The following is a 70,713-nucleotide window of genomic DNA, read 5'->3' as shown; positions in this document are numbered from 1 at the left end:
GCATTTTAACAGTTATCAAATCCATTAAGTCATAATTTGATGTGTTTTTAACACTTTTTAACATTTCCTGTAAAAAAATTCCACAAAAAGCTTCCAATTATAGAGGAATTTCTTCAGTGATTTTTCTCTCGCAAGAGCTATTAATTTTAGCCATCATTGCCAGTCCTGACTTTAGCTAACCATTCTCTTGATGTGTGTATCTCAAGGTCCATAACAAAAGTTGTGCCACTGTTATCACACATACTGTAAAACTAAAGCACTGTGTGACTTTTTTCCCAGCACTTTATCCACGAATCCTAAAATAAAACTGTATATTAATTTTTAAATTTTATTGAATTAAATTTAAATTTCAGTCCAATATTGCTCGGCTTTTTGGCAACTATCTACCAAGGGTACTAAAATGTTCCTACTTGAGTTTTATTAAGTTTCGCTTAAAGCAGGATGAAATCAGAAACCTGGAAGGAAAGCAGCATGAGTTGATTATTGGGGAAGTCATTTTGAGGGATCGTTAAAGCAAAATGTTGCATGCAGGACATAAGGACAGGCCATCACAATAAGCAAAAACCTACAATTGCTCAAAACAGAGGGGAATTATTACTTTGTGATGAACCAATACAAATGGGTTCCTCTCTTCCAGTATACCCATATATTCACACAAGAAAAAAAGATGTCAGTGACATCTTCTAGCCCATGTCTCTATCCTTGAAGTAGAATCTAACTCACATTAAACAAGCAGTCATCAAATATGACACTTTCTACTCACCTATTTCTACTCTGCTATTCTCCAACATCCGGTCAGAGCTGAAGAAGCTTCTTGAATGAGAAGTGAAATGTCTTCAAAGAAGAACAAAACAAAACAAGAAAATCCAGTTGCCTCGTGAAAAAGCATCTTTGGGAGGAAAAACTAAATATTTTTCCCTACAGCACTCATTTTTAAAATGTAGATTGAATAGAAAGCTATAGAAAGTTTTAGGAAACATTTAGATTGCAGGGATAGCTGGACAAGGGATTCTGAAACTTGGGAAAAGTTTGATTCTGTTCAGAAATTCTTTTTTTCTTTTCAGACATGGAGAATTGTGACAGTTGTCCAGAGCATCAATTTCCAAACCAAGCTCACAACGATTGCGTTCCAAAGACACTGAATTTCCTCTCCTTTGAAGAACCACTGGGCATTATTCTAGTTTCTCTGGCTCTTCTCTTTTCCCTTGTTACAACTTTGGTGTTTATAATCTTCATCAAGCAACGGGATACACCCATTGTCAAAGCCAACAATCGCAACCTCACCTATATTCTACTTATCTCCCTCTTTCTCTGTTTCCTCTGTTCACTTCTGTTCATTGGACTGCCCAATAAGGCAACCTGCCTTCTCCAACAAACAACATTCGGCATCATCTTCTCTATTGCAATCTCTTCTATATTGGCCAAAACCATCACTGTCATTGTAGCATTCCTAGCATCAAAGCCAGGAAGCCTATTCCACAAATGGGTGGGGCAAAAATTGGCCTATTCTATTGTCTGGTTCTGCTCCTTCATTCAAGTAGCTATTTGTATTGTTTGGCTGGGAACCTCTCCCCCATTTCCAGATTTGGACATGGAGACACTCTATGGAGAAATCATAGTCAAATGTCATGAAGGCTCCATCACCATGTTTTACTGTGTCTTGGGCTATATGGGCCTCTTGGCTATTCTCAGCTTCACTGTGGCCTTCCTAGCTAGGAAGTTACCAGACAGTTTCAATGAAGCCAAGTTCATAACTTTCAGCATGTTGGTTTTCTGCAGTGTTTGGCTGACCTTTGTCCCCACCTACCTGAGCACCAAAGGGAAGTACATGGTGGCTGTGGAGATCTTCTCTATCCTGTCTTCTAGTGCTGGGTTACTGGGATGCATCTTCACCCCCAAAATCTATATAATTATACTGAGGCCTTCACTCAACACTAGAGAGCTTTTAATACAAAAGAAATAAAAAAGAACAAGATTGTATTTTGAACAAGAGAATACTAATTGGATGTATATGTGCAGCCATTTTCATATACAAGAATGAATGAGTAATGAATGAAGCTGTACAAACATTTCAAATATTCATGGAATATTTGTGTACAAGTTTGATTAGTACACCCAAAAGTAATTTATTAAGAAATAAAATATCTATATAGGTAATGAAGTAAAAACAAACTCAACTGAATTTGTCTTTCACCTTTGAGTTTGATGATTTTTTGGGTGGGAGGGGTTACATAAATTTTTTATCAAGGAATTTTCCATATGATTTAAAGAAATTGTTCTGTTTGGGTTTTCAATAGTAATAAGAAAAGTCCTGGCCACTACCAAGATAAACATTACAAAGAATAGTGTGATTCTTTGTAGATTATTGAGTGTTTTTCCTAACCCTTAAAAACCATTTACTAATCGAATTTTGCCATCAAAGCTGATAATACAGTTAATTACCAAAGTCTTTACAACACTTCCAACTTAATTAGAAGATGTGTACCAGTTCAGCAATTATTTTAATGGACAATTCCTAATGGCATGAAGGTTTAATTATACATAAGGAAATATTTCTTTCCCTGAGTGAAAATAACTATATCCTAAAGAAATCCTTGTCTTTTTGTGATTTTGTTATGTAAATTAGAAAAGTAAGAGAAAGCATGATGTTGTGGCTAAAATTGGGCTTTAAAGATACAAAATAATTTTATTTACATGTCTACAAGCAATAATACACTATATTCTGGATCCCCAGAAAAGCTTGTAATACTTTGCTAAGCCCACATAAGCAAAAGTAAACCAGGACTAATAAACATTTGCTTATTTTAAAAGACAAAGGCAGAAACAGTGGAAATTATAGGTGACATTAAAAAAATTTAGATTAACCAATGTATGTGACCATAATATTATTTATCCCTTCCTATTAGGTCAACATCCTAGCCATAACATTTTTGAGATATGGTCAGTCAAACAGATAGTCTTTGACATGTGACCACAATTAAGCCCAAAATTTCTATTGCTGAGACAATTGTTAAGTTTTGCCCCATTTTATGACCTTTCTTGGCACAGTGGATAAGTGAATCAGTACAGTTGGTAAGTTAGTAATATGGTTGTTAAGTGAATCTGGCTTCCCCATTGATTTTGCTTGTCCAAAGGTCTCAAACATTAATCACATGATCACAGGATACTGCAACCATTTTAAATAGGAGTCAGTTGTCAAGTGTCCGAATTTTGATCACCTTACCATGAGGATACTGCAATGTTTGTAAGTTTGAAAAATGTCATAAGTCACTTTTTCCAGTGCCGTTATAACTTTGAACAGTCACTAAGCATACTATTGTAAGTTGAGCCTTGGTGGAGCAGTGGGCTAATGCCTCCTTAAGTAACACCAGCTGCCTGCAATTAGTGCAGGTTCGCATCCCACCAGGCTCAAGGTTGACTCAGCCTTCCATCCTTCCCAGGTAGGTAAAATGAGGACCCAGATTGTTGGGGGCAATTAAGCTGACTTTGTAATAATGCTGCTTGTGTGTGTGTGAAAGCCCTAATAAGCAGGCATATACATAGAATGAAGGCTACTGCTAAGCTTGTAAGCCGCCCTGAGTCTTCGGAGAAGGGCGGGATATAAATGGAATTAAAATAAATAAAACTATAGAAACTATTTGGTTTTCTGAGTCACAGATTCCTGACATAGTCTTTTTCTATCATCACTCTTAGTCAGAGTTTAGATGCTCTGTTACATTTCACTTGTAACTTGTGGGTAATGTGTGTCAGTGATCTCAACATGGACTTTCAATATATACTGTATTAACATTTCAACTATGAATAGGTATATTTTTGCAGCCCAAATGCTGCAACCCTTCGGGCCACCAGCAGATGGCGGACGAACATTGATATTCCGCGGATAGTCAATGGAGGGAACGGATGTTAAATATGGGAAGGGAAGGGAAGGGAAGGGAAGGAAAGGAAAGGAAAGGAAAGGAAAGGAAAGGAAAGGAAAGGAAAGGAAAGGAAAGGAAAGGAAAGGAAAGGAAAGGAAAGGAAAGGAAAGGAAAAAGGGGAGGAGAAGAGAAGAGCAGAGGAGAAAAAAGAAAAAGAAAGGGGTGCCAATCCTATTTTTTACGTGAAGGGGAGGGGAGGGAAGAAAACCTTAACTTAGAAGGGCAAAGTATTTTGGAAACAAGAATTCAAAAAGCAGCTTTGGGGATTATGAAAATGCCGCAGGGAAAAGCAGAAAGAGAAGTAGAGAAGAGCTGGTTTGGGACAGAGAAGGAGGAAGAAGAGAGAAAAAAGAGAGGCAACAGCTGGGAACTGAAGGGCAACAGCTGGGAAAAGCAGAAAGAAGGAAGAGAAAGGATGGAGGTTTCCCAAAGAGCACAACATTGAGGAAACAGCAAGCAACAGAAGAATTCAAACTGTGCGCGTGTACGGCAGCAGACCAAAGATGTAATTCTAAATATCAACAACAATACCATCAACGGTGAATTAAAATGTTTATAAAAGAACGCCTTCTAATATGGGATGCTGTTACCAAGTTTTATTATACCCAAAGTTTTCTCATCGCCATTGAGCAAAATTGTAGCCTCTTAAAAATATATTTCTGACAATACGTCAGCTAAGCTTGTAAGCCGCCCTGAGTCTTCGGAGAAGGGCGGGATATAAATGAAATTAAAATAAAAATAAAAAATAATAAAAAGGATGTGCGTTCTTCTACAGTGGGGTTGGTTCTGTTAATGAGGAGGAGGAGGAGCAATATAATAGTGTTTTTGCAGAGTAATGAAGAGAGGCAGGCCAGATTGTAAGGCCATTACGGTATTTTTTGTCCTGCCTCCTGGAAGAGCATCAAACAATTCCATCCCATCTCCTACCTCTCCAAACTTAGCAACTGTAAGACTTATGGACTTCAACTTGCAGAATTCCATGGCCGGCTGAGGAAATTCTGGGAGTTGAAGTCCACAAGTCTTAAAGTTGGACACCCCAGTATGTCGTAAAACAGGGCAAAGCTCATTTAACAAGTGTCTCGCTTAGCAACAGAAATTTGCGGCTCAGTTGTGGCCGTCCGTCGAAGTATTACTTCTATTTATAAAAATGATAAAGGCAGGATATAAATAAATAATAACTGTTTTTTTTAAAAAAAAACAGTCATGTTGACCAAAGAAGGAGTGTAGGGCAGGGGTCAAGCTGGCGGCCCGGACGAAACAGCAGCAGCTGGGAACGGGGATGCATGCAAACGGGACCACATGCACCCTCATGGCACTAGTGCCCCCGTTTGTGCAGGCACGCAGGTGTTAGCCGCTGTTGCTAGCCCAGTGCACATGCGCAACCGGGCCGTGCAACCTGCACGGCGCTAGCGGCCCCATTTACAAATGCATGCAGGTGCTAGCCACCGCCGCCGCTAGCACTGCATGCGTGAGGAAACTAAGTGTGCAGCCCGTGCATGCTAGCGGCCCTGATTACCCATGTGTGCAGGCGCTAGCCACCACTGCTGCTAGCCCCGTGCGCATGCACAAACGGATACACAGGCTCTAGCACGAGTGGGGGTGAGTGAACGCACTGGCCAGCCTGTCCTGTGGCCCGGCGGCCATTAAGCCATGGCCCGGCGGTGGGCCGCAGACTATAGGTTGGGGACCCCTAGTGTAGGGAATCTAAAGTTTATTATTTATTTAGGATGCAAATCAAACAGCTGGACACATTCAAACTGGAGGATTAAAAAAAAACAAAAAAAACATTCACTGTGTGGACCCAAGAATACAGGTAGTCCTTGATTTACAATAGTTCCTTTAGTGACAATCCAAAGTTATACCGGCATTGAAAAAAGGGACTTACGGCCATTTTTCACAGAGACGACCTTTGCAGCATCCCCACGATCATGTGATCAAAATTCAGACACTTGGCAAACTGATTCGTATTTATGATGGTTGCAGTGTCCAGGAATCATGGGATTCCCCCTTTTGCAACCTTTCCCACAAAGTCAGTGGGCAAAGGCCAGACTCGCTTGAACAACCAGCTTACTAACTTATCAACTGTAATGACTCACTTCATAACTGTGGCAAGAATGGTGGTAAAGTGGGCAAAACTCACTTAACAGATGTCAAGCTGTTCCCTTTCAGGGATTTCAGAGATGGGAAAAGCTTTTTTTTAAAAAAAAAAGAGAGAGAGAGAGAGATCCTGGCAAATAGAAGCAGCCGCATTTGAGGCGTTTCCGTAAAAAGCAATTTCAAGCGCAGCAGAGTGGCGCAGCGGAAGCGTGCTGGGCCCATAACCCAGAGGTCGATGGATCGAAACCATCCTCTGCTAAATTTATCTTTTTCTTTTTTTTACCCCATCCGTAGATGAAGGTGTTTATTTGTTATTCATTCATTCATTCATTCTATTTATTCATTCATTCATTCATTCATTTATTTATTTATTTATTTATTTATTTATTTATTTATTTATTTATTTATTTATTTATTTCATTTTGCTTGCAACATTTTTTCCCGATGCAGTTTTAGCCCCTATATTCCGTTTTTGAACAGTCCAGCATCAATGAGATGCGTTCACCTTTTTAAAACTGCCGTAAAACATCTTTTGGGGAGTGGGGGGGGGGCAGAATAATCGCAGCAAAGGCCGTTTCTTCTGCGATCTGTCCTGGCTAAAGCGTGCATTATTTTTTTTTAAAAAAAAAAAACACATCTTAACCCTCTATGCCGGTAATGGATTGCTATTTTAAAAAGAGAGAGAGAAAGCAAATAAAAAAGCCTGCGCCCAACGTGGGGCTCGAACCCACGACCCTGAGATTAAGAGTCTCATGCTCTACCGACTGAGCTAGCCGGGCAAGTTGTGAAGGAATCCTGTTTATGTAACTTTACTTCGCAGGAGAATAGCTTTAGATTTTTCGGTGGAAGAGAAGAGAAGAACTTTATTGTCACTTTCAGTTGCAACGAGAAGCTAATGGTGGTCCAAAGGACGTGGCTGCATCTTTGTCCTAAGTGGAAGAAACCAAATACTTGCAACCAAATTGCAAAGCCTGCAAAAGATCCCACTAAACCAGGGGTAGGCAACCTCGGCTCTTTTATGACTCATGGACTTCAACGTGTCTTGTGTGTGACTCCCACCACCCTCCTCCCCGGACGCCCCCTTCAACCCAAAAGCTGCAAATCTCCTTTCAGAAGTCTCGAGGGGAAAATGCGAGCTGTGTCCTTGCAATTTCCGCCCAGCGAGATAATTTATTTCATTTTCAAATAATAAAATACTCTTTCCTTTCCCACCCACCCCCGCCCCGCCTTATTTTAAAAAAAAAACACCCTGTGCCCTCTCTGAGGCTCGAACTCAGGACCTTCAGATTATGAGACTGACGCGCTGCCTACTGCGCTAAGAAGGCACTGGTTGCACAGCTTTATGACATCTGTAACCTGCAAGATATTTTCTCTTTCTTTTCCGCTTGGTAACGAGAGATAATGTAAATTAAGTCGCTTTTAGAAGTGTATTGATTCTTCTCTCTTGGACCCTCTGCATTAATGGCTTTTGTTTTCCAGCCTTCGCACTCACAGATGACGTTTAATTTAGTTATAGCTTGAAGATTTGGAAGTTCCTGCTCTTTTTACTGTTTTGCCTGCAGCCCAGAGGAGTTGTTGTCGTTATAACGGGGTGGGGGTGGGATGTGTGCAACTATAGAAGTCTTTTTTTAAAATCAGCAAATGGGGGCAGAGAAGAATTGGAAGGGTGAAATTAAGAGTCAATGCAAGATTGTGGTGGCTGGCTCAGAAATTCTGGGAGTTGTTATTATTATTTATTATTATTATTATTATTATTATTATTATTATTATTATTATTATTATTATTATTATTATTATTATTATTATTATTATTATTATTTCTATACCACCCTTCTCCCGAAGGACTCAGGGCAGTGTACAGGGCAATTAAAATACAACATACAAAAGTTAAAAGTAAAATTAAATTAATTTAGCCCTAACAATAAATAGTTAAAATTAAACCCCAAACCCTTAGTCCAGGCCAGCCTGTTCAAACAACCAGGTTTTCAGGTCACGGCGGAAAGAGTGAAGAAGGTCGGGAGCCATCTGGAGCTCAACAGGCAATTGATTCCAGAGGGCAGGCATGCCCACAGAGAATGCTCTCCCCCTGGTTGAAGTCCATGAGTCATAAAAGAGCCGAGGTTGCCTACCCCTGCCCTATAATAATAATAAACCTTTATTGTCAAAGTACAACATGTGTACATTGAGATTAGCTGAGCCTCCCCCTGTGATCTCTCCCCCCAACACACAGTGACAACAAACCCTCCATCCCACCACACTATGTGAACCAACTACACCACACACCAGCCTCCCAAGTGACTGTCTAGTAGCCTCTTCTTAAAAACCTCCAGTGATGGAGCGCCCACGATTTCTGGAAGCAAGCTGTTCCACTGGTTAATTGTCCTCACTGTCAGGAAGTTTCTCCTTAATTCCAGGTTGCTTCTCTCTTTGATTTGTTTTCCAGCCATTGTTTCTTGTCCCGCCCTCTGATGCTTTGGTGAATAACGTGACATCCCCCCCCCCTCTTCTTTGTGGCAGCCCCTCAAATACTGGAATACTGCTATCATGTCACCCCTATTGCTTCTTTTCTTTAGACTAGCCAAACCCAAGTCCTGCAACCGTTCTTCACATGTTTTAGTCTCCAGGCCTTTGATCATTTTAGTTGCTTAGTTGCTAATGAATGCACTGTTGAGAGTGTCTATATGGAGATTCCCAATCTTATCCTTTGACTTGGGTAAGTCAAAGATGCTTTCCCAAAGGCAAACTGGGCTTCCCCCCACCCCCACCCCTTGAAAACGTTTTCCTTCTCATCCAAGAAGCTAAGCCTCAGAACTGAAGAAGTTTCTTGGATGAAAAGTCAAACGTTTTCAAGGGGGGAAAACCCAAGAAAGTCCAGTTGCCTTTTGAAAAACACCTTGTGGAGAGAATCAAAAGTACAAATTAGAGTCAGTTCATGCTGAATAAATTCTGTCTAGATGCTTTCTAAGAGTCGCAAACAATTTGGTGGCACATAATCAAGTATAACCCCTTCATGGATTACTGCCCTGTCAACAAAAGTGCGTATAGTCAAGGTTATGGTCTTCCCAGTTGCAATGTACGGCAGTGAAAGCTGGACCGTAAGAAAGGCTGAGCGCCAAAGAATTGAGGCCTTTGAACTATGGTGCTGGAGAAGACTCCTGCGAGTCCCTCGGACTGCAAGGCGATCAAACCGGTCAGTCCTAGAGGAGATCAACCCTGACTGCTCTTTAGAAGGCCAGATCCTGAAGCTAAAACTCAAATACTTTGGCCACCTAATGAGAAGGAAGGACTCACTGGAGAAGAGCCTAATGCTGGGAAAGATTGAGGGCAATAGAAGAAGGGGACGACAGAGAACGAGGTGGCTGGATGGAGTCACTGAAGCAGGAGGCGTGAGCTTAAATGGACTCCAGAAGATGGTAGAGGACAGGAAGGCCTGGAGGAACATTATCCATAGGGTCGCGATGGGTCGGACACAACTTCGCAGCTAACAACAACAACAATCAAGTATTTATTTCATTTATTCAATTAATTTGTCACCCGTATCATTTCAAAAAGACTCAGTAGATAATAACTTATCTAGTAACAAAGAAGTCAGCAATTTTTTTAAAAAAAATGTTTTAATGAAAAGAATCCAAGAAGCCCAAATGCAATCCATCCACATCCTGGAAGACTTTTGGCCTAGTCGTGTCCCAGCCTGGCCTACCTCACAGGGCTGTTGGCAGCCAAAAAATCCCTAAGACTCCCCACACACACACACACACACACACACACACACACAGAGAGAGAGAGAGAGAGAGAGAGAGAGAGAGAGAGAGAGAGACAGGCAGGAATCAGAATAGAGCTGAAAGGGACCTTGGAGATCTTCTAGTCCAGCCCCTGCTCAAGCAGAAGACCCTATACCAGGGGATCCCAACCTACTGGCCCACAGGCCGCAGGACAGGCTGGCCAATGTGCGCACTCTCACCCACTTGCACTAGAGCCCGCAGACCCATTTGTGCATGTGCGCGGGGTTAGCAGCAGCGGTGGCTAGCACCTGCCTGGATGTGCAAACGGGGCTCCTAGCGTGCAGGTTATGCAGCCTGTTTTGGCATGCGCGTAGCACTAGCAGAGGCGGCAGCTAGCACATCTACACATGCGCAAACAGGGCCGCTAGCATCCTGCAGGTGCGCACAGCCCCGCTTGCACTGGGGCCTGTTCACGAGCACGCACACACAATTCCAACCCTGAGTTACAAATATTAGAATCAGAATCAGAATGGAGCTGGAAGGGACCTTGGAGGTCTTATAGTCAAACCCCCTGCTCAAGTAGGAGATCCTGTACCATTTCAGACAAGTGACTGCCCAGTCTCTTCTTAAAAACCTCCAGTGATGAAGCACCCACAACGTCTGAAGGCAAGCTGTTCCACTGGCTAATTGTCCTCGTTGTTTAGGAAGTTTCTCTTTAATTCCAGGTTGCTTCTCTCCTTGATTAGTTTCCATCCATTCTTTCTTGTCCTGCCCTCTGGTGCTTTGGAAAATAAATTGACCCCCTCCTCTTTGTGGCAGCCCCTCAAATACTATGATGTTCCCACCCCCACCCCAATCCTCCTTTTCTCTAGACTAGCCATTCCCAAATCCTGCAACCGTTCTTCATATGTTTTAGTCTCCCGGCTTTTAATCATCTTAGTTGCTCTTCTTTGCACTTTTTCCAAAGCCTCGTCTTTTTTGTAATGTGGTGACCAAAACTCGATATACTTATATAAGACACCAGAATATAAACTGACAGCAAATAGCATTTCTTACTAGCACCGATGATGTAGAGAAGGTAACGGGAGATCTCAGGTTGCACGGACGGCGGCAGAAGCAGCCGGCTGAGTTGGTTAGCGGTTGTTTCCGAAACGTGCAAAGTGCCCTTACTTTCCTAAAGGACGCACCTGAATAAGGGCAAATCTGAAGGTGGTTCAGAAGGGTAAACATTTAGGTTTATAACTTTGCTCTACAAAGGAAAATACAAGAGCAAAGTAAAAAAAAAGTAAAAAAAAATCTTAAATCTTTATGAAATAAATATATGGCCGCTGTAGCGCCAGCCCTATGGAACCAGCTCCCCCCTGAGCTTCGGATGGCCCCAGATCTCCGGTCCTTTCACCGCGGCCTCAAAACACTCCTTTTCCACCAGGCTGACCAGGACTGACAGGGATTTTAATTATGTTTTTAATTTTTAACTTTAATTTTTAACTTATTTTAATTTTAATTCTACAGGGGCATTAATTTAATTTTTCTTTTTTACTTCTGTATTATTGTATGTTATTGTTGTTAGCCACCCTGAGCCCTTCGGGAGATAGGGCGGCATATAAATCCCAATAATAAATAATAAATAAATAAATGTTACCTAGTTAGGGTAATGAAAGGTCTGCAAGAAAAGAAGCAAGCTCAGAGAGCACGAAGGACCCCTCATTTCATCCTTGAGCTACATTCTGCTTGTTTATTTAAGAAAATTTATATCGCCGCCCATTCACTCTCAATGACTCTGGGCAGCTTTACAATAATATTTTTTTTAAAATTGCGCACCACTGTAAAATATGTACAAAATGCACTATTTGATCCATGAGAAACCAAAGAGATCTATTTCTTCCCTTCATGCATTGGAAGCAAAAACGCGTTTGTCTTTCCAGCAGGGCTTAATATATATATATATATTTTTCCCCTTTTTTTCAAAATTCCCGCGCTTGCAAACGATTGGCTCAACTTTTTTTTTTTCAAAAACTCCCGCGGCCGGCTAGATGGCAGCCAATCGCTTCCTGCTTTGAGTTGGCGCGAAGTTTAGGATTTTGAACAGGGGCGGAAAAACACGGCTCCGGGAAAGTGAAAGTCTGCCGGCGCTTTTCCCTTTTTTTTCTTTTTTCAACTAAAAAGAAAGTTTACGCTTTTTAATAAAATGTGATTTGTCGAAAAGGCGCTGGCCGGACTTCCGATTTGTTGGAAAGTTGTTAGCCCCAGGGCTTTTTAACATTGTAAAACTTTTATGGCTACTTTGAAACTTTTTCACTTGAATTACAGTATCGATCTCTCTCAGATGCTTATTAAGCGGGGCGAATTGCCCGGACAGAGCGTTTTAAACCTTGAAACTCGTTAACCTCGTTTTCATTATTAACACGGGTTGTGTTCACACATCTTTGGGAATGTCTTTTTTTTTACTTTTAATTCGTCCTCCGGATTGCGGCAGAATATGAAACCACATATTAAACAAAGGGACCATTTTTTTTTTAAAAAAAAAAGCTAAGAGCAGCTACGCTTGAAGTGGGCAAGTGTAGCAGCTAAAACTCCTGGGCGATCGAGTGTGTGAATAAAACCAAGGGGGAATGAAATGAATGGCTTTTTTAAAAAAAAACAATTTTATTACTTTAAACACAGTTGTTCCCTATGCCATCCTCCTGGTAAACTCACAAGATTCGTTTTTCTCGCCATGTACATGTAACACATCCGAATTAGACCGTTTCTCTGGGTCATACGTGTATGTGGGTAAATGCATTATTTTTCTCCCGTCTATGCAATGTATATTGGAAGCGCTTTACCCGGAGAGCTGTTTGCAACGAAATCTCATTTTAATCTATGCTGATTGGCCTACGTTTTTTTTTTAATTTTAATTCCATTTATATCCCGCCCTTCTCCGAAGACTCAGGGCGGCTTACAAACTTAGCAGTCATTTAAAGTGACAAGGACATTCTTCTAGTCGGAAAACTTTTAATAAGAGTGGCCGTAACCTTCGGGTAAGCAGCAAGTTTATTTTCTTTTGATTCTTTTATCCCATTTATATTTATAGTTGTTTCGTTCAGCACAAAAAAGAAGCAAAGCGCGATTTTTTTGCGCAGATTTCCAGCCTGACCGTTTAAATCGGGGATCTTCAAACTTGGCCCTTTTATGACTTGTGGACTTCAACTCCCAGAATACCTAGAGCCAGTGTGCCTGGCTGAGGAATTCTGGAAGTTGAAGTCCACAAGTCATAAAAGGGCCAAGTTTGAAGACCCCTGGACTTTAAATCCTTCAATTTTGCTTAGTGCCAGGGAAATCCAAAGAAGATTCCTGCTCGACTTTTCACTAGTTTCCCCATCACACACACACACACACACACACGAAAAAAAAAACCGAATTTCCGTTCTCCGCAGCTCTTTCCAGGAAAAGGTGGGTGGCTCTTAAAAGAGCCTTTGGGGTGTCGTTCCGGGCGGCCGGGCTTTTACTTCCCTTTGGCCTTGTGGCTCTCGGTCTTCTTGGGCAGCAGGACGGCCTGGATGTTGGGCAAGACGCCCCCCTGGGCGATGGTGACTTTGCCCAGCAGCTTGTTCAGCTCCTCGTCGTTGCGGATGGCCAGCTGCAAGTGGCGCGGGATGATGCGCGTCTTCTTGTTGTCCCGGGCCGCGTTGCCCGCCAGCTCCAGGATCTCAGCCGTCAGGTACTCCAGCACCGCGGCCAGGTAGACGGGCGCCCCGGCCCCGACGCGCTCCGCGTAGTTGCCCTTGCGCAGCAGCCGATGCACGCGGCCCACGGGGAACTGCAGCCCGGCGCGGGAAGAGCGAGTCTTGGCCTTAGCTCGGGCTTTGCCGCCTTGTTTGCCGCGTCCGGACATCCTGATTCAATCCGCCGAGTCTAGAAGTAAACACAGAAACGCCTAACTTTGAAATGGCCGAATGTAGGAACCCTGCCTTGCCCTGCCCTTTATATACTTTTTCGAGGTCTTGCAAATGCTGCTTTTGATTGGGCCGCTTGAGCCCGCCGCGTCCAATGACGTTGCCCTTCCCCCCTCCCACGGGACTAAACCAATAACAACAAAAAAAGACCACCCAATGGGCGAGAGAGCGCCTAGCAGTCGACCAATGAGAGCGCACCGTTGGTACAAACCAAAATTCCGAAAAGTTTTATTTTTTTTTCTTGTCCTGGGATGTTAGCCAATAAGAAGGAGAGGGTTTTAGACCTCGTTTGCATATGGCTCCTATAAATAGAAGGCTGGGGGTTGGACTCAGATTATTTCTTTGGGTTGTGCTGTAGTGTGACTAGAGTGAAGTATGCCTGAACCGGCCAAGTCTGCCCCTGTGCCCAAGAAGGGCTCCAAGAAGGCCATCACCAAGACGCAGAAGAAGGGTGACAAGAAGCGCAAGAAGAGCCGCAAGGAGAGCTACTCCATCTATGTCTACAAGGTGCTCAAACAGGTCCACCCGGACACCGGCATCTCCTCCAAGGCCATGAGCATCATGAACTCCTTCGTCAATGACATCTTCGAGCGCATCGCGGCTGAGGCTTCCCGCCTGGCCCACTACAACAAGCGCTCCACCATCACCTCCCGCGAGATCCAGACAGCTGTGCGCCTCCTCCTGCCCGGTGAGCTGGCCAAGCACGCCGTCTCTGAGGGCACCAAGGCCGTCACCAAGTACACCAGCTCCAAGTAAATGGTCTTTTCCCCTACAAAGTGCGTGGGGGTCCCGTTATGAGCATCAAAGGCTCTTTTAAGAGCCACCCACTTAGGCAAAAGAAGAGCTGCTGTTCCTTACGTTCCTCTGATTTTATTTTATTTATTTATTATTTTAATTCCATTTATATCCCGCCCTTCTCCGAAGACTCAGGGCGGCTTACAAGCTTAGCAGTAGCCACTGGCAACTCTAGGCCTCCCAAAGAATAGGCCTTGTCCTCAATCTTGAGAAGGAGGCAGGTCATCTTCATTAAAATACGCGGTGGCTCAGTGGGTTAGGACGCTGAGCTTGTCGATCAGAAGGTCAGCAGTTTGGCAGGTCGAATCCCAAGTGCTGCATAACAGTGAGCGCCTGTTACTCGTCCCAGCTTCTGCCAACCTAGCAGTTCAAAAGCACGTAAAAATGCAAGTAGAAAAATAGGGATCACTCCGGTGAGAAGGTAACAGCGTTCCGTGCGCCTTTGGCGTCTAGTCATGCCGGCCACATGGTTAATTGTCCTTGCTCTTAGGAAGATTCTCCTTCATTCCAGGTTGCTTCTCTCCTTGATTAGTTTCCATCCTCTGCTTCTTGTCCTGCCTTCAAATGCTTTGGAAAATAAGTCGACCCCCTCTTCTTTGTGGCAGCCCCTCAAATACTGGAATATTGCTATCATGTCCCCCTAATCCTTCTTTTCTCTAGACTAGCCAAACACAAATCCTGCAACCGTTCTTCATATCTTCATATCTCCAGGCCTTTAATCATCTTAGTTGCTCTTTACACTTTTTCCAAAGTCTCAACATCTTTTTCGTAAGGTGACCAAACTGGATGCAATATTCCAGGTGTGGTCTTATTATTATTCTTTATTGTGTTTTGAAGTTGACTTCAACCCAATCTGAGAACTTCCTGAGCAAGCTGAATCTATAAGCTACAGTAAGGAGATAACTTAACTCTCTAGCTGGTTTAAGGAAATATCACTATTGGATTAATTCCCTGACTCCCACCGGTCCCTTGCACTTTCTACCCCACCCCATGTTTCAATTCATACTGTTGCACTTTCATTGTTTATTTTTGTTTCACTACTTTACTATTTTTCCCAGTTTACTGTTGTAAGCCGCTTTAAATAGCCCCCACGGCAAGATGAGCAGCAAATAAATTTAACAAAAGTTATGAGAGGAGCTGTAGTTTTCACACGTGTGGATGATGCTCCGTGGAAAAATGACTTACACATAAATTGAATTAAAATAGCTTGTTTGACGCAGCCCAAAGTTCTACAGCTTCCATCAGCTGCCCCGGGGAATTCTGGGAGTTGAAGTCCACACGGCTTTAAAATGCCAAGGTTGAGAAACACTGGTTTAGATGTGGATCTCTGAAAGCAGCAACTCCTATAGAATAATATAGTAATTGTCTTCGAATAGAATAGAATAACAGAGTTGGAAGGGACCATGTAGGTTATCTAGTCCAACCCCCCACCCAAGCAGGAGACCCTACACCATTTCTGATAGATGGCAGTCCGGTCTGTTCTTGAAAGCTTCCAGTGATGAAGCTCCCACAACTTCTGAAGGCCATCTGTTCTTCTGGTTGATTGTTCTGACTGTCAGAAAATGTCTCCTTATTTCTAGGTTGAATCTCTCCTTGATCAGTTTCCATCCGTTGTGCCTTGTCTGGCCTTCGGGTGCTTTGGAAAAATAGGTTGATCCCCTCCTCTCTGTGACAGGCCCTCAAATATTGGAACACTGCTATCATATTATTAATTTATAGTGGCAGTGGGTATTATAAATTAATAAGATCGGATGGGGGGCATCAATGGGCTTGCTGGGGTGTTTCAACTGGGCATTTATAAAACCGGGGGTTGAGATTTTTTGCTTACACTGAAACACTCAGCAGCGATCAGTTTAAAAAAAAACTCTGCTTTCGGCTTCCTACATATTTACTCCTTGACCTTTAGCACAATGCACAGAAAGGCGACACATATACGTAAAGTAGTTTGGTGTTTGAATAAAGTTTTGTCAAGAAAGCGGAAAAAATTATTCTTTTTACTTTCTCTAGGAAAAGTCCTCGAACTCAAGACTTTTTGGCCCAAGAAAACCGACTCGCTGCCTGCTGCGTTAAAACACCAGCTTTAAACTTTTGGAACTTTTAGCTTAAAAAAGCCACCTTTTATAACCAATTTTCAATTGGCTTTTTCCCCTTTTTTTTTTTTTATCTACAGCATAATTTCCAACACGAGCATGGTTAAGACACTGTACCTACACGTTTGCATTTTCATTGCATTGCATCGCACTATTTATTGCATCGCGTTGCGTTACACTTTCTCTTTGCGTTGCATTGCATTGTGTTGCTTGCACTTTTTCATGACATTTATGCAATTCTTCCCATGTTAATTGAAAATCTTCGATTTCCGAAAGGTTTCCCGGGGAAAATAGTGAATCACAAGGCGTTGTTTAAAATAGGTTTTTCAGCGTCTAATAATAACAATAACAATAACAATAATAACAATAATAACAATAATAACAATAACAATAACAATAAATAAAAACACTGGTTGGCCCGTACGGGGATCGAACCCGCGACCTTGGCGTTATTAGCACCACGCTCTAACCAACTGAGCTAACCGGCCACCTATGAATGAAGCTGATTTAGGCTCTTAGTAAATCCAATCGAGTCGAATTATAATCCTAATTAAATTTCCATTCTTTTTGCGGCCGCAATTTTAAAACAGCAGCCTGCATAGGAAGCCTTTAGTATTATTTTTTTAAAAAAATAAATTCTATTCACTGTCAAATTAATGCTCTTTCGTTTATCTGAACACCAAGCGCAACGCAACTCTTTTTTTTAAATATAAAATACCAATGAAATAAGCCCAGTTGAAATTGACCCTTCAAATGAGCAAGAATTTAAAGTAGAAACTAAAAGCTTTGCCTTTTCTCTCAATACTGAAACCCAGAGACGTCTTTTATTGCTGCAAGAGAAAACCATTTTCCACATCAACCCATGGAACAGATTGCCTTCAGAAGTTATTTATTTATTTATTTTATTTTATTTTATTTTATTGGATTTATATACCGCCCTATTCCCCAAAGGACTCAGGGCGGTTTACAGGGTATTTAAAACAAGGAATACAAAAGTTAAAAACAATTTTAAAAAATTACATCAATCCCTGAAAAAAATAAAAACCCCAATTAAAATTAAAATTCTCAGCCTGGGCCAGAGAGCTCGAAGAGCCAGGTCTTCAGGTTGTGGGAGCTTCATCACTGGAAGCTTTCATGAAGAGACTGGACTGCCATTTGTCAGAAATAGTGTAGGCCAGAGTCTCCTGCTTGGGCGCGGGGTTGGACTACATCACAGGCAGGCCACCTTGGCTCTTTTATGACTCGTGGACTTCAACTCCCAGAATTCCTGAGCCACCATGGCTCAGCTTGGAAACCTCTCTCTTTCCCCTCAGCATGGCTGGCTCAGGAATTCTGGGAGTTGATGTCCACGAGTCATAAAAGAGCCAAGGTTGCCTAGCCCTGGACTAGATGACCTACAAGAGCCCTTCCAACTCTGCTATTCTATTCTATTCTATTCTAGTCTAGTCTAGTCTAGTCTAGTCTAGTCTAGTCTAGTCTAGTCTAGTCTAGTCTAGTCTAGTCTAGTCTAGTCTAGTCTAGTCTAGTCTAGTCTAAATCAGGGGTCTTCAAACTTGGCCCTTTTATGACTTGTGGACTTCAACTCCCAGAATTCCTCAGACAGCGTGCCTGGCTAAGGAATTCTGGGAGTTGAAGTCCACAAGTTATAAAAGGGCCACGTTTGAAGACCCCTGGTCTAAGTCTAAGTCTAAGTCTAGTCTAGTCTAGTTTTATTAATACTCAACAGCAGAGCTTTAGGGATGGTGGTGTCTCCCAAAGAACCTCTCTTGATGATCCAAACCATTGTTTAGATGTCTGGATAAAGATTTGGCCTGTATGTGGAGGGCTACTGGAGAAAAAAAGTTGTTTAGAGGGTTAAATCCCTCTCAGGTCTGCTGACTTATCAAAAAACTTATCTCAAGTTCTCCAATTTCATCCGCAATAAAAAACAAGGAGGACAGGACAGATTGTTCCTGTTTGTTGTACGTACCTCTCTTTTAATAGCATCCAGTTTTATTTTACGGATCAAGCTGAACCTTCTCTAAGGCTTTGAATCTCCCCACTTTTTGCTCCTTCTGGCTCATGGATGACTGCAGGCCTTTAGAGACGATCAAGTTTGGCTATTGTTGACTGCAAGTTCCTTGGGACGAAAGTCTACTATTTACGGATGGAAACTAACCAAAGAGAGGAAAAAAACCTAGAACTAAGGAGAAACTTCCTGACAGCGAGAACAATTAATCCGTGGAACAACCTGCCTCCAGAAGCTGTGGATGCTCCAACACTGGCAGTTTTTAAGAAGAGACTGGGCAGCCATTTGTCTGAAATGATATAGGGTTTCCTGCCTGAGCAGGGGGTTGGACTAGAAGACCTCCAAGGTCCCTTCCAACTCTTGTTATTCTATTCTGTTCTGTTCTGTTCTGTTCTAAACTGAAACATGCTTGGAGAGCAAACCACTACCAAAATATAAAACCCAATCTACAAGTATTTTCTATTATTTTAAACCTATTTATTCACTTCACTGTATTATTTTTTTTATACCACTCTGATCATAAGATTGCAGGAAGGGTCTAACCAAGTGAAAAGAACGACTAGGGGAGACAGGATAGCAGTGTTCCAATATTTGAGGGGGCTGCCAAAAAGAAGATGAGGGTCAACCTATTCTCCAAAGCACTGGAAGTTTTGGTCACCACTTTACAAAGAAAGATGTTGAGGCTTTGGAAAAAGTGCAAAGAAGAGTTAAGATGATCAAAGGCCTGGAGACTAAAACATATGAAGAACGGCTGCAGGACTTGGGTTTGGCTAGTCTAAAGAAAAGAAGAAATAGGGGAGACATGATATTATTTGAGGGGCTGCCACAAAGAAGAGGGGGTGAACTTATTTTCCAAAGCACCAGAAGGCAAGACAAGAAACAATGGATGGAAACTAATCAAGGAGTGCAGCAACCTGGAATTAAAGGGAAACTTCCTAAACAGCGAGGACAGTTAATCAGTGGAACAGCTTGCCTCCAGAAGTTGTGGGTACTTCATCACTGGAGGTTTTTAAGAAGAGCCTGGACAGTCACTTGTCTGAAATGGTATAGGTAGGATCTCCTGCTTGAGCAGGGGGGCTGGACTAGAAGACCTCCAAGGTCCCTGATTCATTATTCTTCCTCTGCCTGGTTGTTTTTGCAGCCTTGACTTAGGTGTTCTTTAATGTATTGCTCTTTTGCCCGTTGCACATGTTAGGAATCATTTGTATTCCCGGTCAAAATGGAAATCAGAGAATTGAAAAAATTCTATGGAATATTTCCTTCTATCCCTTTTAAAAAAACAAAGCAGGAAAAAAAATACATCGGGAGCTTGAGTTACATGACTACAGGAGTCCAGTAAGCCACTCTCGTCAAGAGCCCGGATAGCTCAGTCGGTAGAGCATCAGACTTTTAATCTGAGGGTCCAGGGTTCAAGTCCCTGTTCGGGCGGCCGAATTTTTTTTTTCCTCCCCTTCCCCATAAAATCTGGTGCCTTTTCCAGATTTTCCAGCCTCCACAAGCGAAGACTTTGAAATCCCGAACGAAGGGTGCGTTTTATTAAAAGATACCCACGTTTTTCCCCCTTTAATCATGCAGCTAAGGCTGCGCCAAGCCCCTTTCTCCATTTGCAACCCGGAAGCCTCGCACTACAGCTCCCATCCTCCTCCGCCGCCCCTAGCCCAACGACGTCCCCCTCGTCTCAGAGCCCCAAATCGCACCCACACCAAGCAAGGGGAGAGGGTGATCCTTGTGGGGTCTTTTTGTTTGTTCGTTTGTTTTTCCTTAAATAGCAATAAAGCACCTCTTTGCATCTTCCCAGGGGTCTTCAAACTTGGCCCTTTTATGACTTGTGGACTTCAACTCCCAGAATTCCTCAGCCAGCGTACCTGGCTGAGGAATTCTGGGAGTTGAAGTCCACAAGTCATAAAAGGGCCAAGTTTGAAGAACCCTGTCTAAAGCGTTCGTTTGCCTGCGTTTTCTGCAATCCAGCCAAGATTGATTGATTTCTTTTTTTTTCCCCTCCTGACCGGGCAATAGGCACGTTACAAAGTTTTGAAAAGAGTGTAATATCCCAAGGTCGCCAGCTTGTAATTCAAGGTTTCGAGAAGAGAAAGGAAAAAAAAAAGAAAAGGCGATTTTAGCAGAGGATGGTTTCGATCCATCGACCTCTGGGTTATGGGCCCAGCACGCTTCCGCTGCGCCACTCTGCTCGCTACGAAGCGGCGGCTTTTCTTATCTGCCTTAAGGTCAAGCCTGCTTGCCAATATATTTACATTCTATTGTTTGCTGCGTGAACGTGATAAGGAGGGGGGGGAAGGGGGTGTCTCCAAAGTTGACAACTTTAAGACTGGGGGGGTTTCAATTCCCAGAATTCCCCAGCCAGCAGTTTGGGAGTTTGAAGTCCACAGGTCTTCAAAATTGCCAGGCTTGGAGATAATAATAATAATAATAATAATAATAATAATAATAATAATAATAATAATAATAATAATAATAATAATAATAATAATAATAATAATAATAATAATAATAATAATAATAATAATAATAATAATAATAATAATAATTTTATTTATATACCGTCCTTCTCCCGAAGGACTCAGGGCGGTGAACAGGGCAAATGTATAAATACAAAAAATGCAAAAGTTAAAAGGAATTAAACATAATGCCCAAGGTAAAAAACAATAAATACAAATATTAAGAACAATAAAAAACCCAACCCACCCCCCATCAGGCCAAGCCGGCTTGTTCGAATAAATGCGTTTTCAGAGATCCCCGTTATAAAGATTTGGAGGAGGAAGGCCACACTTGGGAATACTGCATCCAGTTTTGGTCACTACGAGGTAAAAAACAGATGTTGAGACACTAGAACAGGGGTAGGCAACCTCGGCTCTTTATGACTCGTGGACTTCAACTCCCAGAATTCCTGAGCCAGCATGGCTCAGCTTGGAAACCTCTCCCTTTTCCCTCAGCGTGGCTGGCTCAGGAATTCTGGGAGTTGAAGTCCATGAGTCATAAAAGAGCCGAGGTTGTCTACCCCTGCACTAGAAAGAGTGCAGAGAAGAGCAGCAAAGATGATCAGGGGACTGGAGGCTAAAACATATAAGGAACGGTTGCTGGAATTGGGCATGTCTAGTTTAATGAAGAGAAGGACGAGGGGGGACATGATAGCAGCCTCCCAGTTTCTCAGGGGCTGCCCCAAAGAAGAGGGAGTCAAGCTATTCTCCAAAGCACCAGAAGGCAAGAGAAGAAACTCATCGAGGAGAGAAGCAACCTCGAACTAAGGAGAAACTTCCTGACAAATTAACCAGTGGAACAACTTGCCTCCAGAAGTTGTGAAGGCTCCAACACTGGATGTTTTTAAGAACCACTTGTCTGAAATGGTATAGGGTTTCCTGCCTGAGCAGGGGGTTGGACTAGAAGACCTCCAAGGTCCCTTCCAACTCTGTTATTCCAATCCCTGACAAAGGCCCTGATCGAAATTAAAGGCAGAGGAGATACCCACTACAGGCAGTCCTCAACGTACGACCACAATTAAGCCCAACATTTCTGTTGCTAAGTGAGACAGTTGCTAACTGAATTTTGTCCCACTTTATGACCTTTCTAGGGACGCAGTGGCTCAGTGGGTTAGGACGCTGAGCCTGTCAATCAGAAGGTCGGCAGTTTGGTAGGTCGAATCCCAAGTGCCGTGTAGCAGAGTGAGCCCGTTACTCGTCCCAGCTTCTGCCAACCTAGCAGTTCGAAAGCACGTAAAAATGCAAGTGGAAAAATAGGGACCACTCCGGTGGGAAGGTAACAGTGTTCCGTGGGCCTTTGGCGTCCAGTCATGCCGGCCACATGACCACGGAGACATCCTCGGACAAGCGCTGGCTCTTCGGCTTTGAAACGGAGATGAGCACCGGCCCCTAGAGTCGGAAACGACTAGCACGCATGTGTGGGGGAACCTTTACCTTTATGACCTTTCTTGCCACATTTAAGTGAATCTGCTGCCCCACTGACTTTGCAAAAGGGGATAATTTGACCATGGGGGGGACACTGCAACCCGTCATAAATATGAGCCTGTTGCCAAGTGTCCAGATTTTGATCACTTGACTATGGGGATGCTGTAAGGGACGTAAGTGTGAAAAATGGTCATTAATTCCTTTTTTCCAGTACCATCGTAACTTTGAACAGTCACTAAATAAATGGTTGTAAGTCAAGGACTACTCAAGGAGAGGCATATATAATTCTGATTCACAAATACCAAAACCACATTGTCTGTTGAACATACCATCTTTTAAGATACTTGGACTTCGGCTCCCACGTATTAAAATATTTTGGTTAAACATTTAAGATAAATATGAAATACTTCAGTGAAATATTTACTTAATGGTAAGAAGGTCATTCTGCCCTGGTGTCAGACAATTAGATTTATCTGTTTCCTTCCCTTTTCTTGGACTTCCTCATCATTTCATCGGCTGCCCTAATTGTTTCTTTTATTTTTTAAATAATTGGTTGCAATCTTTGCTTTTTTTGCTTTATAATTTTATTTATTTTCTTACAAAAAGGGTTCGTATATAGCCTTTTAAAATCAAGAAGCTCAGATCATTTCAGGAATACAGAAGAAATATGTGAATATGGATTCAACGCTGGTGTTCACTAATCAATCGCTTGTTGGCATTTAAAATGTCTCTCCAAATACTTTCAGAATGAATCAGTGAAAGATCACTACAGTAAAAATTAATAAAGTATCAGTGGGCACCCCAAAAAAGCAGCTAGACGACACATTTGTCCATCCTCCAACATGTAAGACTCAAGATACATTTTTTTCAGAATACAGATACTCCTTGACTTATGACTGCCAATGACAATCAAGTGACAATGCCTGATTTTACAATTTGACCACGGGGGGGGGGGGGGGAACACTGCAACCCGTCATAAATATGAGCCTGTTGCCAAGTGTCCAGATTTTGATCACATGACTATGGGGATGCTGTAACGGACGTAAGTGTGAAAAATGGTCATTAATCCCTTTTTCCAGTACTATCGTAACTTCAAACAGTCACTAAATAAACGGTTGTAAGTCAAGGACTACTCAAGGAGAGGCATATATAATTGTGATTCACAAATACCAAAACCACATTGTCTATTGAACATAGCATCTTTTAAGATAGTTGGACTTTGGCTCCCACGTATTAAAATATTTTGGTTAAACATTTAAGATAAATATGAAATACTTCAGTGAAATATTTACTTAATGGTAAGAAGGTCATTCTGCCCTGGTGTCAGACAATTAGATTTATCTGTTTCCCTCCCTTTTCTTGGACTTCCTCATCATTTCATCGGCTGCCCTAATTGTTTCTTTTTTAAATAATAATGTCAGGACCCACCCCAAACCACGTCTTAGGAAGACAAAATTCTTGGAGTCAAATCTATTCCAAAAAGAATCTTTACTATGACATGCTTGGTTGTAGGAAACGAGACAGGACTTAATATTATCCCATGAAGTTAACCCTTATAAAGACTTCCCGGTTTAACCCCCCTTAACCCCATTTGGTCAGTCCCCCATCCTTTATCTCGTATCATCCCTCTCGTGGGAAAAAGGAACTTAGGACCCTTCATGTTTATTGCTCTCTTCCGTGACACAAGCCAGATGCTAGCCCCCCCCTTTTGTTTCCCCAGTTCAAAAGGCTTCTCCTTTCCTTTGAAATGCCTAATACCGGTTCAATACACATCTATTCTCTTCTCTTCGGGAGATGGCAGAATCCATGGAATAATGTTTGAAACATTCCATCTGAATATGATATAAATAGATTCTGACAAATTGGTTGCAATCTTTGCTTTTTTTGCTTTATAATTTTATTTATTTTCTTACAAAAAGGGTTCGTATATAGCCTTTTAAAATCAAGAAGCTCAGATCATTTCAGGAATACAGAAGAAATATGTGCATATGGATTCAACGCTGGTGTTCACTAATCAGTCGCTTGTTGGCATTTAAAATGTCTCTCCAAATACTTTCAGAATGAATCAGTGAAAGATCACTACAGTAAAAATTAATAAAGTATCAGTGGGCACCCCAAAAAAGCAGCTAGACGACACATTTGCTTTCCATCCATCCTCCAACATGTAAGACTCAAGATACATTTTTTTCAGAATACAGATACTCCTTGACTTATGACTGCCAATGACAATCAAGTGACAATGCCTGATTTTACAACCTTTTCTGTGATGGTCATTAAACGAATGCAGTGGTGGTAAAGCGAATCCATTGTCTGCAACGGATGACTTTTTGCCAGAAGCAAAAAGCAGTTTCCAGCAAAACGCATTGTGCAGCACTGTCACGTGACCACAGGTCACTGCAGCCATAAAATTGGGCCAATTGCAGAGCACCAAAACTGTAATCACATGACATCAGCGGGGGTGGGGCACAACCGTCAGAACTTCAAATCTGAATTGTAAGTGTCCTTCACTTACGACCAGCAGAACCCAAAATTTTCATTGCTAATCAAGACAGTTGCTAAGTGAGGTTTGCCCCATTTTACGACCTTTCCTGCCCTAGATATTAAAGTGATTCACTGCAGTTGTTAATTCGGTAACACGGTTGGCGAAGTGAATCTGGCTTTCCCATTAACTCTGCTTGTAAGAAGGTCACCTGACCTCATGAGATTGCAGCCGTCATAACTATGAGCCAATTGCTAAGCATCCAAATTTTGATCATGTGCTGCAATGGTCATACGTGTGAAAATTGGTCATAAATCACTTTTTTTAGTGCTGTTATAGTTTCGAACAGTCACTAAATGAATGGTTGTAAGTCGAGGATTACCTATAGCCTTGGACAGATTCACTGTATCTTTGGTCGCTAACTGAACAGTCATTAAATCAAGGAATACCTATACAGCAATTTGATATATATTCAGTCAACAGCAGCTTGGCTAATATGAGTGGATAGATCCACATTTTATGAATTTTTTGAACAAGCACGATGCTGTTCAGGCACATACAGGCCGTTTCTCCCCCTTCATGACGTTATGAGGGTCATTAGGACAGATGTTAAACATTATTTTTACGTAGTGAAAGTAGAAAGCAAAATAATTAGCTCTACAACTCCTGCTATACTGCCTCATTGGGGAGATTGTCCTGGGAAAAGTGGAAAACACCAGCTCTGTTGGTTATATAATCCCAACAAAGTCATCCCAAGTCATTGTAATTGTTGAGTTAAAAGCAAGCAGACACCTGTGTACGCAGCAGCAACATACAGGGTAGGTAGGTCTTGAGTGGTGTGGTTAATGAATCTCACAAATGCTTGAATTTGTCCCATTCAAAGTGATATTTTTAGGGAAAATAGGGTAATTGGTTCCAGCTCACCAGAAATAAGGCAATGAAAAAAAAATAACGTAGTTTTTTTCACATGTGTACTAATGAAAAAGTAACAGTCAAGAATAAAAAAACTTTACTTACAATTTAAATTTAGGGTTAGCAAAGTCACAATTTGTTGTTGTTGCGCATCAAAAGCAAAAAAACAACAACAACCCAATAACAATTCTACCATACATTCAGGCCATCCCGACATCTCGTCCCATTTTAGCATTGCTATGACCATGTTTATTTATTTGCATCCCACCTTTATAATTTCTACAAATAACTCAAGCCGGCGAACAAATCCTACCTCCTCCCGCTTTCCCCAGAGCCATAAACCTATGAGGTAGGTTGGGCTGAGAGGGACTGGCTTTCACAGACAAGACGGGACTAGAACTCACAGCCTCCCAGTTTCTAACTTGGTGCCTTATCCACTATAGCTTTTCAACCTCTTCACCCATTGTACCACTTTTAGGATATGGCAATATCCGAGTACCACCAGTTGACTAGCAAGGTGTCAAAAACTTGACAAAAAAAGAGGAAAAAAGTGATGAAGTATAGGTAGTCCTCGACTTACAACAGTTCGCTTAGTGACTGTCCGAAGTTACAATGGCACTGAAAAAAGTGCCCCCCAAGCCACAGCCGAGCAAAAACCTGTCTGCCCGCCTGGCGGCACTCTTCCTCCTATCTGAGGTTTTCAATGTTGTGAGCACGTCTGTTCGGGATTGGCAGCGGGGGTGGAGTGGGGGATGTTTAGTTTTTATTCCCACCCCCTCTGCTGGGTGATTACAGGAGGTTTTGGTCACTTCACACGACCATGGGACACTGTGACCGTCATAAATAGGAATCAGTTGCCAAACATCTGAACGTAAATCACAAGACCCTGGAGATGCTGCAACATTCCAGCTGATTGGCGCTTTTTCTGGGCTCAGAAGCACCAGGATCAGCGCCGAGCTCCAGCTGGAGCCTGGCGCTGATCCTGGCGCTTCCGCTGAGCCCTGACAGCCCTGCAGCTCCAAGCCGTCTTTCGCTTAGGCTTGTGCGGTGCTGCCACTGGTTCAGCTCATTCCCCTCCCCCGCTACTTTTCTAGGATGGTCACGTACCACCTGCCAGGTGCCAATGTACCACAGGTGGTACCCGTAGCCCTGGTTGAAAAGCCCCGCACTACAACAAACTGGCTTTTGCTTATGTCCACCCTACGTTATGGTGGCCTATATTTTGCCTCTCTCACCTGCTGATCTTAAGGTCCAAAGTTTAAAGGTAGTCCTCGACTTACGATCACAATTGAGTCCAATATTTCGTTTGCTAAACTAAGTAGTTTATAAGTGAGTTTTGTCCCATTTTATGACCTTGCTTGCCCCAGTTGTTAAGTGAATCACTGCTGTTGTTAGTAACACGGTTGTTAAGCGAATCTGGCTTTCCCATTGACTTTGCTTGTCTGAAGGTCGCAAAAGGGGATCACATGACCCCAAGACACTGTAACCGTCATAAATATGAACCTCTTGGCAAGCATCCAAATTTTGATCACAGGACCATGGGGGATGCTGAAACGGTCAAACGTCACTTTTCCCAGTGCCGTTGTAACTTTGAACCATCACTAAACAAATGGTTGTAAGTCAAAGATTCCCTGTAATCGCCACAAACACAAAGCCATCCTCTCGATATCGTTTTTCAAAAACATACAATACACCAACGCCAGAAGCATCAAAAGTAAGAAGCTTGCCACTAGACAGAGCCGAAGAAGCTTCTTGGATGAGGCGAAACGTCTGCAAAGAGAAACAAGAAAAATCCAGTTGCCTTGTGAAAAAGCACCTTTGGGGAGAACCACGACCTGGATGACTGAGCATCTCCATAAACATTCCCTCTAGAAACTCTCCCTCACGCCGATTCCTGGTGATCGTAAAGCCGCGACAAGCGTTTGCACTGATCTTCCAGAATGCCTCGGAAGACTTCATAGCGGTGATTGAGGTCCTTCCGGCTGTGGATGTGGTGCGTTGTGCCTAGGGCCCCCTGAGGGGATGGCGCTCCATAGAAGACCCGCTGGATGCGGGAGTGCACCAGCGCCATGGCACACATCAGGCACGGTTCCCGAGTTAAGTATATGTCATACCCGGTGCAAATGTACGGAAGGCCATCCTCAAGAGGAGGTGGCGTTTGGGAAGTGTTGTCCGCACGAAGAAAAGTGCAAGCAGGATAATCTCTGAAGCTGTAAGCTCCCCCTCCGTGGCTGTGAGCCACCAAGTCAATACAGACCATGGCAGCATGGAGAAGTGGGTTAGAGCCCTCCCTACAGTCGTGACCAACAGCCAGAACTCGGCCAGTGGCCGGGTCCACCACGGCAGCTCCTATGGGCTCCATACCCTGCCTCGCTCCCTGTTGGGCTGCTTGGATGGCCAATTCCATGTAACTCTGCATGCGATTCCTTTCCAAGGGAGAGAAAAGACACCCCTTCAAAGCTTGGCTGATCCGCTTGTTTTCATGGAAGGAGACAGGCCAGTGCGACACAGCTTCCTCATACTGGGGACGAGTCAAAGGCGCACAGGCCGGCACATGAACCAAAAATGGTTTCCCCAAACCACAGAAGTCTACTTGGCCACTGGGAAAGAGTTCAGCGAGAGACCGCAAGCCAGCCTGCTCTCCGTTGAGGCCTGCAAGGCATAAGATCATCTCCAGCGGGTGGGAGCTGCCTGCAGAGAGACAGGCCCGGATACGTTTCAAATGAGGATAGTCACTCAACGGATAGACAGCAGAGACCTCTTTGACTAGGCGACAGGTCTCTTTCTTATCCAGGACAGGGGCGGCATAGACTGGCATGAGCCTGATGCCCTGTGATTCCTCCTCTGAAAGAACAGGCTGCACTTCCCAAGAGGAGGCACCATTGGGCTCCGCTGTCTTCCGTCGCTTGGAATTGGGCTCCATCCTTATTACATTCTCTGGGAACAAAAGAGATGATCCAAGATTAAATGCAGAATGATTGTTAAAGCATTAGTTAATATTGTTCACCTTATTTCCCATCTTTTCCTTCTTTCCCAAAATGTTAAAAGAACATTCGAAACATTATGCCAGTTAGAATTGAACCAAACTTCAGATTTGTTCCCAGGATGTGTAAAGGTAAAGGTTCCCCCGCACTTGCGTGCTAGTCGTTTCCAACTTTAGGGGCTGGTGCTCATCTCCGTTTCAAAGCCGAAGAGCCAGCGCTTGTCCGAGGACGTCTCTGTGGTCATGTGGCCGGCATGACTAGACGCAAAAAGCGCACGGAACGCTGTTACCTTCCCACCGGAGTGGTCCCTATTTTTCTACTTGCATTTTTACGTGCTTTCGAACTGCTAGGTTGGCAGAAGCTGGGACGAGTAACAGGCGCTCCCTCTGTTACGCGGCACTCGGGATTCAACCCGCCAAACTGCCGACCTTCTGATCGACAAGCTCAGCGTCCTAACCCACTGAGCCACCGCGTCCAGGATGTGTAGATAGATAAAAATGCAGCCACCATTTTAAATTTTTAAAATTATTATTTGTTAAATGTATTTGCCGTCTAGCAAATTTACATTTTGAATTTACTGAATTTACATTTTTAAATTTCAAACAACCTTGATTTACCCCGCCCCCCCAAGATCCCAGGAAAAAGATGGAGCTCTTTTGAAAAGCTGCAGGAGAGTTAGTCATGCACTGTGAACCATTTTTTCCCCACTCATTCCAAAAGGTTTCACAACTCGAAAAGCACAGAACCCTCATTCCAGTAGGGACAAAACTCTTCCAACCCTTGGCTCATTTAACTCCAAGAACAAGGTTTTTAATTTATATTGTTAAAAAAAGGGAGCAACAGGAAATGCCAACCTTAAAAGAGCTGCCCGTCTTATTATCTTTTTAAACACTGCACAAGGTTAAGAATTATCTATCTTGGCTCCTGCTGACTTTTCGATTACATGCCTGGCTTTTCAATGGAAGAGTCTTGAGGGGAGGACGGGAGAGGCGCTCTGCACAGGCTCAGGAACTACATTCTTCCATCAAGTGCTTTTCCTCGTTCCTCTGCTTCTGCTGGAAATAATCAGGCACCCTTCAAATATTATTACTGGCTGTTAATTAAAACCATGCATATGGTAATTTCCCTTCTTCCAGTTTGCAAAAAGCCCTTGCAAATATCTCCCCACCGGCCACATCCAGGAATCCCACTTTTTTTTTTTTTTGCACCACGTGACTGAAAATCTCACCCCGTTTCGAATTCTGTAAATTTTTCCCCCGCGAAGAAGCACCGTCTGCCGATTCTCCGCCGCGCCTGCTCTAGCTCTGATTGGCCAGTGAAGTTCTAGGGCTCTCCAAGAAGAGTGCGGTGATTGGCTAAGCAGGCTCCACTCTCCCCTTCCCACCCTCCCCTCTTTCCTTGGCCGGCGGTTGGTTGCGACGAGAAGAGAATGGTCATCCTAGAACGGCCATGTCTTCACACTCGAACGATAGAGAGACGAGCAGCCTGCCGGAAAGAACGGTCAGCGACCTGAAAACGGATGCGGAACTAAAAGAGGGTTCCGGAGCTGGGACATGGAGTCCGGGCAGCAGCCGGTGTGGCGCAGCCTGGGGCTGCTTGGGCGAAGCGCGGAGGGTCCTGGGCTCGGTCCGGGCAACTGTGAGAAGAGGCTGCTGTGGGCCGCTTCGTTGCTGTGCGTCTTGTTGGATCTACAGTTGCCAGGTAACCATAGCAACCGCAGCCCACCTCCATTTCCTTTTTGACCTTAGCAACCGAGCTTCCACTTTCCCCGCCCCTTGTTGTCACAGTCGTTTCCTGTCAATCTTTTTGCTCCAAATACCCCTTTATCTTGCCTGGCAAGCTCCGCCCACTCATTCCTCGAGAGGACCTCCCCCCTCTGGGCAACGTGATTGGCTGGCTCTGCCTCTTCTTTCCCCAATCTTCCTCTCATGGTTTCTTCTCTTTCAACCTTAGCATGTTCCTAGTCCTTAGTGATCTCTCTGTCCCGTGGGACTGACCTCTGAACCCATTCGCTCTATATAACGATTATCCTCAAACAGATAGTCCTTAACTTACAACAGTTGATTTAGTGACCATTCAAAGTTAACAATGGCACTAAAAAAAGTGACTTGTCACCACTTTTCATACTTATGACCATTGCAGCAGCCCCATGGTCAAGTGAGCAAAATTCAGTACGGTTGGCAAATGACTCCTGTTTATGACAGTTGTAGTGTCCTGGGGTCACGTGATCACCTTTTATAACCTTGAGAGAAGTAAAGTCACTGGGGAAGCCAGATTCACTTAAAAATCGTCTTACTAACTTAACAACTCCAGTATTCACTTAAAAACGAGGGCAAGAAAGGTCATAAAACGGGACAGAACTCACTTAACAAATGTCTAGCTTAGCAAAAGAAATATGGTCTTAAGTTGAGGACTCGTTGTTAGCTGCGAAGTCGTGTCCGACCCATCGCGACCCCATGGACAACGTTCCTCCAGGCCTTCCTGTCCTCTACCATCTTCTGGAGTCCATTTAAGCTCACGCCTCCTGCTTCAGTGACTCCATCCAGCCACCTCATCCTCTGTCGTCCCCTTCTTCTCTTGCCCACAATCTTTCCCAGCATTAGGCTCTTCTCCAGTGAGTCCTTCCTTCTCATTAGGTGGCCAAAGTATTTGAGTTTCAACTTCAGGATCTGGCCTTCTAAAGAGCAGTCAGGGTTGATCTCCTCTAGGACTGACCGGTTGGATCGCCTTGCAGTCCAAGGGACTCGCAGGAGTCTTTTCCAGCACCATAGTTCAAAGGCCTCAATTCTTTGGCGCTCAGCCTTTCTTATGGTCCAGCTTTCACTTCCATACATTGCAACTGGGAAGACCATAGCCTTGACTATACGCACTTTTGTTGGCAGGGTGATGACTCTGCTTTTTAGTATGCTGTCTAGATTTGCCGTGGCTTTCCTCCCCAGGAGCAAGCGTTGAGGACTACCTGTGGTCATATTTAAAAACCCAGCACTGGGGAGAAGTAAAGAAATGTTCACTAAACTGGGATATGCAAAGTTACAATGTAGACCCATCAAAACCTGGGCTATAAGCGGAGAATATCCTTGGTAGGGAGATACCAAGCAGGTAACCACTTTACAATAAAAAACAATGAAGATTTTATAACTATACAGCTAATTTAGTATAAAGGTAAAGGTTCCCCCGCACATGCGTGCTAGTCGTTTCCAACTCTAGGGGCCGGTGCTCATCTCCGTTTCAAAGCCGAAGAGCCAGCGCTTGTCCGAGGACGTCTCCGTGGTCATGTGGCCGGCATGACTAGACGCCAAAGGCACACGGAACGCTGTTACCTTCCCACCGTAGTGGTCCCTATTTTTCTACTTGCATTTTTTACGTGCTTTCAAACTGCTAGGTTGGCAGAAGCTGGGATGAGTAACAGGCGCTTACTCTGTTACGCGGCACTCGGGATTCGACCCGCCAAACTACCGACCTTCTGATCGACAAGCTCAGCGTCCTAACCCACTGAGCCACCGCGTCCCTACTAATTTAGTGTAGTCAAGTTAAATAGAATGGTTCAAATTAGAAATTTTAGAAACTTGATCTAAAGTTTCAGTGGACCTCTAAACAAAAAGTCTATGGCGATTCTCGGTCATCCAAATCATAGTTGGATGCTTTTTCAAGAGGCAAGTGGACTTTCTTGTTTTTCTTTGAAGATGTTTCGCTTCTCATCCAAGAAGCTTCTTCAGCTCTGACCGGATGGCGGGGAATGGAAAGAGCTGGTCATTTGCATTCTTCTTCTAAACCAGGGGTGTCAAACTCAATTTCATTGAGGGCCGCATCAGCATTGCGGTTGCCCTCAGGGGGCCAGGTGGGTGTGGCCTGGGTGGGCGTGGCCTACTGGGTGGGCGTGGCTGGAGTGCGTATGGCCTACTGGTTGGGCGTGGCCAGCTCTACATCGTTCGCATCAAGGGTGCCTATGGGGGCCTGGGCAGGAGTGGGACAGATCTGAGGGTCTCTGGCAGAAGGAGGGTCTCTGGGCCAGGGCCAAGGCAGTGGGGGCCGTTCCCTCACTGTTTCCAGGATGGCTTTGCGGGCCGTATGAAACCACTTTGCGGGCCGGATCTGGCCCCCGGGCCTTGTGTTTGACATGTCTATTCTAAACAGAAAGGCAGAAGGGGTCTAGAGCAAATGCAGGAGAACACCTACGGAACAAATAGCATGAAAAAGTGTGTTCACATTACAATAGACAGTTTTCAGGATTTGAGCACATCTGAGTATTATTTCCTAACTGCCGTCTTTCAAATCTTGCTCAGCACTGACTAGTCAAAAGAAAAGAGCGCTTGTAGTTCTCACGAAAGAGCAGCAATCTACAAACCCCCAAAGAAAGGGCTTTTTCACCCTTTTACTAGCATCCCTCCAAAATCCATATGGCCCCGACCTCACTAAGGTTACATTAAGCCAGTCTCTTGCCACAGGTTATCGAGGCAGGACAGTGTACAAACCAAATACAGTAATGCTATATATATGTTAAGCCTGTTCTTGTCCCTAATATGGCTGGTTTTATTCTTGTATTTTCATAATTAGTTTCTACTAAGGATGAGGCACCCAGAGTGACTTTCAAGAGAAAGGCATTCCTCAGAAAGGGAGGGAGGGAGGGAGGAAATTAACAAGGTGACATCTTTGGTGTTTGCAAAAGAATTTTTTGTATCACCAGCTTTCTAAGAATATATCAAGGATCTAGGTCAGTGTTTCTCAGCCATTTTAAGGTGTGTAGACTTCCCCATGAGGGACGCGGTGGCTCAGTGGGTTAGGACGCTGAGCTTGTCGATCAGAAGGTCGGCAGTTTGGCGGGTCGAATCCCGAGTGCCGCGTAGCAGAGTGAGCGCCTGTTACTCGTCCCAGCTTCTGCCAACCTAGCAGTTCGAAAGCAATTAAAAATGGAAGTAGAAAAATAGGGACCACTACGGTGGGAAGGTAACAGCGTTCCGTGCGCCTTTGGCGTCTTGTCATGCCGGCCACATGACCACGGAGACGTCCTCGGACAAGCGCTGGCTCTTTGGCTTTGAAACGGAGATGAGCACCAGCCCCTAAAGTTGCAAATGACTAGCACGCAAGTGCGGGGGAACCTTTTCCTTTTCACATCCTGGGAACAAATCTGAAGTTTGGTTCAATTCTAATGTCTGTTGTGAGCTGTGGTCACGGCTTGCCTTATTTCTTTAGAACTGGCATAATGTTTAGAATGTTCTTTTAACATTTTGGGAAAGAAGGAAAAGATGGGAAGGAAGGTGAACAATATTAACTAATGCTTTAACAATCATTCTGCATTTAATCGGCCCCTAGAGTCGGAAACAACTAGCACGCATGTGCGGGGGAACCTTTACCTTTACCTTAGACTTCCCCATATAGCAGGTGAGGCCTTCAGCTCCCAGAATTCCCCAGGCAGCATGCTGTTGGCAAAGATATGGAAGTCCAGACATCTTAAAATTGCCGTCATTGAGAAATGCTTCCTGGCTCTTGATTTCCTGAGTAACTTCCATCTCTTCCAGGTTTGCTGGCTGCCGGACAAGCCGAGATTGACAACCATCTAGAAATGGGTCGGAAGCTACTGGCTGCTGGGCAGCTGGCCGAAGCCCTCTCACACTACCATTCAGCAGTGGGTGAGTATCAGCTTCGGAATGCCAGTTTAAGACGCCAGCTGCCTATTGAAAAAGAGCAGCATTGGCTGATTCAGTTATATTAACACTTGGGCACTGTCCAATTTCTCTGGAGTAGAGGCTTTGAAAAGGAACTGACGGATCTCTTAGTAGGAGTTATTTAAAGATACAGGTATAAGCCCGGGCAGTTTGAAAAAAAAAAAGGAGAACTAGATGAACTGAACTGCAACATGTCTACCCTGTTCAGCAAAGAAGGATGATCTCTTATCGACCATTAATAACTACGAAACAGGCAGATCTGCTACCTAATAGGATCAGTGTGTTTTTACAGTGTTATAAGGTAAAGGTTCCCCCGCACATGCGTGCTAGTCATTTCCAACTCTAGGGGCCGGTGCTCATCTCCATTTCAAAGCCGAAGAGCCAGCGCTTGTCCGAAGACGTCTCCGTGGTCATGTGGCCGGCATGACTAGACGCCAAAGGTGCACGGAACGCTGTTACCTTCCCACCGTAGTGCTCCCTATTTTTCTACTTGCATTTTTACATGCTTTCGAACTGCTAGGTTGGCAGAAGCTGGGACAAGTAACAGGTGCTCCCTCTGTTACGCGGCACTCGGGATTCGACCCGCCAAACTGCCGACCTTCTGATCGACAAGCTCAGCGTCCTAACCCACTGAGCCACCGCGTCCCTTTTTACAGTGTTACAGTCAGGCTTAATAGGAAAAAAGTAAAAAGCTAAAAAAATTGGTCCTGCTGCCAGGACCTGGATCTATTTATTTATTTATTTATTTATTTAAAATTATTTTAACTTTAAGCACTTTTAAAATCTTCTGATGTAAAATATAAACTGTGGGAAAATGTTTTTTTTTTTAAAAAAAAAAAGAGGCCATGTCTCTGGCAGGAAAAAAAAACAAACCTGCATAGTGCTTCCTTCAAAGCAAATTGTTTTCCCCTTCCACAAATTTATTTTATTTTTTTATTTTAATCCCATTTATATCCCGCCCTTTTCCGAAGACTCAGGGCGGCTTACAATTTAAGCACAAACCAATGTGCTTAGTTTGATGAACTATTATTAGATAAATAGCAAGATTCCTTTCCTTCAGTAGCTGCTCTCAATCTTTTTATTCAGATGTTTAATACGGCCTTCCTTTATCACAGGGTGCAATTCCCTTCTCCACCCCCTTTCTTAAACTTCACAATAATGCAGCAGAGAAAGTCAAATAGCAACACAATGACCACAGGATTTTCTGATGAGGTTCAGTTCAAGATTGCTTGAGCCACCCCTGGCGGTTCCTGCTGCAGTAAGATGAAGCCAGTTCTGCATTGTGTCTTTGCAGTCAGGAGCACCCAGTGAGGGACTGCATTATGTGTTTCTGTACCTGGTTTTCTTTTTGTTTGTGTGTGTGTGTGTGTGTGTGTGTGTGTGTGTGTGTGTGTGGCACATCACAAATGGAGACAGAGCTACAGGTTGGTTAGTTTAGAATGCTAGTATGGTTACCTGTTAGCCTGCCTTCCTGTTAAATATACAGTGACTGCCCACCCTTAAACCTCTAAACAGAAACGATCCTTGTCTCCATTTGTTGAGAAAAGTATAGTTTTATTAGCAGTCAAGTGCCTTGTAGTCGTGCATAGCCAGAACCGAGAACCGCACAGCAAAATCCCTAAGTTCAACTTTTCCTTCCTTTAACTGCCTCCCATCGCTAACACCCGCCCCCCATGACCAATCAAGTTTCAACTAAGATGTTTTCAGAACAGTCACTTCAAGATTCGGTTGGTATGCAGCAGCTTCTCCTCCCAGCCGGGTGACTTTGAAGCAGCATCTCCTGGAGATACAGCCATTACTTTCGCTTTCCCCCAAGAATTCCCCCTCCCCAGAGTCCATGGCAGACTGTCACTGCATGGTAACAAAGCACCAGCAAGCGTGGGATAGCAGCTGACATTGACACTGTGGCTGATTTCTTTTCCTCCCCCAGAAATTGATCCGAAAAATTACCTTACCTATTACAAACGAGCCACCATTTACCTGGCGATGGGCAAGTTTAAATCAGCATTGCCGGATCTCTCAAAAGCAATTGAACTCAAGCCAGACTTCCTGGCGGTAAGTTGTTCTCACCTTCACCCTTTTTTTCCTCTTGTCCAAGCTGACATTAAGCAGCAACGGTTTCTTAAGGGAAAATGGGTTTATTCTGGTTCCAAGGTGCTGACCTGGTATTTAAAAACAAAACAAAAAAACCAGGCCGTGTTCTAATTTGGGGAAGTTAGTTGGCTGTGAAGGATCTGATCTTCTCCACTTTCACAGGCCCGGCTTCAGCGTGGCAACATCCTTCTCAAACAAGGGCACACCCAAGAAGCAAAACAAGATTTTGAAGCCGTGGTAAGGAAAATAGCTGCTTCCAGAAATGTTCATATTCCCTATGTGGCTGAATAGAGTTTAAAGATATCCAGGTTTCGTCCTTTTGACCTGTCCATCAGAGACACCATTCCTTGGTAGCAACAAATTTGGCCTCCTTGTATACAAGTAGTCCTCAACACCACTGCCTTGGTGGAGCAGTGGGCTAATGCCTCCTTAAGTAACACCAGCTACCTGCAATTAGTGCAGGTTCGCGTCCCACCAGGCTCAAGGTTGACTCAGCCTTCCATCCTTCCGAGGTAGGTAAATTGAGGACCCAGATTGCTGGGGGCAATTAAGCTGACTTTGTAATAATGCCGCGTGGGGGCGGGGGGGGGGGGCGAAAGCCCTAATAAGCAGGCATATACATAGAATGAAGGCTATTGCTAAGCACATTTGATTTGTGCTTAGATTGTAAGCCGCCCTGAGTCTTCGGAGAAGGGCGGGATATAAATGGGATTAAAATAAATAAATAAATAAAACAACAGTTCACTTAGTGACTCTTCAAAGTTACAACAGCACTGACTTACGGCCATTTTTCACCCTTATGACCATTGCAGCATCCCCAAGGCCACGTGATGAAAATACAGGTGCTGGGCAACTGACTCACATTTAATGACAGTTACAATGTCCCAGGGTCATGTGATCTCCTTTTGCGATCTTCTGACAAGCAAAGTCAATGGGGAAGCCAGGTTTCCTTAATGACTGTGTTACTCATTTAACAACTGCAGCGATTCACTTAACCAGGGTGGCAAGAAAAGTCGTAAAAATGGGGCAGAGTTCACTTAACAAATTTCTCACTTAGCAGCATAAATTTTGGGCTCGATTGAGATCGTAAGCTGAGGGGCTAGTTGTAGAGGTAGTCCTTGGACCTACGACTACAAATTGAGCTCAAAATTTCCATTGCTAAGCGAGACAGTTGTTAAGTGAGTTTTGCCCCGATCTGATGGCCTTTCTTGCTACAGTCGTGAAGTGAAACACTGCAGTTGTTGTTAGTAACATGGTTGTGAAGTGAATCTGGCTTCCCCGTTGATTTTGCTTGTCAGGAGGTCACAAAAGGGGATCACATGACCCCAAGACCCTGCAATCATCATAAATACATGCCAGCTTCCCAGCACCTGGGGATGCTGCAACTGTCATGTGAAAAAACAATTGTGTCACCTTTTTCAGTCCCATTGTAACTTCACCCAGTCACTAAGTTGTAACTCAAGAACCACCTGAATGCACTTGTCCAGGGGATGGTGCTATAGAGGTAGTCCTCCACTCACAATGATTTGTTTAGTGACAGTTCGAAGGTATAACTTAACAAACCACTGTAGGATCCTCACCGTCACTGATCAAAATCTGAACACTCGTAGTTTCTACATATGAATGTGCATATTTACGGCGTGCAGTTACAACAGTTGCAGCCTCCCAGGGTCGTGTGATCGCCATTTGCAGCCTTCCCAACTGGCTTCTGACCAAAGTCAGTAGAGAAAGCCGGATTCACTCAAGGACCACCCGACTCACTAAACAATTGCAGTGATTCATTTAACAGCCGCGACAAAAAAAAGATTGTAAAATCAGACATGTCTCGTTTAACCGCCACCTTGCATAGACAGGGAAATCCTGGTCCCAATTGTCAACATTAAGTTAAGGATTGCCTGTGTAATTAGTGTGTAACCCAGGAACCTCCAACCTTGGCAATTAGCTGGCTGAGGAATTTTGGGAGTTGAAGTCCACAGGTCTTAAAAGTTGCCAAGGTTGGAGACCTCTGGTGTAACCAATGGCTGACAGCCTGGGTTTTTGGATTAAAACCAGGGTGTTACAGAAAATATCTTATCTTATCTTATCTTATCTTATCTTATCTTATCTTATCTTATCTTATCTTATCTTATCATCTTATTTATTAAATTTATATACCGCCCTATTCCTGTAGGACTCTGGGCGGTTTACAGGGAAAATTAAAATACATAGCAAACAAAATTAAAATCAGTTAAAACTATAATTAAATCACAATCCCTGAAGTTAAACTAAAACCCAATTAAAATAAATTAAATTAAAACCCCTCAGTCTGGGCCAAACAGCTCGAAGAACCAGGTTTTCAAGTCCCAGCGAAATAGGGAAGGAGGGGTGACTTAAGAGTATCAGTCCGGTAGATCAGGGCTTTTCAACGAGTGGTACGGGTACCACCTATTGTATATTGGCACCTAGCAGGTGGTACGCGACCATCCTAGAAAAGTGGTAGCTGGGGAGGGGAATGAGCTGAACCGGTGGCAGCACCGCACAAGCCTAAGCGAGAGATGGCTGGAGCTACAGGGCTTTCAGGGCTCAGTGGATGCGCCAGGATCAGCACTTCTTCGGGATGTCGGCTCAGCAAAGTACCAGGATCAGCACCAGGCTCCAGCTGGAGCTCAGCACTGATCCTGGTGCTTCTAAGCCCGGAAGAAGCGCCGATCAGCTGGAATGTTGCAGCATCTCCAGGGTCTTGTGATTTACATTCAGATGCTTGGCAAGATTCATATTTATGACGGTCACAGTGTCCCAGGGTCATGTGAAGTGACCAAAACCTGCTGCAACCACCCAGCAGAGGTGGGCAATAAAAACCAAACATCCCCCACCCCACCCCCGCTGCCAATCCTCAACAAAAATGCTCACAACAATGAAAACCTCGGACAGGAGGAAGAGCGCCGCCGGGCGGGCAGGCAGGTGTCTTGCTCGGCTGTGGCTTGGAGGGCACTTTTTTCAGTGCCATTGTAACTTCCAACAGTCAATAAGCAAACTGTTGCAAGTCGAGGACTACCTGTACTTCATCATTTTTTCCTTTTTTTTTTTTTTTTGGTCATCAAGTTTTTGACACCTTGCTAGGCGACTGGTGGTACTCGGATGTTGCCATATCCTAAAAGTGGTACAACGGGTGAAAAAATTGAAAAGCCCTGCGGTAGATAATCGGAGTATTTCTCCAGCCACATGTGGACCGTGGGTGGGAATCTAGCCATCCCATTTGATGCGTCATACAATGATGCTGTCATTCTCCTGTTGACATCTCAAGCAAGGGTGTAGGAGGTGGTCCTGGAAGGAGGACTTTTAAATGCTTGTTCCTGTGAGATGTTCAGCACCCTGAAATCCGTACAGTGTTTTCCTGTAGCAAGAAAGCCCTGATGCTTTTTTTTAATGGAAAAATTTGCAGATTTAAGAGCTAGAGCTGAAGATTGCTTCCCCCCGCCCCCCCCAGACATTTCAGTCATTTGTTCTTTGATCCCATCCTCATTGTGCCATGATTATTGTTGTTATTTTATGAGTTTCTGTTTTATTAATCGCTTGCTACCCAAGAGTCTCTGGAGCTGGGTGGAATAGAAACATTGCTAAATAAACAAGCCCACTGTCTCTATCTGTTTGAACTGAGCATTTTTCTTTAATATATGCCACAAAGGAATGCAAGCTATGCACATCCTTTTATGTGCAGCGTGTATCACTTAACTTTTTTAAAAAAACCATTTTCATCAGCTCAAGAACAATCCGGAGGATGCAGAAGCCCAGAGCCAGTTGTCCAGGGTCATGGAGCAAGAATTTTCCATGCAAGAAGCTCAGACTGCTTTTCAGAAAAAAAACTATCTGGGAGCAGTCAGTTTTCTGGATCGAGTAATTGAGGTACCTTCTTAATTCATCTTCTCTAAGCTAACGTCGTTTGGCAGTATGTGACCCGCAGGGAAACACTGCCTGGGCCTTTCTGCTGTCCTAAAATGGTCTCCCATGTTTTACAGCTCCCTGGCACTAGAATCCAAGGATTCTGAAAAGATCAGTATGTGTAGTTTGGCTTGAGGTCAAATAGGTCCCAACTGTGTCTGTGGTATTTAGATGCTTTGAAGTCTGATCCCAGGCCTTTCAAAGCAGCAGTGTACTGTACATAGCATTTCTGGGCTCCGTGAAGAAGTCCTTAAGAAGGCTGTTAAGAGGCTAGAATGCAGTATTGCAGGCTGGTTCTGCCAACTGCCAGCAGTTTGATCTTGACCGGCTCAAGGTTGACTCAGCCTTCCATTTTTCCGAGATCAATAAAACGAGGACCCAGATTGTTGGGTGCCATATGTTGACTCTGTAAAAGCACTATGAAGCGGTATGTAAGTCTAAGTGCTATTGCTGTTGTTAAGCAGAATGTACTTCTTGATGTGTTTCTGTTCTGATACATTCAGCAGAACAGAAATGCAGACCCAATACAATTTTCATGCATGATCGCAAGGTCCTGCAGGCAATATTTAAACTTTTTTTTTCTTCAGAAACGAGGAATGTTTCCCAAGTGATGGGTTCTCCAGCGGCTTTGTTTAAGTGTGCTAACGCTAAATTGATTGGATGGTTGCAGGCTGTTGGGCGTTGGTGCTCTGCTGCAGCACCTCTGGAGAACATGTGGTTAGGAAGATTGTATAAAGTCTAGTCTAGTGAAAAGAAGGGTCTAAGGGTGGCATGATAGCAGTCTTCAAATATCTGAGGGGCTGCCCCAAAGGAGAAGGTGGGTCAGCCTATTCTCCAAAGCACCTGAAGGCAGGACAAGAAGCAACGGATGGAAACTAATCAAGGAGAGAAGCAATCTAGCGCTAAGGAGACATTTCCTGACAGTGAGAACAATTAACCAGTGGAACGGTTTTGCCTTCAGATGTTGTGGATGCTCCATCACTGGAGGCTTCTAAGAAGAGACCGGACAGCCATTTGTCTGGAATGGTATAGGGTCTGTTGCTTAAGCAGTGGGTTGGACTAGAAGACCTCCAAGGTTCTTACCGATTATTATTATTATTATTATTAATTTTATTTGTATACCGCCCTTCTCCCGAAGGACTCAGGGCGGTGAACAGGGCAATACATATTAAAAGACAAAATACAAAAATTAAAAGAGATTAAACAAAATGCCCACAATTCTTACAATAGGTTAAAACACATTAAAAGTAATGAAAACCCAACCCCATCCCATCAGGCCAGGCCAGCTTGTTCAAAGAGATACGTCTTTAGATCGCGCCGGAAGGAGCGCAGGTCGGGCGCCATTCGGAGCTCAACTGGAAGACGGTTCCATAAATCCGGCGCGCCCACAGAGAACGCCCTCCCCCTGGGGGCCACCAGTCGGCATTCTTTGACCGGTGGCACCCTGAGGAGGCCCTCTCTGTGGGAGCGTACTGGATGGAGGGAAGTTGATGCCGGCCGCAGGTGCTCCCCAAGGTATTCCAGACCCATGCCATGTAGGGCTTTGTAGGTCAATACCAGCACCTTGAACCTCACCCGGAAGACAACTGGTAGCCAATGCAGCTCACGGAGCAGAGGTGTAACATGGGAGTATCGGGAGACTCCCAACACAACTCTCGCGGCTGCATTCTGTACCGGAGATGATGATGATGATGATGAATGATACCACAATTAGACTGAGAAAAATCAAATGCCCCCTGGCTTGCTTTCAGATCTCCCCTTGGGATCCAGAACCCAAAGAGCTGCGCTCTGAGTGCTACCTCCATCTTGGGGATTACCACAAGGCCATCATGGACCTGAAGCCCACCACTAAGCTACGGAATGACAACAGGGCCGCCTTCCTTAAACTCAGCAAGCTCTACTACAACTTGGGAGAACACGAAGAGTCCTTAACGTGAGTGAGCCACGTAAATGCCATGTCGTGCATGCTTTTGGTGTACATCCCTAGCAGGTGGCAACACAGACCACTGACAACCCCAGCACCACTCTCCTAGAGACCCCCAGCGTCATCCCAAGGTTGGAATGCTGAGATTCGGGGGGGGGAGGGAATCGAGACACGCAAAAACAGTAGCAGCTTGCTTCCAATTTCCATTTTTCAAATGAGCTACAGGTCGTCCTCAACTTACGACTGCCACTGAGCCCAAAATTTCTGTTGCTAAGCAAGGCTGTTGATAAGTCAGTTTTGCCCGGTTCCACAACCTTTTTTTTTTTAGCCAGAGTTGTTAAGTGAATCATGTAGTTATTAAGCGAATCTGGCTTCCATTTGCTTGTCAGAAGGAAAGTGAGAAGTGGTGATCATGTGATCCCAGGACAATGCAACCGTCATAAATACATGCCAGTTGCCAAAGGTCCGAATTTTGATCATGTGACCATGGGATGCTGCAGTGCTCATAAGTGTGAAAAATTGTCATAAAGTCACTTTTTTCAGTGCTGTTTTAACTTCCAACAGTTACTAAATGAATAGTTGTAAGTCAAGGACTACCTGTATGTAATTGGCCACAGTCATTCCTGTGATGTCCTATGGAATGTGAATGAGAACAGCAACACAGATCTAGAAAGAGGACGAATTTAATGATCTGAGGCTAGTACAGGCAGTCCTTACATAGTGACTGTCTCGTTTAGTGACCATTCACAGTTACAATAGTGATGGGTGACAAAAAACCTTTACAGCCAATCCTTGCATTTACAACCTGTGCGGTCCATATATATATATATATAAAAAGGAAAGCTAAGCTAAGATCATAAGCACATTTGTGCTTTTAATTAGTGACCGCTTCACTTAATTATCAGGTTGCTGGTCCCAATTGTGATAGTTAAATGAAGACTATCTGTAAATGAAGTGCGGCGTGTCAGACGAACAGGAAAGATTGTGCCTAAATTTCCCATTGCTTTTAAGTCAGTGGTTCTCAAAACAATTTAATGTTAGGGCCCCTTTCCTTTTCAAAAACGGTAGAGGGCCTCAAAGAGTTTGGTTTTATGTGGCTTATATCGATTGACATTTACTGCATCGTAAAATGAAATTGGGAAATTTTAAAATATTTACTTTTGCGAAAGGCCACCCTTGAGAGCCACTGCTTTCAATCTTTGAAAACCTAAGCAAAAAAATATAGCATAAATCACAGCTGTTTGAATTTGCTCAGGATGCGATGCTGTAAACGTGGTTTGCAAGCCACACAGCATGCTGTTAGCATGTCAAGCAAGGCCAGGTCAGGAAAAACAGAGGTAGCCCAAAATCCCAGAATGCTTTTTTTGTCGATGTAGGCTAGAAAAGCAGTCTCTTAAAAGCCTATCGAGAGTTTTTCTCCGTTCCACTGTACACCAAATAAACTCAAGGTGGGGCCATTTTGAGTTTCTTCTTCTCACACGCAGACTGACTCATCTCTTCTGAAACTTCCCCTTTAATGGCAGGGTTATTTCTTCCTTGTTCTCAAGGCCAAACCTGCATTCCTTCACACATGCCAAACCCAAATTAGGGAAGTCACATGATGGCTTAGCAGAATTTGGGAGCCCAGGTCAGCGTACCATGAACAAGCTAGCTTCTTTCCCAGACGTACCTGTACTCGTCGTTTACATGTGATCCCAGGGATAAGAATAGGTGGGGTTGAGCTTATGATCCGGCAACTCAAAGTATAGAAACCAGTGGCAAATAAATAGATCTGATCTGGTATCTTTCCACAACCTTGAAATATATACAGGTCACGAGGGTGAAGGTTTCCCCTCCAAGCTTGTGGGTTGAACGTCTACGGAGATTCTCAGTCATCCAGGTCATAATTACCCAAAAGTGCTTTTTCACAAGGCAACTGGATTCTCTTGTTTGTTTGTTTTTCTTTAAAGACATTTCACTTCTCATCCAGGAAGCTTCTTCAGCTCTGACTGGATGGTAGGGAATGGAAGGATTAATATTCCTTGCAGACAGCTGGTCATTTGCATTCTTTAAGAGAGTTGTTGGGGCCACCTGGAGTCCTCAGGGCCACCTGAGTAGTGTAAAACCTGAGTAGAGCATTTTGCACTACTCAGACGACCCTGAGGACACAGATTAATCTTCAGAGGAGGCTCAATAACTCTCTAAAAGAATGCAAATGAGGACACAGATTAACCTCCAGGAGGGGGCTCAATGACTCTCTAAAACAGGGGTCTTCAAACTCGGCCCTTTTATGACTCATGGACTTCAACTCCCAGAATTCCTCAGCCAGCATGCCTGGCTGAGAAATTCTGGGAGTTGAAGTCCATGAGTCATAAAAGGGCCGAGTTTTAAGACCTCTGCTCTAAAAGATTGCAAATGATCAATCTGGTCGGGTGGAGCCTTTAAAATGGTGGTATCGTTAATAAGCTGGGTTCTCTTTTGCAGGTTACATTGTTTTTCTATGATTTCAATAATTTTGCTATTAATGTGTTTCAACGATTTTTTAATTTTGTCTCTTTGTCATGTTCTCATTGTACGCCAGATAATAATTGTGCAATTTTGGTTATTTAGGGTATTGTGTATGTCTTAACGCTTGTGAGCTGCCCAGAATCATGTACAGGGCTATAATAAATAAACAGCAATTATCTAGAATTTATCAATGGAGTAAAGTCAGATACAAAAGCAGTTTTATTAAAAAAAAACATGCATAGAAAAGAAAAGCTCATAACTAATCAAGGAGAGAATCAACCTAGAACTGAGGAGAAATTTCCTGACAGTTAGCACAGTTAACCAGTGGAACAACTGGCCTCCATAAGTCGTGAATGCTCCAACCCTGGAAGTTTTTAAGAAGAGATTGGACAACCATTTGTCTGAAATGGTATGGGGTTTGCTACCTGAGCAGGGGGTTGGACTAGAAGACCTCCAAGGTCCCTTCCAACTCTGTTATTCTGTTATGGCTTCAATTTCTTTGAACTGTCTGCTTATCTTCCTCCTCCTGGAGCTTTAATTCAGAATAGAGCTGGAGGGAACTATGGTTTGGCTGTCCAGTCTCTCCTTAAAAACCTCCAGTGATGAAGCACCCACAGCTTCTGGTGGCAAGCTGTTCTACTGGTTAAGAGCCTTGGTGGAGCAGTGGGCTAATGCCTCCTTAAGTAACACCAGCTGCCTGCAGTTAGTGCAGGTTCGAGTCCCACCAGGCTCAAGGTTGACTCAGCCTTTCACCCTTCCGAGGTAGGTAAAATGAGGACCCAGATTGTTGGGGGCAATAAGCTGACTTTGCTGCTTTGGGGGGGGGCGAAAGCCCTAATAAGCAGGCATATACATAGAATGAAGGCTATTGCTAAGCACATTGATTTGTGCTTAGATTGTAAACCGCCCTGAGTCTTCGGAGAAGGGCGGGATATAAATGGGATTTTAAAAAAAATAGTCTCACTGTTAGGAGGTTTCTCCTTTATTCCGGGTTGATTCTCTCCTAGATTTCCATTCATTGTTTCTTGTCTTGCCGTCAGGGGCTTTGGAAAATAAGTCGACCCTTTGTGGCAGCCCCTCAAATACTGGAATGCTGCTGTCGCTTCTGGGGGACATTATTCAGCTAAGAGACACCCTTAGCAAAGGGCTTCTCTCTGCCTCAGTTTCCCTGCCTGCGTGGCTTCAGTTCTCCCTCTCAAATCTTTCCCACAGCCAAGTGCGTGAGTGCTTGAAGCTGGACCAAGACGACAAGGATTGTTTTTCCCACTACAAGCAAGTGAAGAAGCTCACCAAGCAGCTGGAATCTGCCGAGGAGCACATCAAAGCTCAGAGGTGATCTTCCCATCCTGGGTTCTTTCTCTGCATGGAGGTCCGTATCTAAGCTGACTTTGGCCTTAACGTGTATTGAGATTTCAACAGCCCACACGGTGCACTCCCTAACTTCCCTTTACAACACACGGAGGTTGTACGGCACAAGAACCATGAATAAAATAACCTGGGCGTGCTGGTAAGGATATGAAGGGATCCCCTCTGATTGAAAGCCAGAAACAGGATCAAGGAATATGGAGGTCTACTTCCGATTATACTTATTTTGCGAATTCAGGTCCTTGTTTTGATGTCCCATGAGGAGCACTGATGTGAATCAAGGCTGTCATCCTTGAAGCTTAGGACTTTTGAGTTTGGTGGCTCTCAAGAATTACAGTCGTGGGATGTGTCCCAGTTCACCAGCTCAATATTTGTAACTGGAGCACCCCCAAGGACATGCTTGATCATAAAGAGCACCTTCTTAGTATACAGATAGTCCTCAACGTAATCACCAGTTGCTTAGCTTAGCAACCATTCAAAGTTACAACAGCCTTCCCCAGGGTTACCTAACGCTCCAAAATTTGAAGTTGCAACGGCTGTCCTCCCTCTGCCCTTCGCTTACATGTGATTGTATTTTGGGCACTCAGCAAATGGCTGTTTAAAGCATTCTGAGGTCACAACAACTGTTATTTACAACTTTTTTTTTTGGCCAGAAACGCATTTATTTCCGGGTTTTGGCAAAAAAACAAAACAAAAAAAAAACCCTGCCCATTGTGGACAATGGATATGCTTAATGACCCATGTGTTCACTTAACCACCCCGGTGAATCTCTTTAACCACCACTGCCAAAGGAGTAAACTGCTTAGCAACTCACACTAACTGGCAAATTGATTCCAGAATCAATTGCAATTGTAAGCTGGGGATTATCTTTAAGACAGGGGTGTCGAACTCAATTTCATTGAAGGCCGCATCAGCATTGCAGTTGCCCTCAGGAGGCCAGGTGGGTATGGCCAGGGTGGGCGTCTAGTCATGCCGGCCACATGACCACGGAGACGTCCTCGGACAAGCGCTGGCTCTTCGGCTTTGAAACGGAGATGAGCACCGGCCCCTAGAGTCGGAAACGACTAGCACGCGTGTGCGGGGGAACCTTTACCTTTACCTTTATATCAACATTCACTAGCTTCATTCTTCTTTGCTGTTCTCTAATAACAGATATGCAGACGCCATTGAGAAGTACAAAGCAGCCATGAAAACAGAACCCAATGTAGAGATCTACACCATAAAAGCAAAAGGACGGATCTGCCACTGTTTATCCAAGGTAGAAGTTGAACTTGAGGAATTCCTTCTAAATGAATCTGGAAATAATAATGAGTGGAGTGGAACGGAACGGAACAGAATAGAATAGAATAATGAATGGAATGGAATGGAATGGAATGGAATGGAATGGAATAGAATAGAATAGAATAGAATAGAATAGAATAGAATAGAATAGAATAGAATAGAATAGAATAGAATAGGAGTTGGAAGGGACCTTGGAGGTCTTGTAGTCCAACCCCTTGCTCAGGCAGGAAACCTTATACAATTTCAGACAAATGGCTGTCCAGTCTCTTCTTTAAAACTTCCAGTGTTGGAGCATTCACAACTTCTGGAGGCAGATTGTTCCACTGGTTAATTGTGCTAACTGTCAGGAAATTTCTCCTCAGTTCCAGGTTGCTTCTCTCCTTGATTAGTTTCCATCCATTGCTGCTTGTCCTGCTTTCAGGTGCTTTGGAGAATAGGTTGAGTCCCTGTCATGTCACCCCTAGTCTTTCTTTTCATTAAAGTAGACATACTCAATTCCATCAAGCGTTTGGGCCCCTGGTGATTAACCAACCTATATGGGAAGCTGCCTGATTTGGTATAATGTCTCCAGAGGCAGGAGGAAGTGCAAATGCTTTGCTTAATCTCACAAAGTTGAAATGGGGATCTGTGCTTACTTCTTGGATCTACTACCAGGACTCTTGTCTGTCTGTGGTTCTGTTGCTCCACCTATCTGAGATTTTGCTTCCTTCCTGTATAAATGGGGACGTGGTCCTTGATCTGCAGCCCTTGCCAAGCTGATCTTCTCCAGATGTTTTGTCAGTCAGAGATAATAGAAATCATAACCCAAAGCAAGTGCAAGGACGCTGAAATTGTAAAAAAAAAAAAAAGATGCATCACAAAGGTTCTCCAGATAGTTTGCCCACGAATTCTCTTGAGCCCTCCCCACCTAGCTGGAAGAAATGACACAGGATGGGTTTATTTGTCAAATCCACCTGGCCCAGTTGAAAGACATTAAAAACCTGGCTTTTTCCTTGGACAGGATAATGGGCGTCTTCATTTTTGAGGAGGATAACAATTGCAAGTCCCTGATGACTTAGCGAGTGCTTGTTTATATTCAGATAGGATTGGCCATTTTTGTTTATTTGGGGGAATTCTTTATACAGGTAGTCCTCAGTTGCTTAGTAACCGTTAGAAGTTATGCCCTACCTGAAAAGGGGGACTTAGAACCCAGATCCAAGTTCTGATGTTCATGCCTCCCCCTCCCGCGGTCGCATGACCACACTTCGGGCATTTGCAGCATCCCCCAGCGACACGTAACCACATTCTGCAGCAGTTTTGCCAAAAAAGACAGCACTTAATTTCCAGCCAAACCGCACCCACAACAAATGGGATTGCACTTACAACGACTGCTAAACGACTCAGGCTTCACGCTTATAATTGCCACGTTTGCTTACTGACCGGGTACTCGCATTTAGGACCACTCCGTTTGCTTAATGACCATCGCCAAAAAATATATAAAATGGGGGTCAGTCACACAACCAACCTGTTTTACAACCATTAGAAGTTATTACCGTAATGGGCAGACTCCATTATGGTCATAACACAAGGACTATCTCTTAAGCTGTCCAGAATCATGCTATTCCATATGGAAAGCCTTATGGATTTCTTAAAACAGTTAAGTAAATAAAATTAAACCGAGAACGTGTTGTTAAGAACCCCATTGTGAGATCACAAGCCCTGGTGGTGCAGTGGCTAGAATGCAGTACTGCAGGCTACTTCTGCTGACTGCCGGCTGCCAGCAGTTTGGCAGTTCGAGTTTCACCGGCTCAAGGTTGACTCAGCCTTCCATCCTTCCGAGGTTCGTTAAAATGAGGACCCAGATTGTTGGGGGCAACAGGCTGACTCTGCAAACCACTTAGAGAGGGCTGGAAAACACTGTGAAGCATTATATAAGTCTTTAAGTGCTATTGCTATCACGGGTTAGATTGGAGCAGATGGATCAGGACCAGGAAGGGATGTGTGAATGGGTTGGCCGACAAAAGAGCACATGGCCGTCCTCTTTTACCTCATATCGCAGAGCAAACGGGTTGCAGAAGCAATAGATCTCTGCAGCGAAGCCCATCAGCTTGATCCCAGAAATACCTTCGTCCTGTGCGACCGAGCGGAGGCCTTCATCCTGAACGAAGAATTTGAGAAAGGTCAGCATCCGAGCCGTCTCATCCGATCCATTTCTTCCTCCTCCCATCCCAGAGTTTATTTATTTATTTATTTATTTTAATCCCATTTATATCCCGCCCTTCTCCGAAGACTCAGGGCGGCTTACAATCTAAGCACAAATCAAATGTTAACCTACTTTGCTTGTTTATTTTTTTTCCCTTCTGTTCAGCCGTGTTTAATTCTCAGAAACTGCCCGGACAAGTCCCTGCCATTTTCTTGGCAAGGCTTTTCAGGAGCGATTTGCCACGGCCTCCTTCCTAGGGCTGAGATTGTATGACTCTTTCAAGGTCACCCAGCTGGCTTCGTGCCTAAGGCAAGACTGGAACTCAAAGTCTCCTGATTCTTAGCCTGTTGCCTTAACCGCTACACCAGACTGGTTCTCTGGCTTATCCATTTCTTTCGTCCCGGTCAAACCACTTTGTAATCACAAAATACAGAAGCCGGATTGTTCATTTCTAGGCCACCCAAAAATCTCATCCAGAGGCAATAAAAACATCTACCTTGAACCTGGGAGTGTTGTGTTTTTTTTAACCCAACACTTCATTATTGGCAGGGAGAAAAATGGGACCAAACACAGAGCTATTCCCTAAATGGAATCTCTTCTGTTATATTGTGTTACAATTGTGCACCTAATTCTACTTCAGAATTCTTTTTTTAATGTTATTGGGGGAGAGATATATGTCTCACCAGCCATTCCTCTAAACACACACACACACACCAGATGGATAGGTGTACACTCCTGACCTCTTCTCCTTTTCTTTCATTTTTTTTTCTCATTTGGGAAGTTAAGGGATAAAATTAGTGCTTTGAACATCAGCGGAGATTCTCAGTCATCCAGGTCATGGTTGTCCCAAAGGTAATTTTTTTTTTCCAAAAGGCAACTGGACTTTCTTGGTTTTTTACCTTTGAAAACATTTTGCTTCTCATTCAAGGAGCTTCAAAACTGTTTTCGAAATTTAAAAAAAAAGTCCTGTGGCCATTTGGGAAAAAAAGCATCTTTGGGATGGTAGGCCCTGAGCCTTGCAAGACACTTTACACCTTAAAAGTTAGTAAAATGGTTCCCATGGGATTAACACTGTCTCTAAATAGGAGTCCTGCCCCTGCTTATTTTTGGAGAATAGCTGATAACCTGCAGAGTATCTGGTACTTGCAGATGAAGTTTGCATATTTCCATTCAGCTGAATTCCATCAAAGTCTTTGACCAAAGGGTCAAAGCTTGTGGGGTGTGTGTGTGAAGCTTTTTAGTTGAAAGAATGAAAACTAGCTGCTTCTTTTTTTTTAATCTCCAGCCATTGAAGATTATCAAGAAGCGAAAGAATTTGATGCTGAAAATGAGGAAATAAAAGAGGGACTAGAGAGGGCGCAGAAACTGCTCAAACAGTCCAAGAAGAGGAACTATTACAAAATCCTTGGAATTCAGAGGTAAGCAGGTTCATCTTTGGTATCCAAGTCTTTCACAATCTGGGATTAAAACTGCCGAGAGGAATTCTCCTGTAATAGAACATTAAAACCTGTACTGTACTATAGCCATGAAGGTTGAAGTCCTGGTTTAATGATTTTGGGACGCCAGAACAGCTGCTGCACTTTTGTCACCTCAAGGCTTCTTTTTACGGGGGGGGGGGGACTATTTAGATTAACAAGGCCATCTGGCTTGAACAAACAGCATGTTCAGACAAGCCTTTTTTTAAAACCATAGCTTGTTGACTAAGCCACAACAGCCTGTTCCCACCCAAGCCATTACTGGTAGATTCAAACATAGCCCCAAAGAAGCAGACCACATAATGGCTCAAAATTGCAGAGTCCCATAAAAGTGAGAACGGGAGTAGATAATACGCCAGGGGTAGGTAACCTCGGCTCTTTTACGACCCATGGACTTCAGGAATTCTGGGAGTTGAAGTCCATGCGTCATAAAAGAGCCGAGGTTGCCTACCCCTGATATAGGCCTTTCCAAATATTCTACATGGAATGCTGTTACTTTCCCAACAAAGTGGTAATTATTTACCTACTCGCATTTGCCTGCTTTCAAACTGCTAGATGAGCAGGAGCTGGGGCGAGGATGGGCGCTCACCCCATCATGTGGCACCCGGATCTCAAACCTGGGCTGTCAACTTTTTAGCTGACAAAACTCGGCATCTTTAACCGCTGAGCCATCACACCTGCTCACCCCCCCACTGCTCAACTACAGCTCTCCAAATCCTCCATTTCTGACCCTGTTGGCTGCTAGGAATTGTAGTTCACAACGTCTGGAAGCACCATAAGTTTCCCATCCTGGACTACCTTTACGTATTTGGTGAGAAACACTGCTTGAGCTCTAAACTCATTTATGGGAGTGTCGTTAAAAATAATTTTACCTAGGTGTATGACTGTAAATCTCCAATAATTATAGCATTGTGGACATGCTGTAGATAAAAGGAGTACGTTTGGTTGCATCTCTTTTTTAAATTTATCTCCTGCAATCTGCAATTATACCTGCCTCCCTATTTCCACCGGCAGAAGGAAGACACAATGGGGCTTCTCCTGTGTATAATCCACACCATGGAGCTAATTTCTGGCCCCCAAAGAGATGTGGCTTCAGCTCTCCCTAGCCCAGGGGTAGGCAACCGCGGCTCTTTTATGACTCATGGACTTCAGCTCCCAGAATTCCTGAGTCAGCTATGCTGAGGAGAAATGGAGAAGTTTCCATGCTGAGCCATGCTGGCTCAGGAATTCTGGGAGTTGAAGTCCACGAGTCATAAAAGAGCCAAGGTTGCCTACCCCTGCCCTAGCCTAAACAGGCCTCTTTCTAATGCCCCCCCCCCCCCAGGAATGCAAACAAGCAGGAGATCATCAAAGCATACCGAAAGCTGGCTCAGCAGTGGCACCCTGACAATTTCCAGTCAGAAGACGAGAAGAAGGAAGCCGAGAAAAGATTCATTGACATTGCAGCTGCTAAAGAGGTCCTGACAGATCCAGGTAAAATGCATAGGCTTCAGAGGCCTGGTGGCCCAGGGATTAGAATGCAGTACTGCAGGCTACTTCTGCTGACTGCCAGCTGTCAGCAGTTCGAGTCTCACCAGTTCAGGGTTGACTCAGCCTTCCATCCTTCCGAGGTCGATGAAATGAGGACCCAGATTGTTGGGGGGCAGGCAGTAGGCTGACTCTGTAAACCGCTTAATAGAAGGCTACAAAGCACTGTGAAGCGGTATATAAGTCTAAGTGCTATTGCTATTATTATCATCTCCTCCTTTTCTCCGAAAGGAATGTTTGGGGGCAAAACAGTTTTCTAATCTCTTCTTAAAAACCTGAAACGACGGAGCATGATGGCATAAGAGCCTTGGTGGAGCAGTGGGCTAATGCCTCCTTAAGTAACACCAGCTGCCTGCAATTAGTGCAGGTTCGCATCCCACCAGGCTCAAGGTTGACTCAGCCTTCCATCCTTCCGAGGTAGGTAAAATGAGGACCCAGATTGTTGGGGGTAATTAGCTGACTTTGTAATAATGCCGCTTGGGGGTGTGTGTGAAAGCCCTAACAAGCAGGCATATACATAGAATGAAGGCTACTGCTAAGCTTGTAAGCCGCCCTGAGTCTTCGGAGAAGGGCGGGATATAAATGTAATAAAAATAAAAATAAATAAATAAAATTCAATCCCCAGCCTTCAGTCAGAACTTGAGGATGCTTCTCGGATGAGAATCGAAATTTGTTCAAGGGGGGGAAAAATATCCAGTTGCCTTTTGAAAAAACACCTTTGGGACAACAGCAGAAAAACTGGAAGGGCTGGGGGGGGAGTATCTACCAGTAGGTATGGTAAATATCTGTAATGGTTTGTGGGAATGACCTTGAGGCAGAGGAGAAGAGATCCTGCATAGGGAATGATTGTTCTGTACCAGCCTACTACCGGCCCATGAAACAAGAGCTATTCAAACGGTTGCCTTCAGCAAACCAGCCCTCCCACACATTCCCCTTTTAAACAGCTCAGGGCGTGGCTTCTCTCTGCCTCCTTCCGAGGTGCCCCATTGCCTTCCTCTGTTTACTCCTGATTGACTGCCTCCTGCGTCGGGCGTCCTTGAACAGGGCCAGCTGCGGGTCATCTTCATCCACGCTGTCAGGCTCACACAGCTGGGTCTGCGTCGTAACCAGATGGGAGGGGCCTGGCTGAGGGCTCTGCGGAGCCTCAGGGCTATCCTCTGGAGGCTCTCCAACACCCCCCTCCTCCTCCTCCGAATCGTCCGACCCAACTGCCGAACCCACAGGCTGACCCTGAATCACAGCAATGATCAGATAGAAGCAGGAAGTGCCCACAATGGCTTAACGGCAAAGAAAGAAGCTTAAAAAGGATCCTCCCTAATGGTTAAAGGTGACGGTGGGAGACTTATGTTTTCAAACTTGCAGGATTCTATTAATGTAGCCTCACGATAAAGTAGAAGTGTCACGTCTGGTTGTATCTCCCATATAGCTTTTCTGAGAGGGCTGACAATATCAAACTAAGACTTGGGGGCCTGTTCTTCCCACCCACTCCTCACGATTTCTTGTTTGGTGGTTGCGGGTGCTCCCATCACTGAAGGCTTTCCAGAAGCGATTAGACAACCACTTATCTGAAATGGCGTAGGGCAGGGCTTTTCGACCCGGGGTACAGGTACCACCTGTGGTACCTTGGCACCTGGCAGGTGGTACGCAACCATCCTAGAAAAGTGGTAGCGGGGGAGGGGAATGAGCTAAACCAGTGGCAGCACCGCACAAGCCTGAGCGAGAGACGGCTGGAGCTTCAGGCCTGTCAGGGCTCAGCGGAAACGCCAGGATCAGCGCCAGGCTCCAGCTGGAGCTCAGCACTGATCCTGGCGCTTCTGAGCCCAGAAAAGGCGCCAATCAGCTGGAATGTTGCAGCATCTCCAGGGCCTTGTGATTTACATTCAGATGCTTGGCAACTGATTCCTATTTATGACGGTCACAGTGTCCCAGGGTCATGTGAAGTGACCGAAACCTTCTGCAACCCCCCAGCAGACTGAGGGAATAAAAACCAAACACCCCCACCCCACCCCACCCCCGTTGCCAATCCTCAACAGAAATGCTCACAACATTGAAAACCTCGGACAGGAGGAAGAGCGCCGCCGGGCGGGCAGGCAGGTGTCTTGCTCGGCTGTGACTTGGGGGGGCACTTTTTTCAGTGCCATTGTCACTTCAAACAGTCAGTAAACGAACTGTTGTAAGTCGAGGACTACCTGTACTTCATCACTTTTTTCCTTTTGTTTGTTTTTTTTAGTCATCAGGTTTTTGACACCTTGCTAGGCGACTGGTGGTACTCGGATGTTGCCATATCCTAAAAGTGGTATAATGGGTGAAAAGGTTGAAAAGCCCTGATGTGGGGGGCTTCTGATTGAGCAGGGCGTTGGACGAGAAGACCTCCAAGGTCCCTTCCAACTCTGTCATTCTTTTATTTCTCTCCCTCCCTTCCAGAAATGCGACAGAAATTTGACTCTGGTGAGGATCCTTTAGACCCAGAGAATCAACAAGGATCAGGACATCAGCACCAGTGGGCGTCCGAATTTAACCCCTTTGGCTCCGGGAACTTTCATTTTAAGTTTCATTTTAATTAATCCGCCTGAGCCCCGAAGAGAAATGCAACACCTTGGCCAGTGAGTTGACTTACAAAGAGGACAATAACAACTCCGACGCAGTGGAGGCGGGGAGGGAGGTTAGTTGGCTTATTTATATATTCAAGTATCCCTTTCCAGATGACCAGAAGTTTGTTCCTCGAGATCATCACCAGGACCACAAGGAAGATGGTGACCTCTTGCTTCTAACTCTGATTCCCACAAAACAGTGACTGGCAAAGGGTTTTTTACGATGCATGCAGAGCTTTAAACCTGCCGGTGAATCCTACCTTTCTTAGGGACATTTTCAAAGTGAGGCTGAGCTTCATCGTTCCAGTCCATCTAAACATTTCTCAGGTTCTTCTTTGCACCTGCAAGACCGGGGAAGTTCTGCCAACCTGACAATTCGCCACCCTTTGCCGAGGAAACCGTTTGTTTTTAAATCCAAGCAAGGTGAAGGCGTGCCCTTTCCCCCCCCCCCCCAACCCACCCCTTTTCTTTCCTCTTTCTTTTTTTTAAAGCAAAGCATGCCGTTCACCTTCCCAAGGAAAGCTTGGCCGGACATGTTGCCATTTGAGTTGCACCATGCGTGGGATGGTTTCCATAACCGACGCCGATGGGAGGGGGGGGGAAAAGACCAGTTGGCTCCTGCAAAGAATTGTGTTGTTTGTGCCATCCTCTTGGTAGGGAAGGAGTGGGGGAATAAACTTTGGGGCAAATTCTGCTCGAAAAGGCCAGGAAAAGAAGCCTCTGCGTCAGACTGGGAAAAAGAGGTGTGTGTGTGTGGGGGGGGGGAAATAAGGTTGCTTGTAAGCCTTTCTGAACTGTATTCTTTATTGTTGGATGTTGGTTTTGCACATTGACTGCTCCTTCTTTCAAATACTGGAGGAGGACATGAACAGTATGGATTCGGAGACAAAAAGTTGTGACCTTTCACCCTTCCGTGAAATTCCCCCCCTTTATCCCAGAATTTAATATTTTTTCAGGCCTAATCGATGAGGCCAACAGCTCTACCACTGACTGTGAACAACACCCTCATTTCCTATAGTTAGTTAAAATTATTGTTCTTCCTCCTCCTCCTCCTCCTCCTCCTCCTCCTCCTCCTCCTCCTCCTCCTCCTCTTCTTCCATTTCTATCTAGTACAGTCATTACATAAAGCCCAGTGTTTCAGTTGTTATCATCAGAGGCCGCAAAAAAAAAAAAAAGATCAAGGAGAGGTATTAATTTCCTGTCTTTACCAAGAAAGTGTCAAGATTAAAAGTTTCCTATTGCAGAAACAATTGATTATTATTTTATTATTTTTTTGTTTAACCTTTAGCATTTTGCCGGAGCAAAGGTTGAGGAAGCAACAAAAAATGCTGAGTTGAGAAGGCTGAAGGTTCAGGATAATTTGCCTTGTGAGTTCTGAGCCAGGAGGGGGGGAAAAAAACACGTTTTAACTCAGGTTGAAAGCGAGTGTTTTAAATTGGGTGCAGTTGGGTAAGCCTGGAGTATGGAGGGGTAGGGCTGTGAATAAAACAGAAATGTTTTTGTTTCCAGTTATGAGTTAAATAGATCAATTTGGAACATTCTGCCAAGGTGTTTCAAGTGTACTTATTCCAAGAGAACACAACATCTGTTGAGTGTTTCACCCAGTGGAAAAATATGACATAAGAACAAGCCCCGTGTTGCCTGATTTTTCTTCCTAAAGTCATCAAAGTAAGGGGGTGAATGCCAAGACACCACTCAATCCACAGAAAAAAAATTGGGCAAGACGGTTATTTTTAAAAATAAATTCACGCCGGTTGCCGAAAGCTTATTTCTACCGAACACAAGCAATAGTGCTTCCATTGTTTGCTTATAAGACTTTGGTTTAATAATCATTTGACCAGCACACACAGTGTTTTGTTCCAGCTCGGTATGTTTTGCACATATCCTAGAAGGGGGACCCCAATTATTCCCCAAAGCACCTGAAGGCAGAATAAGCAGCAATGGATGGAAACTAATCAAGGAGACAACCAACCTAGGACTAAGGAGAAATTTCCTGACAGTTAAAACAATTAATTAGTGGAACAACTTGTCTTCGGAAGTTGTGGACGCTCCATCACTGGAGATTTTAAAAAGAGATTGGATGGCCATTTCATTGTCTGACATGGGATAGGGTTTCCTGCTTGAGCGGGGAGTTGGACTAGAAGACCTCCAAGGTCCCTTTCAACTCTGTTCTGTTATTCTGACCCATTGCTGCCGAATATAATATAATATAATAAGAATAGAATAGAATAGAATAGAATAGAATAGAATAGAATAGAATAGAATAGAATAGAGTGAAGAATAAACAGAATAGAATAGAATAGAGTGAAGAATAAATAGAATAGAATAGAAGAATAGAATAGAATAGAGTGAAGAATAAACAGAACAGAATAGAATAGAGTGAAGAATAAATAGAATAGAATAGAATAGAATGAAGAATAAATAGAATAGAATAGAATAGAATAGAATAGAGTGAAGAATAAATAGAATAGAATAGAAGAATAGAATAGAATAGAGTGAAGAATAAACAGAACAGAATAGAATAGAATAGAGTGAAGAATAAATAGAATAGAATAGAATAGAATGAAGAATAAATAGAATAGAATAGAATAGGGATAGAGTAAAGAACAGAAGAGGGAATGGAATAGCTCTTTGTCTCAGGCTTCTTATAATAATAAAATTGGATGCTGGCTTCTAGTCTTTCTAGGTGTTCTGCAAGTGGGAGATCTGGAGACAGAGCCTACCTTGCTGAAAGGTATACCAAAGTTGCTTATTTATTAGAGATCATCCCCAACTTACAACCATTTGTTTAGCAACCATTCAAAGTTACAACGGCATGGAAAGAAGTGATGTACCTCTAGTCCTCACACAGCTCTTGCAACTTCCCCACATGATCCAAAATACATACATTTGGCCACCAGCATGTATTTATGACAATTGCAGCCTCCTGGGGTTACGTGGCCGTCATCTGCAACTTTCCCAGCCTGCTTTTGGCAAGCAAAGTCAATGGGGGAAGTTGGTTTTGCTTAACCATGTGATTCACTTAACAACCATGGCCAAGTCGGGCGCGACTCTCTTAGCAACATCCTTGCTTAGCCATGAATTGTGGCTCCAAATATGGCCCTAAGTCAAGGACAACATGTAAAATAGAAGAGCATAGAATAGAAAACAGAACAGAATAGAATAGAATAGCATAGAATAAGGGACCTTGGAGGTCTTCTAGTCCAACCCCCTGCTCAAAGGAGAACCTATACCATCTTAGACAAGTGACTGTCTAGCCTCTTTTTAAAAATCTCCAGTGATGGAGCGCCATGATTTCTGGGGGCAATCTATTCCATTGGTTAATTGTCCTTACTGTCAGGAAGTTTCTCCTTAATTCCAGGTTGCTTCTCTCTTTGATCAGTTTCCAGCCATTGTTTCTTGTTCTGCCTTCTGGTGCTTTGGAGAATAACATGACCCCCTCTTCTTTGTGGCAGCCCCTCAAATACCGGAATACTGCTAACATGTCTCCCCTATTTCTTCCTTTTCTTTAGACTAACCAAACCCAAGTCCCGCAGCCGTTCTTCGTATGTTTTAGTCTCCAAGCCTTTGATCATCTTAGTTGTTCTTCTCTGAACTTTTTCCAAACTCTCAACATCTTTTTTGTGATATGGTGACCAAAATTGGCTGCAGTATTCCAGGTGTGGTCTTACTAGGGTTTTATAAAGCGGTACTAATACCTCACGTGATCTTAATTCTATGCCTCTGTTTAGAATGTAGATTTACCTGATCTCTTGTGTTGCAGAATTCAAGGCTGTGCCCAGAACAGTCCCTCTTTCTGATCTTCTCCCCCTAACAGCCAAGTATAGAATGGACAGACCAGTCCAATGTGACCGATCTAAAGCCAGCCAGGGGTCTTCTCTGGCTAATGGTAGATTAGAACTCGGGTCTTGCCACTCCTAGTTCAAATCCTCAACCAGAACAGTTTACGTGTGAAGGAGAAGCACATTGATTTAGTAAGATACTTGTTACGGATGCTGGATTAAGAGCCATGGTGGCGCAGTGGTTAGAATGCAGTATTGTAGGCTAACTCTGCCCACAGCCAGGCGTTTGATTCTCACCGGTTCAAGGTTGACTCAGCCTTCCATCCTTCTGAAAGCTAAAATGAGGATCCAGATTGTTGGAGACAATGCTATTGCTATAAACAGGAGCCATAGTGGCACAGTGGTGAATATTGCAGGCTGATTTTGCTCACTGCCAGACGTTCGATCCTGACCGGCTCAAGGTCGACTCAGCCTACCTTCCTTCCGGTAAAATTAGGACCCAGATTGTTGGGAGCAAGAGGCTGACTCTGTAAACCGCTTAGAGAGGGCTGTAAAGCTCTGTGAGGCAGTATATAAGTGCTATAAATGTGATAACAGGTGGGCTCAAACCAGAGGTGAGGTTGAAATGCATGTGTGCTCCGCTATGCCAGGGGTTCCCAGCCCACGGCCCACTACTGTTTGGAATCGGGCCACATGAGAGGCGGCCCAGCGTGCACCCACGCACGCAGCTCCACTTGCACGAGCGGCAGGCTGGCACACATATGTGCATGCCAGGCCACTGCTCATGAGACCTGGTTCCTCTCCTCTTTCCCCAGCCGGGCTGCTAAGCAACAAAGTTTGGGGACCGCTGCGCTATGCAACCCCAGCTGGTTACATCGCTTAAGTCATTTAAACTGGCTCATGTATCTGCAGACTCCCCTCCCACTCTAACCCTTTCCGACTTTTCCTGTTGAAATTCCAAAGACAACAATTCCCATTGGGATACTGCGGTTGCAAACAAGTGTCTTTTTATATAAAACAGGTCACAGACATGTTTACTTCTTTCTTTTTTTAAAAAAAATATATCACAATATACTTGAGTTGTACTCCTCAGCAGCAAGGAAGCCAAAGTTTGTGGTTCCAAGACGCAATTCAAAATGTGCTCGTGTTCATGAATCTGGCGCTCCAAATCTTGGGTGGGTAGGAAGGAAGCCAAGTTACTCTTTGCTCAGCGCCTCCGTTTGATCAATACTTAGCCCCAAAATAAAAAAAAAAGTGCTGCTAAAATTCCTGTTCGGCTTCCTTCTTAACTTCCTTGTGCATAATAATCAAAAGAATGAATCCTCTAAGCCAGCGTTTCTCAAGCTCTGCAACTTGATGATGGGTAGACTTCAATTCCCAGAATCCCTCTGGGTAGGGAATTCTGGGAGTGCAAATTTATTTATTTATTTTATTTAGTTAGTTACATTTATATACCGCCCTATTCCCTGAGGACTCAGGGCGGTTTACAGGGAATTAAAAAATCCACCATACAAAAGTTAAAAAACCAAATTAAAAAATATTAAATTGACCCTGTATACTTAAAACCCCAATTAAAAATTTATCCTCAGCCTGGGCCTGAGAGCTCAAAGAGCCAGGTCTTCAGGCCCCGGCGGAATGATCGGAGGTCGGGGGCAGTCCTCAGCTCCACCGGCAGCTGGTTCCAGAGGGCAGGCGCTCCCACTGAGAAGGCCCTATCCCTGGGTGTCACCCGCCGGCAATCTCTCACCGGCGGCACCCTGAGAAGACCCTCCCTGTGGGAGCGCACTGGGCGAAGGGCGTTTGATGCCGGCAGCAGGTGTTCCCTCAAATAGCCCGGACCCAGGCCATGTAGGGCTTTATAGGTAATAACCAGCACCTTGAATTTCACCCGGAGGGCAACCGGAAGCCAATGCAGCTCGCGGAGTAGAGGTGTTACATGGGAGTATCGGGAGACCCCCATTACAACTCGCGCGGCCGCATTCTGCACCAGTTGAAGCCTCCGAGTGGTCTTCAAGGGCAGCCCCATGTAGAGAGCGTTACAGTAGTCCAAACGGGAGGTAACAAGCACATGAGTAACTGTGCGTAGGGCGTCTCGGTCCAGATAGGGACGCAACTGGCGCACCAGGCGAACCTGTGCAAAAGGTTCCCGATGTCTTAAGTTGCAAGGGTTGAGAAACGCAGCTCTAAACCAAAGCCCATGAAGATGTTTGAAGGTCCGTCAGATCTCAACATGGGAAGGATTCCCCCTTTCTCTTGGCTCTGTCTTAATTTCCTTCCTGAAGAAATCAATTACCCAGGTCCATTTTCTTCTAAAGATCTCAAAACTAGCTTTCTAGATGCATGGAGGAAGCAGGTGGCCAGCTGCTAAACTCCTTCCTGAACGTGGCTTTGGGGAAAGGTGAGTGACCAGAATATCCATAGGTTGAGGCCATCCAACCCAAGACAGTCAATTCACAGAAGACAACATATCAGAATAAGCCATAGCCCAAAGCGTCTCAACCTTGGCAACTTGAAGATGTGTGGACTTCAACTCGTAAAGTTGCTAGGGTTGTGAACATGGCATGCTTTTCAAAATTTAAGGTCTTCCGGGATACTTGGGCTTCAGTGCTGAGGAGTTTTTTTAAGGCAATCGTAATAACAGTATCATTTGATTCAATGGTTAAACCTCCATTTCCCCCTAAAAAGGTTTCACACACATACATTCACACAAAATTTAGCATCTACAGCAGATAGGAGTGTTGACTGGAGGGAAACCTAAAAACCCAATTGGGAAGTAAATCTCCACTCTGTTAGGGATATCCAAGCATTTTTAACTACGAGTAGGCCTCCAGTTTTTATGTCCTCCAAGCATGGATCAGTTGTTTCACACATACATTCATCTCCCCTTGAGTGACAAACCACAGGAGGTGATTTAACTTGAGTTTCAGACCCGGTCGTAGGCAACATCAGTTATTCTGAACAAGAGACATGATAATCTGAGAAGCCATCTCCATCCATGCTGAATACCTATACCGATACAATATATATATGTATATATATATATATATATATTAAAAGTCCATATACACTTCTTGGCAATAAATAACTTTGCCCAATGTGGCATTGTCCAGGATCAGATCCAGAAACATGCCTTCAGTCCATCTCTTGGTTCAGAGCATCCTCACAACGTAAGAAAGACCAAACCGAAGGATAAACAAGGTTCTCCCTTGGTATGTGTCATCTTTGGAAGAGTCTTTGGCATTCTGCGTTCCCAGGAAAGCATCCAATCTGAAGGGATGTCATGTTCCACCCTATGCCGGCTTAGACGTAGGCATTCTTACCATATTGGCCGTTACTGCTAGCGTTAGATTCTCTACGGGGACGAGAGACTGAGGTACTGTGAACCGGCATGCCACCCTTTGGAGCTTTGTAGGGATACGTGTAGCTAAGAGCAGAAGAGGGAGATGTCAGTGTTTGGATTCAATAAGTTTTCAGAAAATAGGGCTGTGGCTACATTTATTCCCCAATTCTTGCAAGGAAGCCTGAGACAAAGCTATTCCTATTCTATTCTATTCTATTCTATTCTATTCTATTCTATTCTATTCTATTCTATTCTATTCTATTCTATTCAGAAATCTTACAACAGTTCTTTAAGGGACCGTTCAAAGTTATAACAGCACTGAAAAAGTGACTTATGACCATTTTTAACGACCATTGCAGCATCCCCATGGTCATGTGATGAAAATTCAGATGCTCAGCAACTGACTCTTTATTTATGACAAGTTGCAGTGTCCAGGGTCATGTGAATCACATTCTGCAATCTTCTGACAAGCAAAGTTAATGGGGAAGCCAGATTCGCTTAACAACTGTGTCACTAACTTAACAACTGCAGTGATTCACTTAACAACTGTGACAAAAAAAGGTGGTAAATTGGGGCAAAACTCACTTAACAACAGAGTTTTGGATCTCAATTTGGGTCATAAGTCGAGAACTACCTGTATTTGGCATGTCAGCTTGGCTCTCACCTGTTGTCCTGGGATGGGTTGGTCCGACAGGAACTGAACAGAAAGCAGCCTCCGATCATCACCAGCAATGAGGCACTCCAGCCTAGATAAAGAGCAGGTCCAATTTCGTATCTAAATAAGCAAAGGAATATAATTGATTGGTTGGCTGGTTGATTTACTGTTTGATTGATGCATTGACATTTCACTTTTGTGGATCTATGGAAGGGTTTTAAGATGTCTCTATCCAAGAAGGGTGGGCTGGGTCCTAAGAACTGGCTCAAAGTCCTGGGATCTTGGGAATCCTAGTGGACATTCACTTAAATATGAGCCAGCTGTGTGCTGCAGCTGCCAAAAAAATCCAACACAGTTCTTGGCTGCATTAATCAAGATCATGTGAAGTGTTAATACCAGTTTATAATGCCTTGGTAAGGCCACACTTGGAATACTGCATCCAGTTTTGGTCACCACGATGTAAAAAAGATATTGAGACTCTAGAAAGAGTGCACAGAAGAGCAACAAAGATGATTAGGGGACTGGAGGCTAAAACATAAAGAATAGTTGCTGGAATTGGGTATGTCTATAATGACCACTACGGTGGGAAGGTAACAGCGTTCCGTGCGCCTTTGGCGTCTAGTCATGCTGGCCACATGACCACAGAGATGTCCTCGGACAAACGCTGGCTCTTCGGCTTTGAAACGGAGATGAGCACCGGCCCCTAGAGTCGGAAACGACTAGCACGCATGTGCCAGGGGAACCTTTACCTTTACCTTTTTATAACGAAAAGAGGGACTTGGGGTGACATGATAGTGCTCCAATATCTCAGGGGTTACTACAAAGAAGAGGGAGTCAAGCTATTCTCCAAAGTGCCTGAAAACAGGACAAGAAGCAACAGATGGAAATTAATCAAGGAGAAAAGCAACCTAGAACTAAGGAGAAATTTCCTGACAGTTAGAACAATTAACCAGTGGAACAACTTCTCCCTTCAGAAGTTGTGAATGCTCCAACACTTTTAAAGAAGAGATTGGACAACCATTTGTCTGGAACAAATGGACAACCATTTGTCTGGAACAAATGGACAGCCATTTGTCCAATTAGAAGACCTCCAAGGTCCCTTTCAACTCTGCTATTCTATTCTATTCTAAAGTCGCCTAGCAAACAACATCTTTAAGTAGGAACTTAACTCGAGATCCGAAGGGAACATCTTAATTGTTCTATCCCATAAGAAAAAAAAAGAATCTGTTTCAATCTGCAGTAGGAGCAAGAAATTGTTAAAAGCCCTCATTTTGGGCTCATTAAAATTAAGACACCAGCTATAGAAAAATAGGAGGAGGAAGGTGTGTTGGATATGTTCGCTGCCTTGAGTTATTTATAAAAAAAATAAAGGTAGGATATAAATATAACTCCCTTTTTATGACTCTGTAATCCCTTAATTTGGGGTAGAGGTGGGGTGATTGGTTGGAGTTGAGTATTTACTGGCCGGATGCCCTTCCTGACGCCTCTGGAGTTCACAGTAGATATTCTTTTCTTTGCACCCTAGGAAAGAAACAACTGCCACTACCTAGGTTTGAACTCTCAACTTTCTGAGTGGGAGGCCAGCATTTTCACCACTAGGTCACCAGGCCGCTCAAAGGCGGGATATAAATAAAATATAAAACATAAATCAATCAACGGTCCATCCTGCCATTTTCTTTTTTCAACCTTAGAACCAGGTGTTGGATACTTACTTTGTCCCAACGAAGAGCGGGTTAAAAAAATCCCGGGTAATATTGAAGGCGTACCATGAAACAGTCACCATCCCGCACAGACCTGAATAGGGGGGGAAAAAAGGATATTTGGGGTGAGAAACAGTTTTGCGGTGAATCCTTGAGTGGATTGACAGGATTTGCTTTTTTGGAAACCCGATAACCAGTGGCCAAGGGACCGTCTAGAGAGAAGGACAACGCCTTCATTTGGAAGAAGACTCACAAATGTGCAGCTATACAAATGGAATCAAGCAGTGCTTTTTTTGTAAAAGAAAAAGGTGCCGGAACTCACACATGTCATACAATCCGCCCTGCCTACCCTACAAGGTTCCATCCAAAAAAGGTGCCGGAACTCCGTTCTGAGCGTTCTATGACAAAAAAAAGCCCTGGAATCAAGTAATATACAAACTGAATCAACTAATAACCATAAAAAGCATTGTGGCAATGAAGCTGTGAAGAACCTGTGAATACTCCCAACACTGGAGGTTTTTAAGAAGAGACTGGCCAGCCATTTGTCTGAAATGGTATAGGGTTTCCTGCCTGAGCAGGGGATTGGACTAGATGACCTCCAAGGTCCCTTCCAACTTCTTCTTCTTCCTCCTCCTCCTCCTCCTCCTCCTCCTCCTCCTCCTCCTCCTCCTTCTTCTTCTTCTTCTTCTTCTTCTTCTTCTTCTTCGTCTTCTTCTTCTTCTTCTTCTTCTTCTTCTTCTTCTTCTTCTTCTTCTTCTTCTTCTTCTTCTTCTTCTTCTTCTTCTTCTTCTTCTTCTTCTTCTTCTAACACATCAAATCCATGTTTCCTATCATCAATGGCTAAATGTTTCTCTTCAATGGTTTTTTTTTAACTGAAAATGTTAGTGGAGTATCCTTGTAACCTTGTACATGTAATCCTTGATTTACAACCATTTTTTTAGTCACCGACCAAAGTTACAACGGCACTGAAAAAGGTGACTTATGGCTCTTTTATGACAGTTGCATCATCCCCATGGTCACATGATCAAAATTCGGACACTTGGCAATTGACGGATTGATGACAGTCGCAGTGTCCCAGGGTTAAGTGATCCCCTTTTGTGACCGCCTGACAAAGCAAAGTCAACGGCGGAGCCAGATTCATTTCACAACCCTGTTATTAACTTAACAATTGCAGCGATTCACAATAACTGTGACAAGAAAGGTAGTAAAGTGGGGCAAAATTCACTTAAGTAGTGTCTCGCTTAGCAATGGAAATTTTGGACTCAGTTGTGGTCGTACATCAAGGACAACCTGTAAATGGCAAAGCCGATATCCAACGGAAGAACTATTCTTATGTTAATTCAATGGAATTCTTTTTGAAGTTTAAACTGGGGCATATTGTCACCTGCTTCTCAGTTTGATGATTTTGAAACTTCCATATATATGGGACATAGAATGAATTCAAGCTCTAGAGCACTTACATGGGTGATTTCCACACAACGACCCTGCGAGGTAGATTTCCATAAGTGACAATGGATTTGAACATGGCTCTCTGTCCTGTAGGTTCAGCACTATACCTTACTAGCTATGAGGGATGGTTCTTCATAAATAGAACAAAAGGAATACAGGTAGGTAGTCCTTGACTTATAGCAGTTCATTTAGTGACCATTTGAATTTTTACAACACTGGGAAAAAAAGTGGCTTATGGCCTTTTTTCACACTTACGATCATTGCAGCATCCCCGTGTGATGTCATCTGATCCAAATTTGATCACCTGGCAACTGGCATGTGTTTATGACAATCAGAATAACAGAATAAGAGTTGGAAGGGACCTTGGAGGTCTTCTAGTCCAACCCCCTGCTCAGACAGGAGACCATAGCATTTTTGACAAGTGGCTGTCCAGTCTTTTCTTAAAAGCTTCCAGTGTTGGAGCACCCGCAATTTCTGAAGGCAAGCTGTTACACTGGTTAATTGTTCTTACTGTTAAGAAATTTCTTCTTAGTTCTAGGTTGCTTCTTTCCTTGATTAATTTTGATCCATTGTTTCTTGTCCTGCCCATCGCCCGGTGCGCTCACACAGGGAGGGCCTCCTCAGGGTGCCGTCGGCCAGACAATGTCGGCTGGCGACCCCCAGGGAGAGGGCCTTCTCTGTGGGAGCGCCTGCCCTGTGGAATCAACTTCCCCTTGAGCTCCGGATGGCCCCGGATCTCCGGTCCTTTCGTCGCGACCTCAAAACATTTCTTTTCCATCAGGCTGACCTGGACTGACAATACGGTTTTTTTTTTTAAAAAAAAAAGTTTTTAGTATTTTATCACTGGGGCTTGTTAGTTTAATCTTTTTTAAAAACATTTGTATGATTGTGTTTTATTGTTGTTAGCTGCCCTGAGTCCTTCGGGAGATAGGGCGGCATATACGTCCAAGAAAGAAAGAAAGAAAGAAAGAAAGAAAGAAAGAAAGAAAGAAAGAAAGAAAGAAAGAAAGAAAGAAAGAAAGAAAGAAAGAAAGAATAAACAAATAAATAAATAAATAAATAAATAAATAAATAAATAAATAAATAATAAATAAATAAAATAAGTTGACCCCCCTCTGCTTTGTGGCAGCCTCTCCAATTTTGGAACATTGCTATCATGTCACCCGTAGTCCTTCTTTACATTAAATTAGGCATCCCCAATTCCTGCAACTGTTCTTCACGTGCTTTAGCCTCCAGCCCCCTGATCATCTTTGCTGCTCTTCTCTGTACTCTTTCCAAAGTCTTAACATTTTTTATAATAGGGTGAGCAAAACTGGATGCCAAAAAAAAAAAATCACCATTCGTAACCTTCACAGCTAGCTTCCAAGAAAAAATCAGTGGGGAAAGACAGATACCCTTAACAACTGCAGTGATCTGCTTAACTACGGGGGGGGGAGATCGTAAAATGGGGTGCAACTCACTTAACAACTGTCTTGCTTAGCATCAGAATTTGTGGGCTCAATAGCAACAGCAATAGACCTTAGACATATACCGCTTCACAGTGCTTTACAGCCCTCTCTAAGAGGTTTACAGAGTCAGCTTATTGCCCCTAACAATCTGGGTCCTTATTTTACCGACCTCGGAAGGATGGAAGTTCGAGTCAACCTTGAGCTGGTCAGAATTGAACTGTTGGCAGTGGGCAGAGTTTGCCTGCAATACTGCATTCTAACCCCTGGGAAGGGGAGGGGGGAAGGAAGGAAGGAAAAAGAAGGAAGGAAAGAAAGAAGGAAGGAAGAGAGGGAGGGAGGGCAGTAGCAATAGCCTTTAGACTTATATACCGCTTCACAGTGCTTTACAGTCCGTTCTAAGCGGTTTACAGAGTCAGCCTATGGTCCCCAACAATCTGGGAACTCATTTTATCCATCTCAGAAGGATAGAAGGCTGAGTCAACCTTGAGCCAGTGAGACTCGAACTGCAGTCAGTCAGCAGAATTAGCCTGCAGTAGTGCATTCTAACCACTGCACCACCATGGTTCATTGTGGTCGTAAGTCGAGAACTGCTTGTATTTTCATAATCCCACCCAACGAGAAGAGCCAGAGAGACAAGTGCAGAAAGAAACTTTGTCCCCGCTTACCAGCCAGGATGAACAAGCTGCCTCCAATAACCGCCAACTTGGCTTTCGCGTTGGGATTGTTTTCACCCACTTTGGTACACTTTAGGCCCACCATGCTGCTCACAATGGCTAAGAAACCCAGGACCAACGCGGTGATCATGAGGGCCCGCGAAGCTTGCAGATACGCTGGAGGGGAGACAAAAACAAAAAAAATGAGCACGGCTGTTTCCACTGCCTTTTTAAAAAAATAATATCTTTTTTATTTTATACAGGTGGTCCTCAATTTATGACCGCAGTTGAGCCCAAAATTTAAGTTGCTAAGCAAGATATTTTTTTAAGTGAGGTTTGCCCCACTTTACGACTTTTCTTGCCCATTTGTTAAGTGAATCACTTCGGTTTTTAAATTAGTAACACGGTTGTTAAGTGAATTTGGTTTCCCCATTCACTTTGCTTTTCAGAAGGTCACAAAAGTGGATCATGTGACTCCAGGACAGTGCAACTGTCATAAATGTGAGTCAGTTGTCAAGCATCCGAATGTAAATCACATAAGTGTGAGTCAGTTGTCAAGCATCCAAATGTAAATCACATAAGTGTGAGTCAGTTGTCAAGCATCTGAATGTAAATCACATGACCACGGGGATGCTGCAAAAGTCGTGTTAAAAATGGTCATAAGTTACTTTTTTCAGGGTGGTTGTAAGTTTGAACTGTCACTAAACGAACTGTTGTAAGTTGAGGACTACCTGTATATATAAGCAAATGATAAAAGAGAGGTAGGAATGCATACAAGTTTAATTATTACAATTAATTATTATTTTATATACTAAATGTAATCAGGGTTGCATGAATGAACTTCCCAAAAGTTCAATGTTTTTCAAACCTATCGGTTTTAAGACGTGTGGACTTCAATTCCCAAAATTCCCCAGCCAGCCATTTTGATTTCAGAGTCACACACCTTCCAAACCTAGGGATGTCATGACAATCATAAGTGCAAAGTCTAGTTATAAGTCACTTTATTCAGTGCCATTGTGACAGAATAACAGAGTAACAGAGTTGGAAGGGACCTTGAAATTCCTTTAGTCCAGGGGTCCCCAACCCCCGGGTTGTGGACCACTACCGGGCCACAGCATGCCAGCAACTGGGCCGCACGAACAAGCAAAGCCCCATTGCAGGATGCAGGTAGCACACAAATTCACACACCTTCCAGTCCGCGGAAAAAGCTCTCTCCATGTAACTGGTCCCTGGTGCCCCAAAGATTGGGGACCTCTGCTTTAGTCCAACCCCCTGCTAAGGCAGGAAATCCTATACCATTTCAGACAAATGCCTGTCCAGTCTCTTCTTAAAAACTTCCACTGTTGGAGCACCAACTTCTAGAGGCAGGTTGTTCCACTGATTAATTGTTCCAACTGTCAGGATTTTTTTCCTTGGTTCTAGGTTGCTTCTCTCCTTGATTAGTTTCCATCTGTTGTTTCTTTCCTGCCTTCAGGTGCTTTGGAGAATAGCTTGACTCCCTCTTCTTTGTGGCAACCCCTGAGATATTGAAACACTGCCATCATGTCACCCCTAGTCCTTCTCTTCATTACCCAATTCCAGCAACCGTTCTTCATTTGTTTTAGCCTCCAGTCCCCTAATCATCTTTGTTGCTCTTCTCTGCACTCTTTCTAGAGTCTCAACATCTTTTTTACATCGTGGCGACCAAAACTGGATGCAATAGTCTACGTGTGGCCTTACTAAGGCTTTATAGTGTGATATTAACACTTCACATGAACTTGATTCTATCCCTCTGTTAATGCAGCCCAGGACTGCGTTGGCTTTTTTGACAGCTGCAGCACACGACTGGCTCATATTTAAGTAACTTTGAACAGTTGCAAAATGAATGGTTGTAAGTCAAGGACAGCCTGTATAAGCAGATATAATAGCAGAAAGAGTTGGCTGATTCAACCACGGTTCACTCAACTAAGTGCTGAGACAAACATTTACATTTCAAGATGACTGGCTGGTTTTAGATTAAGCGACAACAAACCAGGCCCGGGTAGAGTTTATTGCAGATTGAAGCTAACCGCAAATGGAGGAAAAACCTTGGTCCCTGCCAAAAGAATTCATTGCCCATGTGTCCAAAGCAAATGTTTATTTTTATAAAGAGTTACCTTTAGGTCAATGTTGATAACATCTTTGACTTATCTGCTGAGCAAATAAACTCCGCCCTCCAAAAAAATATGTCCTGTTTGTTTTCTTCTGTCAATGGTCTCAGCCTACACTGACATTCCCTTTTCTTTCACCCAGAACAAAATAAGATCCTGTGTAGCAACAACTTAGATTGACCCTATAGCAA

At 43.9% G+C, this 70,713-nt stretch overlaps 5 protein-coding genes across 6 annotated transcripts in view; 2 read left to right on the top strand and 3 right to left on the bottom strand.

Moving 5' to 3' along the window:
• Positions 1–13,104: 13,104 nt before the first annotated feature.
• LOC310649806 (histone H2A type 2-C-like) lies at positions 13,105–13,644 on the bottom strand. Its single transcript, XM_083378599.1, has one exon. The coding sequence runs from the start codon at positions 13,608–13,610 to the stop codon at positions 13,221–13,223; it is 390 nt and encodes a 129-aa protein (XP_083234725.1). The 5' UTR covers positions 13,611–13,644; the 3' UTR covers positions 13,105–13,220.
• Positions 13,645–14,046: 402 nt separating this feature from the next.
• On the top strand, positions 14,047–14,427 carry LOC310649795 (histone H2B 7-like; the record flags this gene model as incomplete). Its single annotated transcript, XM_083378589.1, has 1 exon — positions 14,047–14,427. The coding sequence occupies one exon, from the start codon at positions 14,047–14,049 to the stop codon at positions 14,425–14,427; it is 381 nt and encodes a 126-aa protein (XP_083234715.1).
• A 13,330-nt stretch (positions 14,428–27,757) lies between these two features.
• ADAT3 (adenosine deaminase tRNA specific 3) lies at positions 27,758–29,884 on the bottom strand (the record flags this gene model as incomplete). Its single annotated transcript, XM_083377335.1, has 2 exons — positions 29,714–29,884; positions 27,758–28,812 (listed from the first exon to the last, which is right to left on the bottom strand). The coding sequence occupies exon 2, from the start codon at positions 28,796–28,798 to the stop codon at positions 27,758–27,760; it is 1,041 nt and encodes a 346-aa protein (XP_083233461.1). The 5' UTR covers positions 28,799–28,812; positions 29,714–29,884.
• Positions 29,885–30,387: 503 nt separating this feature from the next.
• Positions 30,388–56,127, top strand: LOC310649344 (dnaJ homolog subfamily C member 3-like). 2 transcript variants are annotated; one of them, XM_083377713.1, is made up of 13 exons: positions 30,388–30,560; positions 34,376–34,486; positions 36,453–36,577; positions 36,779–36,853; positions 40,355–40,498; positions 42,286–42,467; positions 46,158–46,277; positions 47,463–47,568; positions 49,630–49,750; positions 51,059–51,191; positions 52,573–52,721; positions 55,200–55,378; positions 55,478–56,127. In XM_083377713.1, exons 1-12 carry the CDS (start codon positions 30,413–30,415, stop codon positions 55,337–55,339), a joined length of 1,554 nt encoding a protein of 517 aa, XP_083233839.1. In that variant the 5' UTR covers positions 30,388–30,412; the 3' UTR covers positions 55,340–55,378; positions 55,478–56,127. The 2 variants fall into 2 exon arrangements, with proteins under 2 accessions (XP_083233839.1, XP_083233838.1); XM_083377712.1 differs by having other exon boundaries at positions 55,200–56,127.
• A 6,206-nt stretch (positions 56,128–62,333) lies between these two features.
• The window catches only part of CLDN15 (claudin 15), a 14,276-nt gene continuing 5,896 nt past the window's right edge, over positions 62,334–70,713 (bottom strand). Inside the window, exons 2-5 of the mRNA XM_083377799.1 lie at positions 68,406–68,570; positions 64,856–64,937; positions 63,153–63,263; positions 62,334–62,572 (exon numbers count right to left, since the gene is read on the bottom strand). Coding sequence (XP_083233925.1) covers positions 62,449–62,572; positions 63,153–63,263; positions 64,856–64,937; positions 68,406–68,570 — 482 coding nt within the window. The 3' untranslated portion in view covers positions 62,334–62,448. The remainder of the gene's footprint in view (positions 62,573–63,152; positions 63,264–64,855; positions 64,938–68,405; positions 68,571–70,713) is intronic.

The sequence above is a fragment of the Vipera ursinii genome (genome assembly GCF_947247035.1).
Source record: "Vipera ursinii genome assembly, chromosome: Z".
Lineage (NCBI taxonomy): Eukaryota > Metazoa > Chordata > Lepidosauria > Squamata > Viperidae > Vipera > Vipera ursinii.
Note: the sequence above shows the minus strand (reverse complement) of the source record. Positions and strands in the feature narration are given on the sequence as shown.

Bases quoted from the DNA above. Each gene is read 5' to 3' on its own strand.
- LOC310649344 (XM_083377713.1), top strand. From the start codon at position 30,413: ATGGAGTCCGGGCAGCAGCCGGTGTGGCGCAGCCTGGGGCTGCTTGGG. The intron at 30,561-34,375 runs GTAACCATAGCA...CATCTCTTCCAG, and splicing joins GTTGGATCTACAGTTGCCAG to GTTTGCTGGCTGCCGGACAA. The intron at 52,722-55,199 runs GTAAAATGCATA...CCTCCCTTCCAG, and splicing joins AGAGGTCCTGACAGATCCAG to AAATGCGACAGAAATTTGAC.
- LOC310649806 (XM_083378599.1), bottom strand. From the start codon at position 13,610: ATGTCCGGACGCGGCAAACAAGGCGGCAAAGCCCGAGCTAAGGCCAAG.